The sequence below is a fragment of the Callithrix jacchus genome, chromosome X, assembly GCF_049354715.1.
Source record: "Callithrix jacchus isolate 240 chromosome X, calJac240_pri, whole genome shotgun sequence".
NCBI lineage: Eukaryota > Metazoa > Chordata > Mammalia > Primates > Cebidae > Callithrix > Callithrix jacchus.
The window spans coordinates 95,438,709-95,510,797 of NC_133524.1; the positions used below are offsets into that span (position 1 = coordinate 95,438,709).

Sequence of the window (72,089 nt, forward strand, 5' to 3'; positions counted from 1 at the left end):
GTCTCACACTTCTGGAACCATGAGTCCTTAACAATCTATACAAGCAAAGAAGTAATTGCAGCATTTAAAAATATTCTTCTCAGCAGTGGTTCCCTGATCTGTCACGGCTACAGGCTGCATTAAGTTTAATGCTTATCAGTAATGTAAGAACTATATTGTTTCCTATTTCTAAACCCAGTTTGCAACTCTTTCCATATTTTTTGTGTATTCCCAACACTTTTTCAATACATTGTCATCTTTTAAAATTAGGCAAGTTTTTCGTGGCTTGCAATGCTTTGTTTGTGTATTTTAAACTTTCATAATAACCATGTTTCTATGACATTGAGTTCACTTACTCCGACCCTGAACATTCCTTGGTCTGACTCACCACCTGGACACCACACCAGAACACTTCTCCTGGTTAACAAAGGTCAAGCGTAAAACCTACTGTGACCACCACAGCTGGTTCATACAGCCCATTACAACGACTGCTGACACAAGAGCACAGTGCTGCGGAAGGAAGTAAGTTACATGCAACCACTGCTACCCGGTTGCCCATACCACCCCAGCTGCTAAGGAGGTCATAAATCTGCTCATCCACCCTGTACACTGCTGCTGCAACCAGCATTTGAAAAAGCCACCAAATTAAGGCTAATTATAGCCAAAAAGCTTATACAGAGTCTTTGCCACTGCACACACACAGAAGTGAAAACAACCAGCCCTACTCAACATGCATTACAGTGACATCCTCAAGAAAAATAAAGCCTGCCATAATGAAAGTAAATTAAGAAATAACAAGAAGCAATTGTTACTTAATGTGTGTAGAAATCAGTGTAACAATACAGGAAGCAAGAAAAAGTCAGGTATTATGACACTGCCAAAGGAACACTATAACTCCCTAGCAATGGAGCCGAATCAAAATTGAAATCCTTGAAATGCTAAACAAAACATTCAAAATATTTATTTTGTTTGTTAATTTTTTTATTTTAATAGCTTTTGAGGTACAACTGGTTTTTGGTTACAGGGATGAATGGTGTAGTGGTGAACTCTAGGATTTTAGTGCATCCATCACGCAAGTAGTAAACATTCTACTAAATATGTAGTTTTTTTCATCACTTACCCTTTCTCCCAATCTCCCCCTTCTGAGTTTCCAAAGTCCATTATAGCTCTAATGATGCCTTTGCATACCCATACCTTAAGCTCCAACCTATAAGTGAGAATACATGGTATTTGATTTTCCAGTCCTAAGTTACTTTAGTTAGAAAAATGACTGCCAACTCCATCTGAGTAGATGTGAAAAACATTATTTCATTCTTTTTTTGTGGCTGTGGCTGAGTAGTATTCTGTAGGGTATATATAGTACATTCTCTTTATCCACTCATTCATCAATGGACACTTAGTTTAGTTCCATATCTTTGCAATTGTGAATGGTACTGTAATTAACATGGTAGTGCCCTGTATTTTTGATATAATGACTTATTTTTCTTTGGGTAGACACCCAGTAGTACAATTGCTGGATCAAATAGTAGATGTACTTTAGTCCTTTAAGGACTCTCCTCTACTATTTTTCATAGAGGTTGTACTGCTCTTCACCAAATCCATGCCAACATCTATTGATTTTTAACTTTTTAATGACAATTCTTGCAGGGGTAAGTTACTATCTCTTTGTGGTTTCATTTCCGTTTCCCTGAAAATGAGTGATGTTGAGCATTTTTCATATGTTTATTGGCTGTTCATATATCTTCTTTTGCGAATTGTATATTCATGCCCTTTGCCCAGTTTTTGATGGGATTATTTGTTTTTCTTCTTGATGATTTATTCGAGTTCCCTGCAGATTCTGAATATTAGTCCTTGGTTCCTCGGTCAGATGCATAGTTTGTGAATATTTTCTCTCACTCTGTGCATTGTCTGTTTACTCTGCTGATTATTTCTTTTGCTGTGTAGAAGTTTTTTAGTTTAATTAGGTCCCAATTATTCATTTTTGGTTTTGTTGATTTTGTTTTTTGGGTCTTAGTAATAAATTACTTACCTAGGAAAATGTCCAGAGGAGTTTTTCCTAAGTTATGTTCCAGAATTTTTATGGTTTCAGTTCTTAGATACAAGTCTTTGAACCAGTTTGAGTTGATATTTTTATAAGGTCAGAGACAGGGATCCAGTTTCAGTCTCCTGGATATAACTATCCAGTTTTCCCAGCATCATTTATTAAATAGGTTGTCCTTTCCCCGATTCATGTTTGTGTATGGTTTGTCAAAGATAAGTTGGTTGTAATCACTTGACTTTATTTCTGGGTTCTCTAGTCTCTTCTACTGGTCTGTCTCTGTGTCTACTTTTATACCAATACTATGTCGTTTTGGTAACTGTAGTCTTGTAGTATAATTTGAAGTCAGGTAATGTGATGCTTCTAAATTTGTTCTTTTGTTTAGGATTACTTTGGCTATTTGGGTTCTCCTTTGGTTCCACATGAAATTTACGATTATTTTATCCAATCCTGTGAAAAATTATGTTGGTATTTTTTATAGGAATTGCATTGAATTTATAGGTTGCTTTGAGCCATAGCAGTATGATCATTTTCACAATATTGATTCTTCCAGTCCACGAGCATGATATGTGTTTGCATTTGTTTGTGTCATCTACAATTTCTTTGAGGAGTGTTTTGTAACTATCCTTTAAAAAATTTTTCACACCCTTAACTATGTGTATTTCAAGGCCTTATTTTGCAGCAATTGTAAAAGGGATTGAGTTTTTCATTTGATTCTCAGCTTGGTCATTGTTGGTGTATAGCAGTGCTACTTATTCGTATACATTGATTTTGAAACCTGAGATTTTAGTTAATTCATCTTTCAAATCTAGGAGTCTTTTGGAGGAGTCTTTATGTTTTTCTAGGTATATTATCATATAATAAGGAAACAACAATAATTTGACTTTCTATTTTCCAATTTAAATGCCTGTTTACTCTTTCTCTTGTTTATTGCTCTGGCTAGGACTTCCACTACTATGTTGAATAAAAATCATTAAAGTAGGCATCCATGTCTTAACCTGGTTCTCAGGGGTAATACTTTCCATTTTTTTCCCCATTCAGTATGATGTCATCTGTAGATTTTCTTATATGGCTTTTATTATTTTAAAGTACATCCCTTCTACACCTAGTTCATTTAATGTTTCTTAACATAAAGCAATGCTGGATTTTATGTTATGCTTTTTCTGCATCTATTAAGATGATTATATGGCTTTTGTTTTTATTTCTATTTATGTGGTGTATCACATTTATTGGCTTGCATATGCTAAGCCATCCTGGCATCCCTGGGATAAAACCCATTTGATCATGGTGTATTATCTTCTTGATGTGTTGTTGAGTTCGGTTAGCTAATACAAAATATTGACTTTATAGAGGCTCAATGATGCAGGAGAAATCTGAAAGCCAATACAAAGAAATTATAAAATCAATTTAGGATATGAGTGTGAAATTTACCAAACAGATAGATTTCAAACAAACAGTACATCTGAAAATAATAATTATGAAGAAATTACAGGGGGAGAACTCAAGATGACGCTGTGAGAACAACCCAGGATTGAAGCTCTGGCTGGATGCGTGGAGAGGGTGAGTCGGGGACGCATTTCCAGACGGATCTTAGTTGCCCACAGAACGGGGAAGTTCCCAAATATAAAAGAGATGCGGGATGCCAGGCAGAGGTCTTGGCTGGTGTAGCCAGCAGCCGGTGCGGCAGCGGCCTGCGCCGGAGCGCAGAGGCGCTCCACAGTACTCCATACAAAAGCGCACTGTTACGGGTGCCCTGTTGAACCGGCAAACTGAGACCTGAGAGGGCTGAACTTGAGACTGAACGGGACTTGGTCAGTGAGCCAGCCCAGGAAATCCCAGGGGCACAGGGTTTGGGGTAGCGCAGTGCGACAAACAAAACAGCAATTCCAAACGCTCCCGGTGAGAAGGTTTTCTTAAAGCACAGCTCCGTGGGGGAGGGGCGTCCGCCATTACCGAGGCAATCAGCCCTACTGAGGTACATGCCCATTGCTGACGCAGCCTCCCATTGCTGAGGCAACCCAGTACAACAGAGAGACTCTGCTGCAGGGCGTAGCCTGTGGCAACAGGGCGGAGACCGCAGCAGAAGGGGAGAGCCTGCAGCAAGAGGGCAAACTTCACACCAGCAGGACGGAGCCTCGGCAGGCAAATAGTGACTAGACTGCCTTCTAGCTGGGCAGGACAGCGAGGCAGACACTCACAAGGAAAGCCCCAAACACCCCCACAGACAGAGCATCTGAGAGAAAAAGGGTTTTTTTATGAGTTATGTTGCAGCAGAATTAAACGTATTAGCCTAACAGCCCTGAATGAACAACAGAGCTCACAGCTCAGCACTTGAGCTCCTACAAAGTACAGACTATCTCCTCAAGCAGCTCCCTGACCCCTCTATATGCAAAAGACTGATATTTGGCAGGCATCATTCTGGGACAAAGATAGCAGAAAAAGAAACTGGTAGCATCCCTCGCTGTTCCGCAGCTGCTATAGGTGCACCCCAGACAAGCAGGGCCTGAAGTGGACCTCAGCAGTCATACAGCGAAGGGGCTAGACTGGTAGAAGGAAAACCAAGTAACAGAAGTACTTCATCATCAACAATCTGGGTGTCCACTCAGAGACCCAATCGAAGGGTCAGCAACCACACAGACGACGGGTGGATAAATTCACAAAGATGGGAAGAAACCAGGGCAAAAAAAAGGAAAACACCCGAAGCCAGAACACTTTACCACCTAGAAAGGACCAAGACTCCTCACCAGCAAGGGAACAAAGCTGGATGGAGAATGACTGTGATGAAATGATGGAATTAGACTTCAGAAAGTGGATAATGAGAAACTTTTGTGAGCTAAAAGAACATGTTTTAAATCAATGCAAAGAAACTATGAACCTTGAAAAAAGATTTGAGGAAATGATAACAAGAATGGATAACTTGGAGAGGAATATAAATGAATTAAAGGAGCTGAAAAACACAATACAAGAACTTCGCGAACCATGCACAAGTTTCAATAGCCGAATTGACCAAGCAGAAGAAAGAATATCAGAAGTCGAAGATCAACTCAATGAAATAAAACGAGAAACCAAGAACAGAGAAAAAAGCGCAAAAAGGAATGAACAAAGTCTCCAAGAAATGTGGGACTATGTGAAGAGACCTAACCTACGTTTGATAGGTGTACCAGAATGTGACGAAGAGAATGAATCCAAGCTGGAAAATACTCTTCAGGATATTATCCAGGAAAATTACCCCCCACCTAGCAAAACAGGCCAACACTCAAATGCAGGAAATACAGAGAACACCACAAAGATATTCCGCAAGAAGAGCAACCCCAAGGCACATAATTGTCAGATTCAACAAGGTTGAAATAAAGGAGAAAATACTAAGGGCAGCCAGAGAGAAAGGTCGGGTCACCCACAAAGGGAAGCCCATCAGACTCACAGCAGATCTCTCGGCAGAAACTCTACAAGCCAGAAGAGAGTGGGGGCCAATATTAAACATCCTTAAAGAAAAAAACTTTCAACCCAGAATTTCATATCCAGCCAAACTGAGCTTCAGAAGTGAAGGAAAAATAAAATCCTTTGCGAACAAGCAAGTACTCAGAGATTTTGTCACCACCAGGCCTGCTTTACAAGAGCTCCTGAAAGAGGTACTACACACAGAAAGGAACAATCAGTACCAGCAATTCCAAAATCACACTAAATGCTAAAGAGCATCAACATAATGAAGAATCTACAACAACTAACGGGCAAAACAGCCAGCTAGCATCAAAATGGCAGTATCAAATTCACACATAACAATATTAACCCTAAATGTAAATGGACTAAACGCACCAGTCAAAAGACACAGACTGGCATATTGGATAAAAATCCAAAACCCATCAGCGTGCTGTATCCAGGAAACCCATCTCACATGCAAGGATACACAAAGGCTCAAAATAAAGTGATGGAGGAAGATTTACCAAGAAAATGGAGAGCAAAAAAAAGCAGGTGTTGCAATTCTCATCTCTGATAAAATAGACTTTAAAGCAACAAAGATCAAAAGAGACAAAGAAGGCCATTACATAATGGTGAAAGAATCGATACAACAAGAAGAGCTAACGATCCTAAACATATATGGACTCAATACAGGAGCACCCAGATACATAAGGCAAGTTCTTAACGACTTACAAAGAGACTTAGACTCCCACACAGTAATAGTGAGAGACTTTAACACTCCACTGTCAATATTAGACAGATCAACCAGACAGAAAATCAACAAGGATATCCAGGGCTTGAACTCAGACCTGGAGCAAGCAAACCTGGTGGACATTTACAGAACTCTCCACCCCAAATCCACAGAATATACATTCTTCTCAGCACCACATCACACCTACTCTAAAATTGACCACATAATTGGAGGTAAAGCACTGCTCAGCAAATGCAAAACAACTGAAATCATAACAAACAGCATTTCAGACCATAGTGCAATCAAGTTCGAACTCAGAATTCAGAAACCAACCCAGAACTGCACAGCTTAATGGAAACTGAACAACTGGCACTTGAATGTTGACTGGATAAACAATGAAATGAAGACAGAAATAAAGAAGTTCTTCGAAACAATGAGAACAAAGACACTACATGCCAGAATCTCTGGGACACATATAAAGCAGTCTCTAGAGGAAAGTATATAGCAGTAAGGCCCATATGAGAAAAATGGAGAGATCCAAAATTGACACCCTATCATCAAAATTGAAAGAGCTAGAGGAGCAAGATCAAAAAAACTCAAAACCCAGCAGAAGACAAGAAATAACTAAGATCAGAGCTGAACTGAAGGAGACTGAGACACGAAAAACCCTCCAAAAAATTAATAAATCCAAGAGCTGGTTTTTTGAAAAGATCAACAAAATAGACCACTAGTCAGATTGATTAAAAAGAAAGGAGATAATATCCAAATAAATGCAATAAAAATGATAAAGGGGAAATCACCACAGATTCCACAGAAATTTAAAGCATCATCAGAGAATATTACAAACAACTCTATGCACATAAACTAGTAAACCTGGAAGAAATGGATAAATTCCTGGACTCCTGTGTCCTCCCAAGCCTAAACCAGGAGGAAGCTGAAACTATGAATAGACCAATAACAAGAGCAGAAGTCGAGGCAGCAATTAAGAGCCTACCACACAAAAAAAGCCCAGGTCCAGACGGGTTCACAGCCGAATTCTACCAGACACTCAAAGAGGAGCTGGTACCATTTCTTCTGAAACTATTCCAAATAATACAAAAAGAAGGAATCCTTCCCAAATCATTCTATGAGACCAATATCATCCTGATACCAAAACCCGGCAGAGACCCAACAAGAAAAGAAAACTTCAGGCCAATATCCATGATGAACATAGATGCAAAAATCTTCAATAAAATATTGGCAAGCCGATTGCAACAGCAAATCAAAAAACTTATTCATCATGATCAAGTAGGATTCATCCCGGGGATGCAAGGCTGGTTCAACATACGCAAGGCTATAAACGTAATTCACCACATAAACAGAACCAAAACCAAAAACCACATGATTACCTCAATTGACGCAGAGAAGGCATTTGACAAAATTCAACAGCACTTCATGCTAAAAACCCTCAATAAACTCGGTATCGATGGAACGTATCTCAAAGTAATAAAAGCTATTTATGACAAACCAACAGCCAATATCATACTGAATGGGCAAAAACTGGAAGCATTCCCTTTGAAATCCAGCACTAGACAAGGATGCCCTCTGTCCCCACTCCTATTCAATATAGTACTGGAAGTTCTAGCCAGAGCAATCAGGCAAGAAAAAGAAATAAAGGGTATTCAAATAGGAAAGGTGGAAGCCAAATTGTCTCTATTTGCAGACGACATGATAGTATACCTAGAAGACCCCATCACCTCAGCCCAAGAACTCCTGAAACTGATAAGCAACTTCAGCAAAGTCTCAGGATATAAAATCAATGTGCAAAAATCACAAGCATTCCTCTACACCAATAACAGACTTAAAGAGAGCCAAATCAAGAACGAACTGCCATTCACAATTGCTTCAGAAAGAATAAAATACCTAGGAATACAACTCACAAGGAACGTAAGGGACCTCTTCAAGGAAAACTACAAACCACTGCTCAACGAAATCAGAGAGGACACAAACACATAAAGAAACATTCCATGTTCATGGTTAGGAAGAATTAATATCGTAAAAATGGCAATACTACCCAAAGTAATTTATAGAATCAATGCTATACCCATCAAGCTACCATTGACTTTCTTCACAGAACTGGAAAAAACCACCATGAACTTCATATGGAACCAAAAGAGATCCCGCATAGCCAAGTCAATTCTAAGCAAAAAGAACACAGCGGGGGGCATCACACTACCGGATTTAAAACTACACTACAAGGCTACAGTAATCAAAACAGCATGGTACTGGTACCAAAACAGAGATATAGACCAATGAAGCAGAACAGAGGCATCAGGGGCAACACAACCTATCTACAACCATACAATCTTTGATAAAACTGACAAAAACAAGCAATGGGGAAAGGATTCCCTGTTCAACAAATGGTGCTGGGAAAACTGGCTAGCCATGTGCAGAAAGCAGAAACTGGACCCCTTCCTGACACCTTACACCAAAATTAACTCCAGATGGATTAAAGACTTAAACATAAGACCTGGCACAATAAAAACCCTAGAAGGAAATCTAGGCAAAACCATCCAGGACATAGAAGTAGGCAAGGACTTCATGAACAAAACACCAAAAGCATTGGCAACAAAAGCCAAAATAGAAAAATGGAACCTAATGAAACTCCACAGCTTCTGCACAGCAAAAGAAACAGTCACTAGAGTGAATCGGCAACCAACAGAATGGGAAAAAACTTTTGCAGTTTACCCATCTGGCAAAGGGCTGATATCCAGAATTTACAAAGAACTCAAACAGATTTACAGGAAAAAAACAAACAAGCCCATTCAAAATTGGGCAAAGGACATGAACAGATACTTTACGAAAGAAGACATATATGAGGCCAACAATCATATGAAAAAATGCTCGTCGTCACTGGTCATCAGAGAGATGCAAATCAAAACCACATTAAGATACCATCTCACGCCAGTTAGAATGGTGATCATTAAAAAATCTGGAGACAACAGATGCTGGAGAGGATGTGTAGGAAAAGGAACACTTTTACACTGTTGGTGGGAGTGTAAATTAGTCCAGCCATTGTGGAAGACAGTGTGGCGATTCCTCAAGGCTTTAGAAATAGAAACTTCATTTGACCCAGCAATCCCGTTACTGGGTATATATCCAAAAGACTATAAATCGTTCTACTATAAGGACACATGCACACGAATGTTCATTGCAGCACTGTTTACAATAGCAAAGACCTGGAATCAACCCAAATGCCCATTGATGATAGACTGGACTGGGAAAATGTGGCACATATACACCATGGAATATTATGCAGCAATCACAAATGATGAGTTCGTGTCGTTTGTAGGGACATGGTCGAATCTGGAGAACATCATTCTCAACAAACTGACACAGGAACAGAAAATGAAACACCACATATTCTCACTCATAGGTGGGTGATGAAAAATGAGAACACATGGAGACAGAGAGAGGAGTACTAAACACTGGGGTCTATTGGGGGGAAAAGGTGAGCGCCACTGGGAGGGGGAGGTGGGGAGGGATAGCCTGGGGAGAAATGCCAAACGTGGGTGAAGGGGAGAAAGCAAACAAAACACACTGCCATGTGTGTGTCTATGCAACTGTATTGCATGCTCTGCACATGTACCCCAAAACCTAAAATGCAATAAAAAAAAAAGAAATTACAAAATACACTTGAAACCTTGGACAATAGAGTAGACAAAGCAAAAGAAAGAATAGGCAGGTATTTGAAAACAGGCCTTTCTTAATAATTCAGCAAGACAAAATAAAGTAAAAAGAATGTAAAATAATAGCCAGGGGCTTAGAAATATATGAGACTACCTCAATTAAATTTATGAATTATTGGTGTTCCCAAGTAGGAAGAAAACTTCTTAAGTTTACAGAATCTATTTAAGGTAATAATTGATGAAAGCTTCCCAAGTCTGACATGAGATATATACACTCACATATATGCAACCCAGTGATCCTCAGATACCTAAATGAGAAAATGAACTTGATCATGCCATATAGACATTACATGGTGTAAAATCAACATGATGGAAAATTTCTAAAATCACCAAAAGAAAAGTGTCTAGTCACCCATAAGGGAAACCCATCAGACAGAGATCATCTCAACAGAAACCTTATAAGGTAGAAGAAAATGGCTTGATATTTTCAAAGTGCTAAAAGAACAAAAATCAGCCAATAGTTTTATACCCAGCTATAGTAAGCTTCATGATGAAGGCAAAATAACCTCATTACTAGACAAGCAAACACTGACTGAATTTGTCACCATTTCTTGTTGGGATCATCCAACAAGAAATGGTTAAAGGACTCCTAAACAAACAAAAAGAAACACATGAAAGTACAAAACTTATACATCTTATAAACCAATCACTCTAAAAGGAAGATAAATAAATCAAGTGGCCAATTGACTGAATTCGACCTAAACACAAAGACAGACAGAGATACATAAAGGAGCAAATAATCTATGTAACAAGTGGATAACAAATAACCTTAAGAAAGGAACAAAACTGCGAATATCAATATTAATTTTGAATATAAATAAATTAAATGCTCCAATTAAAACATAGCTATATGCTGTTTATAAGAAATTCACCTTGTCAGGACAGGCAAAGGAAAACTGAAAGTAAAAAGGTTACAAAAATATTCCATGCAAATGGAAAACAAAAGTGAGCAGGAGTAGCTATAGTTATATCAGATAACAAACATTAAATCAAGAACAAAAAAAAAAGACAAAGAAGGTCATTATGTAATGATAAAGGAACCATTTAGCAAGAGGATCCAACTATCCTAAAATATATGTACCTAACACAGAAATACCCAGATTCATAAGCCGACATTACTTTACATAAAGAAAGAAATTGACAGCAATACAATAATACTGTGGGATTTCTGCACTCCATTTACAGTACTAGACAGATCATCAAGACATAAAGTCAAGAAAGAAACATTGGATTTAAATTATCATTTAGACCACATTGGTCTAATAGGCATTTACAGAACATTCTTCCCAAAAACAGCAGAACATACATTCTTCTCTTGAGCATAGAGAATATTCTCAAAGATAGATATATGAGGCCACAAAACAAATCTCAATAAATTAAAAAAAATCAGAATCATATCAAGTATCATCTTAGACCACAGAGCAATAAAAGTAAGCATAAATACCAAGAGGAACTTTGGAAAGTATACAAACAAATGAAAATAAATTAACATGCTCCTGAATACTCTGGACCAAAAGCAAAATTAAAAGAAAAATTTTCAAAAATTTTAAAATAAATGAAATGTAAATAAAATATACCAAAACCTTTGGGATTCAGGAAAAGCAGTGCTAAGGGAGAATAAGACATATAGCAGTATATGTCTACATTTAAAAAGCAAGGCTGGATGTGGTGTTCATGCCTGTAATCCCAGCACTTTGGAAGGCTGAGGTACATGGATCACTTGAGTCCAGGTGTTTGAGACCAGCCTGGGCAATATAGTGAGAATTTGTTTCTATTAAAAAAAAAAACAACAGCAGTGCATGGTGGCATGCACCTGTGGTCCCAGATACTCAGGAGACGGAGGTGAGGAAGGATCGCTTGAGTCTGGGAAGCAGAGCTTTCAATGAGTTGAGATTGTGCCACTAACCTCCACCCTCCAGCCTGGGAGCAGAGTAAGATCCTGTCCAAAAAAAAAAAAAAAAAAAAAAGGAAAAGAAGGGGAGAAAATAAAGTAAAAATTAATAATAAATATTGAAAAGTAGAAAAACTACAAGTTAGCAACTTCATATCACAACTTAAGCAACTAGAAAAACAATTGCAAAACAATTTCAAATTTAGCAGAAGAAAGGAAATAAGAAAAATCAAAGCAGAACTAAATAAAATACAGACCAAAAAACAATACAAAGGATCAATGAAATGAAAAGTTGGTTTGTCTCAAAGATAAACAAATGTGATAAGCTGCTAGCTAAACTAACCAAGAATAGAAGAGAGAGGATCCAAATAAACAACATTGGAAATGAAAAATGAGGCATTACAACTGATACCACAAAAATGCAAAAGATCACCAGAGGCTAACATGAACAAATATATGCTCAGAAACTAGAAAACCTAGAAGAAATGAATAAATTTCTGGAAACATACAGGCTCCCAAGATTAAACTAGGAAAAGACAGAAATCCTGAGCAGATCTAATAATAAGTAGTGAGATTGAATCAGTAATAAATTTTTCAGTGAAGAAAACCCAAAATCAGACACAAGATGAGTTCCACCAAACATACAGGAAGAACTAATACCATTCTCTTGTAACTATTCTGAAAACATTGAGACTATTATTACCTTAATTCCAAAATCAAAGACATAACAAAAAAAAACTAAAGAACAATATCCCTGATTAACATAGATGCAAACATCTTAAACACAATTCTAGCAAACCAAATCCAACAACACATTAAAAATGTAAAACATCATTATAAAATAGGTTTTATATTAAGGATGCAAGGACAGTTCTACCTGCACAAATCAATAAATGTAATATATCACATCAGTAAAATTAAGGACAAAATCCATCTCGATAGATGCAGAAAAACTTTTAAATAAAATCCAACATCACTTCGATGATAAAATTTCTCAAAAAACTAGGCATAGAAGGAACATACCTCAAAATAACAAAGACTGTTTACTACAATTACACAGCCAATATCATACTGAACTGGGACAAATTGAAAGTTTTCCTTCTAAGAATTAGAACAAGAGAAGAATTCCAGCTTTTAAGTATTCCTATTCAACATAGCACTGGAAGTCCTTATTAAAGCAATTAGGAGAAAGAAAAAAAAAGGCATCAAAATTTTAAAAAAGAAAGTCAAATTGTTTCTGTTCACTGATAATACAATCTTATATTTAGAAAACCCTCTAGATTCCACAATTAACTCTTAGGTTTTATAAATGAATTCAGTAAAATCATATCGGAGGAGGCAAAGAATTTATGACCATGACCCAAAAGCCTAAGAAATGAAAACAAACATAAGCAAATAAGACTTAAACATACTAAAAAGCTTTTGAACAACAACAAGAGAAATAATCAACTGAATGAACAGAAAACTTGAGAATGAGAGAAAATACTTGTAAGCTATGCGTCCAACATGAAAGTGATATTCAGAATATGCAAAGAACTAAAAAACTCAACAACTAAAACAAAGAACCCCATTAAAATTGGAAAGATATGAATAAACATTTTTCTGAAGAAGAAGTACCAATGGCCAACAAGAATATGAAAAATTCCACAATATTACTAATCATCAGAGAAATGCAAATTAAAACCGCAATGAGATACCATCTTATCCCAGTCAGAATGGTTATTATTAAAAAGACAAAAAATAACAGGTTGGTGAAGAGGTAGAGATAAGGAAACATTTATATACCCTGTTGGTGGAAATTTAAATTAGTACAACCTCTAGGGAAAACACTATGGAGATTTCTAAAAAGTAACTAAAATAGGAGAACTGCCATCTGATCCAGGAATCCCATTGCTTGGTATCTAGCCAAAGGAATAAAAATCATTATCATAAAAAGATCTCTGTCCTCATATGTATATTGGACCATTATTCACAATAGCAAAGATGTAGGATCAACCTAAGTGTCCATCAATGGATGATTGGATATGGAGTACTTCAGCCATAAAAGGTATGAAATCATGTACTTTGCAGGATAGAATTAAAGAACAATATCTTAAGTGACACAACTTAGAAACACAAAGTCAAATACTATATATTTGAACATATAAGTGGTAACTAAACAATGTGTACATATGAGCATAGAGTATGGAATGTTAGTCATTAGAGAATCAGAAGGGTATGAGGTGTAAGAGGGGGGTGGATGATGAAAATTACTTAGTGGATACAATGTACATTTTCCCAATGATGAATACACTAAAAGCCCAGATTTCACCACTATGCAATAAATATATCCATGTGACAAATTTGCATTTGTACCCCTTAAATATATACAAATAAAAACACATAAATAATAAAATAGCTAATTACAAGCCTTTTCTAGAAAGTATGAAGTTTGAGTTTCCTCAGTGTCAGATTTTCTTAACAGGTTTTATCCCTGTAAATGGACTATACAATACCATTTCATTGTATATCTCATAATTTTTGATGCAATTTTAACAATTTTAATAATATAATGTGGTAACCCTGGGAATCTGTTTCTCTTTTTCAGCTCCAAGTTATTTTATTGCTTTTGGTTGTTATTGTTCTTGTTGTTTATTGACTTTTCTGAGCTATTTTGTAACATCTATTTCGTATCTATTTTGTATGTTTATGATATGTGAACACTTAAGTGTCTATTTTGTTAGCTTAGTGGTCCAGTAATATTTTACAGAGATTTCTGTAAATATCTTAACCTGTAGTCTCCCAGATTTTGTAGAGGAGCTTTGTGTCTGTATGTATTGTGGTATGCCTTCAATGCTGAGGTAGGCACTTTACATTCTGTCTAGCCTTCACTTCCTACTTGTGCAGAGATACAAGGTAAGCCAGATTGAGAGTTTAGGGATTTCTCAGGATTTATATGCACAGTGTTGGGCATGCACACAGCCTTGCGTATGTGCCTTTTTACCTAGATTCCCAGCAATCTGTCAGAAATTTATAATGCTCCCTATTGACATCTTATTCGCTGTTTTTCTTTTAAGTTGTCTTGGGTCAACTTCTTGTTTTCCTCAGCTCTTATTGCCACCTAAGTCCCCTGCAATATCGTTAATTGTTGCTCATTGTTTTAAACAAATTCTCCGAAAGCAAAAATTGTTAGAACTGAAAGAGCTCTGAGACAGCTTAGGTGAAGACAAAGTCTGTGGATGAAGGTTGATAAGGAGATGCCTAATAGTTCAAATAATGACAATTCTTTCAGAATGGTGTTTTGCGGGGAGACCCAAACCCATTTTTCTTTATTCAGTAGTGCAAAACTCCTGATTTTTGCCATAAGACTGTTGGTTTTCAAGGAGCTAATCAGAGGGGGATGCAAATAGGACAATTTAAATCACTACTAAGCTAAGCTCACCGTTCTTATAAAGATTCGACAGTTTATCTTGAATAAGTGCTCTTTAGATTATTGTAAGCTTTGCATTAATTTTCAGGTATTTAAAATTGTTGATTTTGCCAGGGTTTTTTTTTTGCTGGTGTTTTCAGTTTTTATGGAAAAATAGATTTTCAGATGTAGTTAGTATGCCATTTCTGATGATGTCAATCCTAGAAGAATATCTTAGGTTAAAATAATTTCTCCAAAAGTTATAAAATATAAAAACCATATATCAAAAGATAATAATTGGAAGAAAAAACTACATTAAAATTTTAGAAAAAATGACTTGTGCCAAGTGATTATTAGCAAACTTAGGAGACAATCCACAGACTAGAAGAAGATAATTTCAGCACAAAGGACATGCAGTAAGTTAATATCAAAAATATATATAAATTACTCAAAAAAATTTTAAAAAGACAACTGAAAAGGAAAAAGGAATGAGCAAGATACATGAATAGGCAATTCACAGAAGTAGAAACTGATATGAGTCAGTCTACATGACCTCATCTTCACTACTGTACTGGCTGGAGTCTATTATTTTAAAGAACAGATGAAAAATTCTAGTGACTATAAGCAAAACAAATAGTTGAATGAATGGCTTATTGAATCAATCCTTGTAAGACAGGATTAGAAAACAAACAGAAACAAAGGGAGCATACTCTTTGCCAAGACCCCACCACCACAGAAAAGTCTTAATAAGACCCTGCTAATGAAAGAAACACATGTTTTAATTACTGCTGGAATAACTGCTATACACTCTTAAATTTAATGTAGCAGCTACGGAAAGATAGGAGAACATCCAACTGTTGGGCTTAAATAAAATTATTATTCCTTAGATGCCAGAAAACTGAGAAAAAGGAACATCTGTTTCTATTTCCTACTCTCAAATTTTGTAGTAGGAGGGAGATCCTCCCTTTAACCTATCTTGGTTTCCTCCAAATTTGAAGTTAGTTTACATACTAAAAATTCTTATTCTCCAAAATGAAAAATATCTGTTGCATGGATGATCATGAAAAATGACATTAAACAACAATTAGATCTCATCTACTGTAGTAGAAAAAATAAAAAGTCTTACAACACCAGGAGTTAGTTGAAATTTAGGGAAATAAGGACTCTAGTACATCTTTCAGTGGGATGCAAATTTTTTAAAATAAATTTTTAATTTTTGTGGGTACACAGTAGATGTATATATTTGCAGGCTACACAAGGTGTTCTTATATAGGCATGCAATGTGAAATAATCACATCATGGAGAATGGGATATCAATTCCCACAATCATTTATCCTTTGTGTTATGCACCATCCAATGACAAACTTTTAATTATTTTTAAATGTACAGTTAAGTTATTATTGAATGCAGTCACACTGTTGTGCAAACAAATAATAGGTCTCATTCATTCTTTCTATATTAGCTTTCCTCGTCTCTACTCGACTCCCACAACCTACTACTTTTCCCAACTTCTGATAACCATCCTTCTACTCTTTATGTCTATGAGATCAAGTGTTCTGACTTAAAGATTCCACAAATAAGTGAGAACATGTGATACTTGTCTCTCTGTGCCTGGCTCCTTTTTATTTTATTTTATTATTATTATTTTTTGAGATAGCATCTTGCTCTGTCACCCAGGCTAGAGTGCAGTGGTGCAATCTCCACTAAATGCAACTCCGCCTCCCAGGTTCAAGCAATTCTCCTGCCTCAACCTCTTGAGTAGCTGGGACTTCAGGCATATGCCACCCTGCCCAGCTAATGTTTTTTATTATTTTTATTTTTAGTAGAGATGAGGTTTCACCATGTTGGCCAGGCTGGTCTCCAACTCCTGAACTCAAGTGATCTGCCTGTCTCAGACTCCCAAAGTGCTGGGATTACAGGTGTCAACCATCATTCTCAGCTGCTTATTTCACTTAACACAATGATCCTCCAGTTCCATGTATATTGCTGCAAATGACTGGATCTCATTCTTTTTTATGCCTGAATAGTACTCCATTGTATATATGTACCACATTTATTTTATCCATTAGTCTGATGAATGCTTAGATTGTTTCCAAATCTTAGTTATTGTAAATAATGCTGTAGCAAACATAGGAATGCAGACATCTCTTTGATATACAGAATTTCTGATTGCTTTAGGCAGTATGGACATTTTAACCATATTGATTCTTCCAATTAATGAGAGTAGAATAACTTTTCATTTTTTTCAACAGTGTTTTATAGTCTTCTTTAATTTGTTTTCAACAGTGTTTTATAGTTTTCATTACAGAGAACTTTCACTTCTTTGGTTAAGCTATTTCGTAGATATTTAATTTTATTTGTGGCTATTGTAAATTGAATTACTTTCTTGATTTCTTTTTCAGATTGCTCACTGTTGGTGTATTAGTCTGTTCTCACATTGCTATAAAGGACTACCTGAGCCTGGGTAATTTATAAAGAAATGAGATTTAATTGACTCACAGTGTGACATGCTGTACAGTAAGCATGGCTGGTGACATATCAGAAAACTTAGAATCACGGCAGAAGGTAAAGGGGAAGCAGGAAGGTCCTACATGGCTGGAGCAGGAGGAAGAGAGCAAAGGGGGTTGTGATACACAGTTTTAAACAACCAGAACTTGTGAGAACTCTATCATGTAACAACAGTAGGGGGATGATGCTAAACCATTAGAAATCATCCCCAGGATCTTATTACTTCCTTCCAGATCCCACCTCCAATACTGGGGATTACAATTCAACCTGAGTTTTGAGTGGGAACATGGAGCCAGACCATATCTTTCCACCCCTGGCTCTCATATCCTTTTCACTTTTTAAAATACAGTGATGCCTTCCTAACAGTTCCCCAAATTCTTAACTCATTCCAGCATTAAGACAAAAATCCAAGGCTAAAGTCTCATCTGGTATAAGGTAAATTCCTTTCACCTACATGAGCCTGTAAAATAAAAAAACAAAAAGTTAGTTACTTTCTAGATAAAATGAGTTATAGGCATTGGATAATGCTTCTGTTTCAAAAGGGAGAAGCTGGCCAAAACAAATGGGGCTATAGGTCATCTGCAAATGCTAAATCTAGCAGGGCAGTTATTAAATTTAAAAGATTTAAAATAATTTCCCTTGACTCCATGTCTCACATTCAGGCCACAATGATGCAAAAGGTTTGCTTCCAAGGCCTTGGGCAGCTCCGCCCCTGTGACTCTATAAGAGAAAGTCCCACTGACTGTTTTCACAGACTGGCATTGAGGCATTTTTCAGGTGTATGATGCAAGATTTCTGTGGATCTACAATTCTGGGATCTGGAGGACAGTGGCCCTCTTCTCACACATTCACTAGGCAGTACTTCAGTGAGGGTCTCCAATCCCACATTTTCCCTATGCAATGCCCTAGTAGAGATTCTGCATGAGGGTTACACCCCTGAAGCAGACTTCTCCCTGGACACCAAGGCATTTCCATACATTCTCTAAAATCTATGTGGGAACAACCAAGCCTCAACACTTGCCCTATGCACAGCTGCAGGCTTAACACCACATTAAAGCCACCAAAGATTATGGCTTACACCCTTTGTAGCAGTGAGCTGAGATGTATCTGGGGCCCTTTTAGCCTAGGCTGGAGCTAGAATGGCTGGGATGCAGGAAGTAGTGTCCCAAGGTTGTGCAGGTCAGTAGGTCCGTGGGCCTGAGGCCTGGCCCATGAACCCATTCTTCCCTCCTAGGCATTTATGCCTGAGATGGGAGGAGATGCTGCAAAGGTCTCTGAAATGCCTTTCTGGCATTTTTCCTATTGCCTTGGCTATTAATGGTTAACTCCTGTTTACTTACGCAAATTTCTGCAGTCAGATCAAATTTCTCCTGAGAAAATGGGATTTTCTTTTTTACAACACAGCCAGGCTGCAAATTTTTTAATCTTTCACACTCTGCTTACCTTTTCAATATAAGTTCTAGTTTCAGATTATCTCTTTGATCACACATATAAGAATATGCTGTTAGAAGCAGCAAGATCACCTCTTGAATGCTTTGCTGATTAAAAATTTCTTTCACCATGTACCCTAAATCATCACTTTAAGTTCAAAGTTCCAGGACAGGGGCACAATGCCTCCAAGCTGTTTACTATCACATAAAAATAGTGACACTTGCCCCAGTTTCTAATAAGTTTCTCACCTCCAGCTTTGACCACCTCAGCCTGGACTTCGTTGTATGAATCGCTATCTGAATTTTGGTCACAATTTAACAAGTATCTAAGAAGTTCCAAACTTTCCCTCATCTTTCTGTCTTCCTCTGAGCCTTCGACACCATTCCAATCTCGATCTATTACCCAGTTCTAAAGGTGCTTCCACTTTTCCAGGTATCTTTATAGCAATGCCTCAATTTCAGGTCCTAATTTTCTGTATTTGTCTATTCTGACATTGCTATAAAGAACTACCCAAGCCTGGGTGACTTATAAAGAAAAGTTGTTTAGTTGGTTCATGGTTCCACAGCCTGTACAGGAAGCATGGCCGAAGAAGCCTGAGGAAACTGACAATGATGGTGGAGGGTGAATGGGAAGCAGGCACTTCCTACATGACTGGAACAAGAGGAAGAGATTGAAGGGGTAGGTGCCACCAGACCTTGTCTCCAAACTGGAATTACAATTCAACATGAAATTTTGATGGGGACACAGCCAAATCAGATCAGTTGGCATACAGAAATGATACTGATTTTCTATATTGATTTTGTATCCTGCAACTTTACTGAATTTGCTTCTGAGTTCTAATAGTTTCTTGGCGGAGTCTTGAGGTTTTTCCAAATGTAAGATCATATTATCTGCAAACAAGGAAAATTTGACTTCTTCCATTCTAATTTGGATGATCTCTATTTCAGTCTCTTGTTGGGATTATCTAGCCAAGACTTCCAATACTATGTGGAATAACAGTGGTAAAAATGGGCATTTTTGTCATGCTCCAGATATTAGAGGAAAGGCTTTCAGGTTTTCCCCATTCAGTATGAAACTATCTGTGGTTCTGTCATATGTGGCTTTCATTATAATGAGATACGTTTCTTCTATACCAACTTTTTGAGGGTTTTAATCATGAGGGAATATTGAATTTTATCAAATGTTTTTTCAGCATCAATTGAAATGATTATATGGTTTTTATACTTCACTCTATTAATATGACATATCACATTGATTGATATGAACATGTCGAACCATTATTGCATCCCAGGGATCAATCCTACCTGGTTATAACGAACAATCATTTTATTGTATTATCGTATTCAGTTTTCTAGTATTTTGTTCAGGTTTTTCTTGCATAAATATTCATCAGAGATACTTGCTTGTGGTTCCCTTTGTTTGATGTGTCTTTTTTGGATTTTTGTATCAGGGTTAATACTGACTTGCAAGAATGAGTTTAGAAGTATTCCCTCCTCCTCCATCTTTCACAATAGTTTGAGTGGAAATGGTATTAGTTATTCATTAAATGTTTGTTAGAATTCAGCAGTAAATCCATTGGGTCTCGGGCTTTTCTATAATGGGACACATTTTTATTATGGATTCAATCCTGTTGCTTGTTATTGGTCTTTTCAGATTTTGGGCTTTTTCTAGTACAATCTTGGTAGTTTGTATGAGTCTAGGAATTTCTCCATTTCTTCTAGATTTTTCTAATTATTTGTATATAGTTGCTCATAGCCACTAATTATCCTTTGACTAGTACCAGTTGTAATGTCTATTTTTTTATTTCTGATTTTACATTTTCAGATCTTCTCTCTATTTTTATTTCAATTGGTTTTTGGGGAACAGGTGGTGTTTGGTTATATTAATAAGTTATTTAGTGGTGATATTTTGGTGCACCTATCACCCGAACAGTGAACACTGTACCTGAAGTGTAGTCTTTTATCCCTCATACCCCACCACTCTTTCCCCCAAGTTCCTAAAATCTATCATATCATTATTATGCCTTTTCATCCTTATAATTTAGTACCATCTCATAAGTGAGAATATATGATGTTTGGTTTTCCATTCTTGAGCTACATCACTTAGAATAATAATCTCCAATTTCATCCAGGTTGCTGTGAACACCATTATTTCATTCCTTTTTATGAATTCCATTGTGTATACATACCACATTTTCTTTATTCACTCATAGATTGATGGACATTTGGGCTGGTTCCATATTTCTGCAATTGCAAATTGTGCTGCCATAAACATGTGTGTGCAAGTGTTTTTTTAAATATAATGTCTTCTTTTTCTCTGAGTAGATATCCAGTAGTGGGATTGTTCAATTGAATGGTAGATCTATGTTTAGTTTTTTAAATAATTAACACACTATTTTCCATAGTGATTGTACTACTTTACATTTCCATCAACAGTGTAAAAGCGTTCTCTTTTTACCACATTCACTCAAATATATATTATTTTGTGAGTTTTTGATTATGGCCATTCTTGTAGAAGTAAGGTGGTATCACACTGTGGTTTTGATTGGCATTTTCCTGATAATTCGTTATGTTGAACATTTTTATATGTTTTTTAGCCATTTATTATCTTCTTTTGTAAATTGTCTATTAATATCCTTAGCTTCCTTTGTTATAGGATTGTTTGATTTCTCTTGCTCATCATTTGTGTTCCCTGTAGATTCTGGATATTAGTCCTTTGTCAGATGCATAGATTTCATGTATTTTCTCCCATTCTGTGGGATGTCTATTTACTCTGTTGATTATTTCTTCTGCTGTGCAGAAACTTTTAGTTTAATTACGTCCCATCTATCTTTGTTTTTGTTGCATTTACTTTGGGGTTTTTGATCATGAAGTTTTCACATATACCAATGTCTAGAAGGGTTTTGCTAATGTTATTTTCTAGAATTTTGTGGTTTTAGTTTAAGGTATAAGCCTTTGCTCCAACTTGAGTTGATTTTTGTATAAGTGAAGAGATAAGGATCTACTTCCATTCTTCTACATGCGGCTTGCCAGTTATTTCCACACCATTTGTTGAATCGGGTATCCTTTCCCTACTTTATGTTTGTTTGCTTTGTAAAAGATCAGTTAACTGTAAGTATTTGGCTTTTTTTCTTGGTTCTCTATTCTGTTCCATTGGTCCATCTGCCTGTTTTTATAACAATACCATGCCATTTTGGTGACTATGGCCTTATAGTATAGTTTGAAGTTGAGTAATGCAATGCCTCCAGATTTATTCTTTTTGCTTAGTCTTGTCTTGGCTATGTGGGCTCCTTATTTTGTCTAGTTCTGTAAGAATAATGATAGTATTTTGAGGGAAATTGCATTTAATTTGTAGATTGCTTTTGGCAGTATGGTCATCTTCACAATATTGATTCTACTCATCCATGAGCATGGGATGTGTTTCCTTTGGTTTGTGTCATCTATGATTTCTTTCTTTTTTTTCCAGAACAAGGTGTAGTTTTATTTTCTGGAAGAATCTTTTAAAATATAGAACAGATAAAACACATCTCAACACTACATTCTGACAGCATTCCTTGTTTTTATAAGATGCATACTATACCATAAGACTATGCAGCAAAGAGTCTGAGAGAGTACTTGCTATAATTTCAATTATCTTAAATTTGTTGAGACTTGTTTTGTGGCCTATCATATGGTCTATCCTGGAGAATGTTCCATGTGCTGATGAATAGAATGTATATTCTGCAGTTGTTGGGTAGAAGTTCTGTAAATATCTGTTAAGAGGATTTGGTTGACAGAAAAAAACAAAAACGAAAAAGCAGATCTCAGGGAAGTCTGGGCTAACTGAATAGGTGAGCTACATCCCTGAACACTAGAGCAGTACTTGTCTTTTCAGATCCTCATACGTCTTCTTATTTCACATCATTTCCACTTGAGTCTTCATATTCTTTCTCCGTGTCAGGCTGCCATCATTCTGAAGCTTTCTGCAATTTCAGTTTGGCCCACAAGGAGACAGTATCTTCAAACTGTGTCACATTAGCAAAGTGAGCAGTATTTGGGACGGCCAAATACCTCACACCGTAAGCATGATGCCTTTCAGCAAAGTGTTGCTAGAAGGCTTCTATAGGTGTAGTTTCCACAAATATCACAGTTATAGTTGATATTCAGGTCATGAAATTCATACAGCCAAAAGGGAATGGGTTTGCCATCCCAGCCAAGTGGCAGGTTTTGGGGGTTGTAAATGATCTCATTCTCTTCATCTTCACTCTCACTCTCACCGATCTGCTCTTTGTCCTCTTCTTACTTTTCTTCTGTCCTTGCTTGCTTATGTTGTCCATTTTCACGAGTGAGATGTGACTGTTCCCTGAGAATCTCCATGTATTCATATATCTGGGCTCTAGAAAAGCAATGTCTTTATTCCTCTCAGTATCCACTTGGTGTCTTTTGACTTGGCATTTTTGGCAAACAAAGAGGTCTTGCCACATTTCAAGCCTAAAGCTAAGAGAGCATATATCAATCTGTCCAAGCCCAGAGAGGCCAACTCCTCCCAGGAGGAGAATGTGGTAAGGTCAATATGGGCTTCAGCATGAGTGAGAGCACGGCTTGTTTCTTGGAAAGGTCCCATTATCCCATTTCTTCTCAAACTCAGCCTGACTCTTCCCAAAAAGTTTATTCTTATATTGAAGAGGCTTCACTCTATCTGTATGATCCTGAAGGTACTCAAGCAGTGTCTCTAGGTATCTCATACTCTGCATTCTTCCTGTCTTTAGGAATGTCAAATAATTTGTCAAATATGGACAAGCATGTGATATAATCCAGCTTCTCAGATGCCTTCAGGTTAATGTACTTGAGATAACAGTCATGGATATTGAGGTAGTGATTTCCTTGTTTAGGTCTTTAACCTTCTTGCATAAACATATTCCTAAGTATTTTAATTTCTTTGCAGTCATTGTAAAAAGTGTTGAGTTCTTGATTTGATTCTCAGCTTGGTTGCTTTTGGTGTATAGCAGGGCTACTGATCTGTGTACATAAATTTTGTATCCTAAAACTTTGGTGAATTGATTTGCCAGTTCTATGGGCTTTTTAGATAAGGTCTTTAGGGTTTTCTAGGAGTACAACCATATCATCACCAAACAGCAACAGTTTGACTTCCTCTTCACCAATTTGGATGCCTTTGATTACTTTCTCTTTTCTGACTGTTCTGGCTAAAACTTCCAGCACTATGTTGAACAGAAGTGGTTAAAGTGGGCATCATTGTCTTGTTCCAGTTCTCAGGAGAATGCTTTCAACATTTCCCTATTCAGTATAATGTTGGCTATGGGTTTGTCACAGATAGCTTTTATTATCTTGAGGTATGTCCCTTCCATTCTGATTTTGCTGGGGGTTTTAATCACAAAGGGCTTCTGGATTTTGCCAAAGCTTTTTCTGTATGTATTCGGATGATTATATGGTTGTTGTTTTTCATTCTGTTTATGTGTTGTATCACATTTATTGATTTCCACATGTTAAACTACCACTGCATTCCTGGTATAAAACCCACTTGATCATGGTGTATAATCTTTTTAGTATGCTGTTGGTTTCAGTTAGCTAGTATTTTGTTGAGAATATTTGCATCTATGTTCATCAGGGATATTGGTCTGTAGTTTACTGTTTTTGTTATGTCCTTTACTCATTTTGGTATTTGAGTGATACTGGCTTCACTGAATTCTGTGTTATCATTTGCAGTATCTCTGGCTTCATTTCTAATTGAGCTTATTTGGATCTTCTTTCTTCTTTTCTTGGTTGATCTTGCTAATTATCTATCAATTTTACATGTAGCTTCAAAGAAACAACTTTTTGTTTAATTTATCTTTCATATTTTTTGTTTCAGTTTTATGTAGTTCTGTTTTGATCTTGGTTATTTCTTCTCTTCTGCTGTTTGGGTTTGTTTTCTTCTTGTTTCTCTAGTTCCTCGAGGTGTGACATTAAATTGTCTATTTATGCTCTTTCAGACTTTTTGATGTAGGCACTTAATGCTATGAAATTTCCTCTTAATACTACTTTTGCTGTACATCAGAGGTTTTGATAGGTTCTGTTACTATTATCATGCAGTTTAAAGGATTTTTCCATTTTTATCTTTATTTCATTGTTGACCCAATGATCATTGAGAACTATGTTATTTAATGTCCATGTATTTTTTTTCTTTTTTATTTTTTTAAGAAAGAAAGAAAGAGAAGAGGGGGAGAGAGAACAGGAGTCTTGCTCTATTGCCCAGGCTGGAATGCAATCTAGAAATAGGTCTTAAAATCCTCTTTTATGCTGATGATTGTGCTTAACAGCCAAGAGAGGAAGGAATAAGGAAAGAAAATAACAAACAGCCAACCAATATTTCATTTAAATCTGTGAAATGCTGTGCAAGTGCTGAAGAGTGATTTGCTTCCATTTGTGTGGTCACTTTCAAAATAGGTGTAATGTGATACTAAAAAAAAAAAAAAAAGTATGTTCTGTGGACTTGGGGTGTAGAATTCTATAAATATTCACTGAGTTTACTTGCTCTAGTTCTGAGTTCAAATCATAAATGTCTCTGTTAATTTTCTATCTCATTGATCCATTGAATATTAACAATGTGGTGTCAAAGTCTCCTGCTATTAGTGTGGGAGTCCAAGTCTTTTTATAAGTCATTGAAAACTTGTCTTATATATCTGGGTGCCCCTATATTGGGTACATACATATTTATGATCATTGACTCCTATTGTTGCATTGATCTTTTTATCATTATGTAATGTCCTACTTTGTTTCTTTTAGTCTTGGTTACTATTGTAGTCTATTTTGTCAGAGACGAAAGTTACAACTCCTGTTTTGTTTGTTTGTTTTGTTTTTCTTTCCTCTCCATTTGATTGGTGAATCTCCCTCCAACCTTTTGTTTTGAGTCTTTGTGTGTCCTTGATTATGAGATGGATCTGGATACAGAGTGCCAATGTGTTTTGACTTTTTAATTCAGTTTGCATGTCTGTGTCTTTGATTGGGGCACTTAATTCATTTAAATTTAGGATTAATATTGATATTTGTGAGTTTAATATTGTCATTTAATGCTATCTGGCTATTTTGACCATTGGTTGATATAAATACTTCATTATGGAGATACTCTTTATCTTTTGGTAAGTTTTTGGGATGACTGATACTAGTTCTTCCTTTTTGTGTGTAGTGCTTCTTTCAGAAGTTCTTGCAAAGCTGGCCTGGTGGTGATGAAATCTCTGAGTGCTTGCTTGTTCATGAAAAATTTTATTTTTCCTTCATTTATGAAGTTTAGTTTGGCTGGATATGAGATTCTGGGTTGAAAATTCTTTTCTTTGAGGATATTGAATATTGACCCCCACTCTCTTCTAGCTTGTAGGGTTTCTGCTGAGAGATCTGCTGTAAGTCTGATAGGCTTTCCTTTATGGGTAACCTGACCTTTGCCTCTAGCTGCCCTTAGAATTTCCTCCTTTGTTTCAACCCTGGTGAATCTAACAATTATGTGTCTTGGGGTTGCTCTACTTGAGGAATATCTTTGTGGTGTTCTCTGTATTACCTGGAGATGAGTATTGTCCCACCTTACTAGGTTAGGAAAGTTTTCCTGAATAATATCCTGAAGAACACTTTCCAGCTTGGATTCATTCTCTTCATGACATTCAGGTACACCTATCAAACATAAATTAGGTCTTTTCACTCAGTCCCATATTTCTTGGAGACTTTGCTCATTCCTTTTTACTTTTTCTTCTCTAATCTTGTCTTCTTGTTTCATTTCATTAAGTTGGTCTTCGACCCCTGATATCCTTTCTTATGCTTGATCAATTCGAGTGTTAAAACCTGTGCCTACTTCTCGGCGTTCTCATATAGTATTCTTCAGTTCCATTAATTCACTTATATTCCTCTCCAATTGTCTATTCTCATTAGGATTTCGTCAAATCTTTTTTCAAAGTTCTTAGTTTCTTTACATTGGGCTAGAACATGTTCTTTTAACTCACAGAAGTTTCTTACTCTCCACCTTCTGACGCCTGATTCTGTTAATGAGATGCACTCTTTCTCCATCAGGCCTTGTTCCCCTGTTGATGAGGAACTGTGATCCTCTGTAGAAGGAGAAGCATTCTGATTTTGAGTATTCTCAGCCTTTATATGCTGGTTTCTTCCCATTATTGTAAATTTATCCACCTGTCGTCATTGTAATTACCAACTTTCAAATTAGGTCTCTTGGTGGAGGTCCAACTTGTTAATTCCCAGGGCCGAAATGTGAGCAACCCACTGGGCTAAAACAGTGGCATCAAGATTCTTGGTGCTTTTCTGTCTGGGAGTCTCCCGTCTGGCTTCCCTCCTGAATCCCTTCCTCAATCAGCTCCATACGTTGGACAAAAGGGGAACCAGTCCCGTTTACTCTGCACCAAGAACCGCTGTGCCGGGGCACTGGCAAAACTGCAGCGCCAGTTGCAAGAGTTGCCCTGGCGACCCGTGGGGCTCCTCCACTGGGAATCTCCTGGTCATTGAGCTACAATAATTTGTCTGAAAGTGTGGCATCCTCTCGTTCTCTGCGCTTTCACTGGGAGCTACAAGCCTGAGCTGCTAGTGGTTGGCCATCTTGGATCTCTCTCTGTCCGTGTATTTTCATGGTATTGAGAATTCCTTTTGGAGTTGATTAACAAATTTATTTTCCTGTGGTCTGAGAAAGTACTTGCTATAATTTCAATTATCTTAAATTTGTTGAGACTTGTTTTGTGGCCTATCATATGATCTATCATGCAGAATGTTCCATGTGCTGATGAATGGAATGTATATTCTGCAATTGTTGGGTAGAATGTTCTGTAAATATCTGTTAAGTCCATTTGTTCTAGGATATAGTTTAAGTCTATTATTTATTTATTTATTTATTTCTTGATCACCTGTTTAGTACTGTCAGTGAAGTATTGAAATCTTCCACTATTATTGTGTTGTTATCTATTTTATTTTTTAGTTCTAGTAGTAATGGTTTTATAAATTTGGGACTTCTAGTGTTAGGTGAATATGTTTAGCATTGTGGTATTTTCCTGTTGCACTAGACATTTTATCATTATATAATGTCCCTCTTTGTCTTTTTAAACTGCTGTTGCTTTAAAGTTTGTTTTGAATGATACAAGAATAACTACTTCTGGTAACTTTTGGTGCCCATTTGCAGGAAATATTTTTTTCCACACCTTTACCTTAAGTTTGAGTGAGTCCTAATGTGAAAGGAGACTCTCTTGAAGGCAGCAGATACTTGGTCAGTGAATACTTATCAATAGTGCCATTCTGTATATTTTAAGTGGAGCATTTAGGCTACTTACATTTGTGGTTAGCATTGAGATGTCAAGTATTATTCTCTTCATTATGCTATTTGTTGCCTGAATAGCTTTTTTTTCTCATTGTGTAATTGTTTTATAGGTCCTATGAGATTTAGTTTTAAGAAGATTCTATTTTGGTGTTTTTCCAAAATTTGCTTCAAGATTTAGAGCTACTTGTAGCAGTTATTGTGGTGCTGGCTTGGTAGTGGCAAATTCTCTCAGCATTTGTCTGCCTGAAAAATACTGTATTTTTCCTTCAGTTATGAAGCTTAGTTTTGCTGGATATAAAATTCTTGGCTGGTAATTGTTTTATGTAAGAAGGCTAAAGATAAGATCCCAATCCCTCTTAGGTGACAGGATTCTTACTGAGAAACCTGCTGTTAATCTGATAGGGTTTTAAGAAATAGGTTACTTGATTATTTTGCCTCACAGCTATTAATATTCTTTTTTTTCTTTGTCTTGACTTTATATAGCCATGATGACTATGTGCCTAGGCAATGATTTTTGTGCAATAAATTTCCCAGGTGTTCTTTGAGTTTCTAGAATTTTGATTTCTAGATCTGTAGCAAAGCTGGAGAAGTTTTCCTCAACTATTCCCTCAAATATGTTTTTGTTACTTGTAGATTTCTCTTCTTTATCAGGAACACCAATTCTAATGTTAGATCATTTAACATTATGCCAAACTACTTGGAGGCTTTGGTCATTTTTAAAATTCCTTTTTCTTTGGTTGTGTTAATTCAAAAGGCTCTAAGTGTGTCCTTCATTTCAAGAAGCTGTGATTATTTCTTATTTATTCTATCTTTTTCTCTGGAGGCATTTCCATTTATATCCTGTATCATTTATTTTTTAATTTTTTTTTACATTGGAATTCCTTGGTGCTTCCTTGATTGGCCTAATAGTTGACTTTCTGAATTATTTTTCTTGTAATTCAGAGATTTTGTCTTAAGTTGGATCCATTGCTGGTGACCTAGTATGATTTTTTGGGGGTGTTAAAGAACCTTGTTATGTCATATTACTGAAAATTGTTTTTCTTGTTTCTTTTCATTTGGTAGATTATGTCAGAGGGAAGGTCTTGGACTCAAGGGATGCTGTTTATATTCTTTTGCCTCATGGGTTGTTCCCTTAATGTGGTTCTCTCCCCTTTCCCCAATGGATAGAGCTTCCTGAGAGTCAAACTTCTGGATGGTTATTTCTCTTTCAAAGATATAGCCACCCAGTGAAGCAACTGGACTCCAGGCTGGTACTGAGGAGTGTCTGCAGAGTCCTTTGGTGTGATCAGTTTTCAGGTCTCTCAGCCATGGATGCCAGCACCTGCTTTAGTGGAGGTAGCAGGGAATTGAAGTGGAGTCTATGAGGGTCTTTGGTTGTATTTTTGTTAAATGTGCTGGTTTAGTGGTGGTTGGCCTCCAGCCAACAGGTAGTGCTTTCAAGAATGCATCCACTATGGTAGCACAAGGAGGATCAGGCAGTGGGCAAAGCCATAGGGCTCCCAAGAGATTATGTTCTTTGTCTTCAGAGTTCCTTGGCTGCCCAACAGAGTCTGCAGAGGGAATACAACTCCTTCAAAGGCTCTGTGCATACTCTAGGCTTTCCTGGTATGTTCTTCTGGTAGTTCTTGGAGGAAAAGTTCACAATGTGGCTCTTCAAATACTGCTCTGTCCATCCACGTGGGTGTTGCAAGCTAGTCTTGCCTCTTAGCTACCATTTTCTTACAAGTGAATCTTCTTTTATTTTCTTAGTTTAGCTAAAGGTTTGTCAATTTTCTTGAACTTTTCCAAAAACTCAAATTTTTATTTTATTGATCTTTTATAATGTTTCTTTCATTTCACATTTATTTATGCTCTGATATTTATTTATTTTTCTTCTACTACTTTTGGGTTTGGTTTGCTTTTGCATTTCTAGTTCTTTAAGATGCATTGTTAGATTGTTTGAAGTTTTTACTCCTTTCTGATGTAGACACTTACAGCTATACATTTCAATTTTAGTATTGCTTTTGCTGTATCCCATAGGTTTTGTATGTTGTGTTTCCATTATCATTTGTTTCAACAAATTTGTCAATTTTCTTCTTAATTTCTGTTTTGATCCACGGGTCATTCAGAAGCATATTGTTTAATTTTGATGTATTTCTATAGGTTTAAAAATTCCTCATTGGATTAATTTCTAGTTTTATTTTACTGTGTTCAGAGAAGATGCTTGATAGTACTTCAGTTTTTTTGAATGTTGTAAGACTTGTTTCATCTCAGCACTTTGGAAGGCCAAGACAGGTGGATTATCTGAGTTTGGGAGTTCAAGACCAGACTGACCAACATGGAGAAACCCCATCTCTACTAAAAATACAAGTTATCAGAGTGTGATGTTGCATGCCTGTAGTCCCAGCTACTTGGGAGGCTGAGGCAGGAGAATTGCTTGAACCCAGGATGCAGAGGTTGCAGTGAACTAAGAGCATGCCATTGCACTCTAGCCTAGGCAACAAGAGCTCAACTCTGTTTCAGGGAAAAAAAAGACTTGTTTTATCATCTAACATGTGGTTTATCCTTGAGAAGGATTCATGTGCAGAGGAAAAGAATGTGCATTCTACAGCTTTTTGATAAAATGTTCTGTAAGTATCTATTAGATCCATGTGGTCTATAATGGAGATTAAGTCTGATGTTTCTTTTTTTAAATTATTTTCTTTCTGAGATCTGTTCAATACTGAAAGCAGAAGGGAGTGAAAATTGAGACAATCACATTGATTAATAAGTTGATATTATCAAATAAAATTGAAAATATGTTTAGTCTATAAACCAGATATTTTGGTTATAGTTATACATCCTTGATTAACTCTTTGTACCTGTATACCTGGAGATCTATACACGGTTACAAATTGTAAAAGTGGAAAATTGGAGAACAAATAAATAAATTATGGTTTACTTAATTGATGAACTACCTGACTCAGTTGTAATGAATGAACTTAATCTAAATATATCAATAAAGGTAGTAATCAAAACATAATTTTGAATAAAATCCAAGTTGCAGAAACAAATGTGAACTATGATAACATTTGTATAGTTTTAAAAAATATACATAGCAGGTCAAGTGTGTTGTCTCATGCATGTAATTCCAGCATGTTTGAAGGCTGCAGTGGTAGGAGATTGCTTAAGGTCAGTAATTTGTGTCCAGCCTTGGCAACATAAACAAGACACAATCTCTTCAAAAAATTAAAACAAAAATAGGAAGACATTGTTGTGTATGACTTCAGTCCTAGCTACTTGGAAGGCTGAGGCAAGAGGATTGTTTGAGCCCAGGAACTCTCCTGGGTCTCTAGCTTTTCAAATCACCCTATAGATTTTGGGATTTGCCAATTTTTTTAAATGGCATGAATAATTTCTTAAAGAAATAATATTCCACTGTGTCTCTCTCTCCCTCTCTCAAAATGTACAATGATGTCTGAGAGAGTATGTGTAAATTCAGAGAGAAAGTGAAAGCTATAGATAGATATGGCTAGCTATCTATATTTATTCTAAATCTCTCTCTCTATGTATTAGGTTTCTCTAGAACAAAATTAATAGGATAGATATTATTATTTAATACATAATAAACTCCCCATATATATGGCACTTATACCTATAAATTCTACTTTCAGAATGACTTTGGCTGTATCCCATAGATTTTGGAATGTTGTATTTCCATTATCATTTGTTTCAACAAAGTTTTAGGCACTTATAGCTACAGATTTCACTTTTAGTATTGCCATATATATATATTTATATATAAAATTTTAGTATTGCTATATATATAGAGAGAGAACATACATTTGCAACAAGTAGAGAACATAAACTCTTCAGTTACACAGGAAGATTTACAAATTATATATATGTACATATAATATATATTAAAGGGAAGTTTATTAAGTACTAATTAAGCACAAGGTCACACAATAGGCCATCTGCAAGCTGAGGATCAAGGAAAGCCAGTCTGAGTCCCAAAATTGAAGAATCTGGAGTCTGATGTTCTAAGGCAAGAAGCATCCACATGGGAGAAAATTATAGGCTGAGAGACTAGGCCAGTCTAGTCTTCACGTTTTTCTGCCTGCTTTTTATTCTAGCTATGCTAGCAGCTAATTGGGTGGTGCCCACCCAGATTAAGGGTGGGTCTGCCTTTCCCAGTCCACTGACTCAAATGTTAATCTCCTTTGTCAACACCTTCACAGACACACCCAGGATCAATACTTTGCATCCTTTGATCCAATTAAGTTGATACTCAGTATTAATCACCACACTCTCTCTTTACATAGAGACATCAATAGGTATAATCTCTCCTGTTGGTTCTGTTTCTCCTCTAGAGAATCCTGACTAATATAGTAGGACATACGACATGATTATGAGAGAAGATGCTTCAGGGGAAGTAGGGAGGAAGGATTATGAGACTGGTTAAAACAGCAAAACTCCAACTTTTCTTTTATGATCTTTACTTCCAAATAAAATATTGGAACAAAAATTTAAAAAGTTAACTTTTGGCTGGGTGCTGTGGCTCAAGCCTGTAATCCCAGCACTTTGGGAGGCCGAGGTGGGTGGATCACGAGGTCAAGAGATTGAGACCATCCTGGTCAACTTGGTGAAACCCCATCTCTACCAAAAATACAAAACATTAGCTGGGCATGGTGGCGTGTGCCTGTAATCCCAGCTCAGTAGCTGGCTAGGCTGAGACAGGAGAATTGCCTGAACCCAGGAGGCGGAGGTTGCGGTGAGCTGAGATCACGCCATTGCACTCCAGCCTAGGTAACAAGAGCGAAACTCCATCTAAAAAAAAAAAAAAGTTAACTTTTATATTATGCAAGAATATTTTATATTATTCTCTGTATATTTCTGGATTTTAAAGTTTTTCTTAAAAATGTTTCTTGACATAGTGTTTTTATTAATATTAAATTATAAATATTCTTTAACTTTCATTGTAAATTTTTATTTAAACTGTAAGTTACTTAGCGGTGCATTTTGGGATTTCAAAAATTCTTAATATTAGCTTCTAATTCATTTACATCATGTTTATTGATTTTGATGCACATGTTATCTATTCTTAGAATTTTGTTAAAATATTCTGGTATATACTCAAATTTGTAACTTTTCCTTATGTAACTGAAAAGACTGTATGTTCTCTATTTGTTGAGCATTTGATAAAGTTTATTATATTTGCATTTCTAATGTTCTATTTATTTACTAATTCCTGTTTATCTGAGCCATCAGTTTATAATGAAACTGTGATAACATTACCTACTATTTGTGTGTGTGTGTGTGTGTGTGTGTGTCTGTCTGTCTGTCTGTGTGTGTCTATATATCGGGTTATCCATGGATCCAGAATTATTTTATCCTGTTTCTCTGTAAACAGTAGGATATTCCCCTTATGCATAGTCCAAGCTCATCATTTTGACAATATTGCAAGTAGTAGAATAATGGAAAGGAGGAAGAAGTGGGTTGTTTACTAACTTTAAGGATACATCTCAGAAATTTCACATCTTACTTCTTCTCATGTCTTTGGCCCAAACTTTGTTACATGCCACACATAGATGTAAATGAAACTGAAAAAGTTAGACTTTATTCTTAATAAGCATGTGCGGAGCTCACATTAGTGGTAGTAACACTAAGAGAGATGAAAATCTAGAATTTAAGTATCAACTACCATAGTCTGTTGCAGTCATTTCGGTCAAGAGTTAACTGCTATGACGAAACAATGGCAACTGCTTTTAGTATTTTTGTCTTTTAGCTCAAGTAGAATTCCAGAGAGGGAGCTACTAATTGCACAGTATATACTCGTAGATGCTGGTTTTTTTTCACACCAGATTGTGTCTAGTGGGGAAGAGGAAATTTATCAAAATGAATTTGGAGGGCTCTTAGAAATAATAAATGGATACTAAGCAATTAATTCCAAGCTATATCTAATATAAAAACAGATAAATTTCATCCAACCATAAAAAAAATTGTTAAGCTACTACTATTCACCAGGGATGATGCTCTATGCTAAAACAAAGAGTAAAGAGCCACTTCTATGGTCATAAATCTTATAATCTAATTCAGATGCTCATGGTTATATAATATAATGAATTTTATAAATACAAATAACTGATAATATGAATAAATTGGCCATGCATAATATCTGGCACAATGTAACCTCTCTAACCATTTTATAAAGTCTGTAGGGAAAAAAACCACTTGGGATTACTAGAAAATTCAGTTGACTCTATCTCTGATCATTATTTCCTCTGCAAATCATTAGTTATTGTAGAGGGTTTTTTTTAAAAAATATACACACTATATATTTTTCAGTAAGTTATTTTTTGCTTTTTTAAATTTTGAAATAGGTTGAGTTACAGGAAGTTGCAAAACTGGTACATTAAGCTTCATTTCCTCAAATGATAATAACTTACAGAATCACATTACATTGTTTGGGTTTCTTTTTGTAAAACATTTTTATTGCTGAGAGCATATATATACAAACATACACCTTAGCTGTACTATCCCATTTTTCTCTGGCGAATTTTAATTACATTAGCTGGCATGGTCAGGAATGCAAAAGATGCATATTATATTTCCTGGTTCTTAAGAGTTTTAAAAAGAAAATAAGTTAGTATGACTAAGTTGTCCAGCCTGCAGCTTTTCCATTTAATACTCTCTCTCTCTCTCTCTCTCTCTCTCTCTCTGTGTGTGTGTGTGTGTGTGTGTGTGTGTGTGTGTTTGTAGACACAGAGAGAAAAAGAGAAAGTTCACAAGCAACAGTCTTTCATACCCTCCTATAGTTTTTGAAATACAATTTTACCTAGTTTTTGGAATAATATTATTTCTTTTTCTTAAACACAAACAACGATATGTAAGAGAAAATTATTTCAATTGGAACATTATAGGGACAGATGTTATAAAATACCTAAATTTAATTAGTTCCTGCTCAATAGTTTGTGTGCTCCCAAGAATTAACAAAAAAACAATTATTTATGCTTAGACTAAAATGAATAAAGGGGTATTGGCTTACTGACTAAATAACCACAGTGAACAACCTACCATGCTTGAGCAAACCACAGTCTGTGCCAGGAAATATGGCTAAGATAATGAATTAGATACCTGTGTGTTCACCGATTCCCTCACCAGTTCACTAACTCACATACAGAGGGTGTGACTGGCAGAATAATGAAAGCATAAAATCTGACCTTTTTTTTTATTGCATTTTAGGTTTTGGGGTACATGTGAAGAACATGCAAGATAGTTTCATAGGTACACACATGGCAGTGTGTTTTGCTGCCTTCTTCCCCTTCACCCACATTTGGCATTTCTCCTCAGGCTATCCCTCCCCAGCTCCCCCCACCCTCTGTCCCTCCCCTATTGCCCCCAATAGACCCCAGTGTGTAGTACTCCCTTCCCTGTGTCCATGTGTTCTCATTGTTCATCACCCGCCTATGAGTGAGAATATGCGGTATTTCATTTTCTGTTCTTGTGTCAGTTTGCTGAGAATGATGTTCTCCAGATTCATCCATGTCCCTACAAAGGACACAAACTCATCTTTTTTGATTGCTGCATAATATTCCATGGTGTATATGTGCCACATTTTCCCAGTCCAGTCTATCATCGATGGGCATTTGGGTTGATTCCAGGTCTTTGCTATTGCAAACAGTGCTGCAGTGAACATTCGTGTGCATGTGTCCTTATAGTAGAACGATTTATAGTCCTTTGGATATATACCCAGTAATGGGATTGCTGGGTCAAATGGAATTTCTATTTCTAAGGCCTTAAGGAATTGCCACACTGTCTTCCACAATGGTTGAACTAATTTACACTCCCACCAGCAGTGTAAAAGTGTTCCTATTTCTCCACATCCTCTCCAGCATCTGTTGTCTCCAGATTTTTTAATGATTACCATTCTAACTGGCACGAGATGGTATCTCAGTGTGGTTTTGATTTGCATCTCTCTAATGATCAGTGATGATGAGCATTTTTTCATGTTTGTTGGCCTCATGTATGTCTTCTTTTGTAAAGTGTCTGTTCATATCCTTTGCCCATTTTTGAATGGGCTTGTTTTTTTTCCTGTAAATCTGTTTGAGTTCTTTGTAAATTCTGGATATCAGCCCTTTGTCAGATGGGTAAACTGCAAAAATTTTTTCCCATTCTGTTGGTTGCCAATTCACTCTAGTGACTGTTTCTTTTGCCATGAAGAAGCTGTGGAGTTTGATTAGGTCCCATTTGTCTATTTTGGCTTTTGTTGCCAATGCTTTTGGTGTTTTGTTCATGAAGTCCTTGCCTACTCCTATGTCTTGAATGGGATAGTAAATCTAGAGGACCCCATCACATCAGCCCAAAAACTCCTGAAACTGATGGGCAACTTCAGCAGGGTCTCAGGATATAAGGTCAATTTGCAGGGATTGCAGGCATTCCTATACACCAATAACAGACTTAAAGAGAGCCAAATCAAGAATGAACTGCCATTCACAATTGCTACAAAAAGAATGGAATACCTAGGAATACAGCTTACAAGGAGTGTGGGGGACCTCTTCGAGGAAAACTACAAACCACTGCTCAGCGAAATGAGAGAGGACACAAACAGATGGAGAAGCATTCCATGTTCATGGTTGGGAAGAATCGATATTGTGAAAATGGCTATACTGTCCAAAGTGATTTACAGAGTCAGCGCTATCCCCATCAAGCTACCATTGACTTTCTTCACAGAACTGGGAAAAACTACCATGAACTTCATATGGAACCAAAGGAGAGCCCGCATGGCCAAGTCAATTTTAAGCAAAGGGAACACAGCAGGAGGCATCACACTGCCGGACTTTGGGCTATACTGCAGGGCTACAGTAGTCGAAACAGTGTGGTACCGGTACCAAGGCAGAGATATGGACCAGTGGAACAGAACAGAGGCATCGGTGGCAACACAACATATCTACAACCATACAATCTTTGATAAACCTGACAAGAGCAAGCAATGGGGAAAGGATTCCCTGTTTAATAAATGGTGTTGGGAAAACTGGCTAGCCATGTGCAGAAAGCAGAAACTGGACCCCTTCCTGACACCTTGCACTAAGATTAACTCCAGATGGGTAAAGACTTAAATGTGAGAACTGGCACCATGAAAACCCTGGAGGAAAATCTGACCTTTTAAAAAATTTTCCATAGTTATTGGGGAACAGGTGGTGCTTGATTACATGAGTAAGTTCTTTAGTGGTAATTTGTGAGATTTTTTTGCACCTAGCACCCAGGCAGTATACATTGCACCCTTTTAATAGTCTTTTATCCCTCACTCTCTCCCCCCCTTTCTTCCTGAGTCCCCAAAGTCCATTGTGTCATTCTTATCCCTTTGCATCCTCATAGCTTAGCTTCTACTTATGAGTGAGACCATACAATATTTTTATTTCTGAGTTATTTCACTTAGAATAACAGTCTCCAATCTCATCCAGGTCACTGTGAATGCCATTAATTCATTCATTTTTATGGCTATGTAGTATTTGACCTTATATATGTGCCACAGTTTATTTATCCATTCATTGATTGATGGGCATTTGGGTTGGTTCCACATTTTTGCAATTGCAAATTTTGCTGTTGTAAACATGTGTAAAAGTATCGTTTTCATAGAATGATTTCCTTTCTTCTGGATAGATACCCAGTAGTGACATTAATGGATCAAATAGTATTTCTTCTTCTAGTTCCTTAAAGAATCTCCACACTGTTTTCCATAGTGGTTTCACTAGATTATGTTCCCACCAGGAGTGTAGAAGTGTTCCCTGTTCACCATAGCCACATCAATATCTGCTTTTTCCTTTATGGCCATTCTTACAGGAGTAAGGTGATATCTCACTATGGTTTTGATTTCTACTTCCCTGATCATTAGTGATGTTGAGCATTTTATCTTGTGTTTGTTGGTAATTTGTATATCTTCTTTTGAGAATTGTCTATTTGGGTTCTCAGCCTACTTTTGGATGGAATTGTGTGTGTGTGTTTTTTTTCTTGTTGATTTGTTTGTGTTTATTGTAGATTTTGGATATTAGTCCTTTGTCAGATGTACTGATTGAGAAGATTTTTTTTCTCACTCTGTGGGTTGTTTGTTTACACTGCTGACTATTACTTTTGCTATACAAAACTTTTTTGGTTTAATTAATTACCAGCAGTTTATCATTGTTTTTAATTGCATTTGCTTTTGGGTTCTTGGTTATGAAATTCTTGCCTAAGCCAATGTCTAGAAGGGTTTTGCCCATGTTATCTTCTTGAATGTTTATAATTTCAGGTCTTAGATTTAAGTCCTTAATCCATCTTGAATTGAGTTTTTTATAGAGTGAGAGATGAGGATCCAGGTACATGCTCCTACATGTGGCTAGTGAATCATTCCAGCACCATTTGCTAAAAAGAGTGTCTTTTCTCACTTTATGTTTTTGTTTGCTTGGTTGAAGATCACTTGGCAGCAAGTATTTGGGTTTATTTCTGGGTTCTCTATTCTGTTCCATTGGCCTCTGTGCCTATTTTTATACCTGTACCATGTTGTTTTGGTGACTACAACCTTATAGTATAGTTTGAAGTCAGGTAATGTGATGCCTCCAGATTTGTTCTTTTTGTTTAGTCTTGCTTTGGCTATGTGGGCTCTTTCTTGGTTCCATATGTAGTTGAGAATTGTTTTTTCTAATTTTGTGAGAAATGATGGTGGTATTTTGATGGGAATTGCTATGTTTGTAGATCACTTTTGGCAGAATGATCATTTTCACAATATTAATTCTACCCATCCATGAGCATGAAGTGTGTTCCCATTTGTTTGTATCATCTGTAATTTCTTTCAGCAATATTTTGTAGTTTTTCTTGTGGAGGTCTTTCATCTCCTTGATTAGGTATATTCCTAAGTATTTCAATTTTTTTACAGATATTGTAAAGGGTTCAGATAGTGATTTGGACCCTCACCTTGATGCAAGACTCCACATGATAAAAAGAGTCAATTCAGCAAGAGGGTATAACAGTTGGAAACATATATGCAGCCAACACTGACACACACACACACACACACACACACACACACACACACACACACATATATATATATAAAATATTATTAGAGATAGAGAGATAGAATATGATACAATAATAACTGGAGACTTCAAGACCTTATTGTCAGCATTGGGCAGGTCTTCCAGACATAAAATCAACAAAGAAACAATGGACATAATCTACATGAGAAAAAATAGATCTAATAATATTTACAGAATATTTTATTCAATGCCTGAATCATTCACATTTTTTTCTGCAGCACATGAATCATTCTCAAAGATAGGCTATACGTAGGTCACAAAACAAGTCTGAAAACGTTCAAAAATTAAAATAATGTCAAGTATTTTCTCTGGCCACAATGAAACAAAACTAGGCATCAACAAGAGCATTTTAGAAAATGTACAAACATATGGGAATTAAATAATCTGCTCCTGAATGACCAGTGGATCAATGAAAAAATTAACAATGAAATTTAAAAAATTTTGAAACAAATGATAATGGAAACACAACATACCAAAACCTATAAGATTCAGTGAAAACTGTAGTAAGAGAGAACGTGATAGCTATAAGAGCCTACATCAAAAAATTTGAAAAACTTTAAATGAATAACCTAATGATGTATTTTAAAGAACTAGAAAAGTGGCCGGGCATGGTGGCTCACTCTTGTAATCCCAGCCCTTTGGGATGCCAAGGCGTGTGGATCACCTGAGGTCGGGAGTTTGAGAACAGCCTGACCAACATGGAAAAACCCCGTCTCTACTAAAAATACAAGTAATACAAAAAATTAGCCAGACATGGTGGCACATGGCTGTAGTCCCAGTGCTCAGGAGGCTGAGACAGGAAAATTGTTTGAATCTGGGAGGAGGAGGTTGCTGTGAGCTGAGATTGTGCCACTGTACTCCTGGCTGGGCAACAAGAGCAAGACTTCATCTAAAAATAAAAAATGTACTAGAAAAGTAAGAGCAAATAAAACCCAAAATTAGTAGAGGAAAGAAAAAATAAACATCAGAGCAGAAATACATGACATTGAAACAAAGAAAACAATATAAAAGATCAAAGGAATAAAAATCCATTTCTTGAACAGATAAGTAAAATTGGCAAACCCTATTCAGGCTAAGAAAAAAAGAGAGAAGATCTAAATGCAATCAGAGTTGAAAAAGGAGACATTTCAACTGAGACCTCAGAAACTTAAGGGATCATTAGCAGCTACTGTGAGCAACTATATGCCAATAAATTGGAAAATCTGGAGGAAATGGTTAAGTTCCTAGACACACACGACCTATCAAAATTGAAAAAAAAAAATCCAAAACCTGAACAGACCAAAAACAAGTAATGAGATCAAAGTTGTAATAAAAATTCTTCCAACAAAGAATGTCTAGGACCCAGTGGCTTCACTGCTGAATTCTACCAAACTGCTAAAGAAGAACTAATACCAACCTATTCAAACTATTTCAAAGAAATATTGGAAGGAATACTTCCAAGCTTATTCAATGAGGCCCATATTACCCTGATTCCACAACCAAAAAAAAAAAAAAAAAAAGATACATCAAAGAAAACTACAAGCATGTATCTCTGATGAATACTGATGCAAAAATACCTGAACAAAATACTAGCAAACCAAATTATATAATACATTAAAAAGATTATTCATCATGACCACGCGTGATTTATTCCAGGGATGCAATAACAGTTCAACATATGCAAATTGATTAATGTAAAACATTGTATCAACAGAATGAAGAACCAAATGCACGTGATCATTTCAACTGATTCTGAAAAAATATTTTGATAAAATTCAACATGCCTTCATGACAAAAATCCTCAATATACTGGATATAGGAGAAATATATCTCAACATAATAGCAGCCATATATGACAGATCCAAAGCTAGTTTGGTATTAAATGAGGAAAAACTGAAAGTCTTTCTTCTAAGAGCTGGATAACGACAGATATGCCCACATTCATTGCTGTTATTAAACACAGTACTGGAAGTCTTAGCTAAGGCAATCAGACAAGAAAAAGAAGTAAAGGGCATCCAAATTGGAAAGGAAGAAGTCAAATTATCTTTGTTTACATATGATATGAGCTTATATTTGAAAAAAACAATAAGTCCAGCAAAAAGCTGTTAAAACTGATCACCAAATTTAGTTGCAGGATACAAAATCATCATTCAAATATCAGCAGCATTTCTACATGCCAACACTGAGCAATCTGAAAAAATAATAAAAGAATTAATTCCCTTTACCATAATCAATACAATTAAATACATAGGAATTAGCTTATTCCCAAAAGTAAAAGATCTCTACAACACAAAAGAAATTTAAAAAATAAACACTGATTAATGAAATTGAAGAAGACACAAAGAAATAGAGAAATATTCCATGTTAACAAATTGGAAGAAACAAGATTGTTAAAATGTTCATACTATGCAAAGCAATCTATACATTCGATGCAATCCCTATCAAAATACCAATGACAATCATCACAGAAATAGAGAAAACAGTCTTAAATTTTCTATGGAGCCAACAAAGACCCAGAATCACCAAAGCTAATTTGAGCAAAAAGAAAAAAACTGAATGAATTACATTATCTGACATCAAATTATGCTACAGAGTAGTAGCAAAACAGACATATAAATGAATAGAACAGGATAGAGCATCCAGAAACAAATCCATACACTTACAGTGAAAGCATTTTTGACAAAGTTTCAAAAAACTTACATTGGTTGCTGGGGAAACTGAATATCCATATGCGGCAGAATGAAACTAACCTCTAGCTGTTGGTATATACAAAAATCAAATAAAATTGATTAAAGACTTAAATCTAATATCCCTAACTATAAAACTATTTAATGAAAACACTGAAGAAAGTCTCCAGGACATTGATCTGGGCAAAAAAATTTTGAGCAATACCCCACAAGCATAGGCAACCCAAGCAAAAATACATCAATGGAATCACATCAAGTTAAAAAGCTTCGGCACAGCAAAGGAAACAATAAACAAGGTAAAGAGATAACCTACAGAATGGGAGAAAAATGTATGCAAACTACCCATCTTACAGGGGATTAATAACCAGAACACGTAAGACTCTCAAGCAACTAACTCTTTAGGAAAAAATCTAATAATCTGATTTAAAAATGAGCAAAAGATTTGAATAGACATGTTTTAGAAGAAGGCATGCAAATAGCAGCCTAGCATATAAAAGGGTGCTCAACATCATCGATTATCAGAGAAATGCAAATCACAACTGCAATGAAATATCATCTCACCTCAGTTAAAGTGACATATCCAACAGACACATAATAAAACATGCTGGCAAAGATGTGGAAAAAAAAGGAATGCTTGTACACTGCTGGTGGGAATGTAAATTAGTATAACCACTATGGAGAAGAGTTTGGGGATTCATAAACAAAACAAAAACCATGAGCTATGATCTTATGAGCATGTGATCCAGCAATATCACTGTCAAATATACACCCAAAATAAAAGAAATCAGTTTATCAAAGTGATATCTGCACTCCCAAATAGCCAGTATTTGGAAGCAACCTAAGATTTATCAATAGAAACATGAATAAAGAAAATCTGATACATATACACAATGGAATAGTATTCAGTCAAAAAAAGAATGAGATCTAGTCATTTTCAACAACATTGATGGAACTGGAGATCATTATATTTAGTGAAATGAGCCAGGCAGAGAAAGACAAATGTTACCTGTTCTCACTTATTTGTAGGGGCTAAAAATTAAAACAATTGAACTCATGGAGGTAGAGAATAGAAGAATGGTTACCAGAGGCTGGGGAAAGTAGTTAAGCGGGGAGGTGTTGGTGACCAGTGGGTACAAAAAGTGATTAGAAAGAATAAACAACACAAAATACTTGATAGCCCAAGTAGGGTGAATATAGTCAATAATAATTTTATTATACATTTAAAAATAACTACAGTAGTTAACTGTTTTTTGTAATATAAAAGAGAAACACTTTAGGGCATGGATAACCATTTACCATGATATAATTCTTGGGTGTTGCATGGCTGTGTAAGAGTATCTCATGTGTCCCCTAAGTATATACATCTATTATTTGCCCCCAAAATTAAAAATTAAAATAAGTAAATAAATAAATACACACAAAGAGCTTAAGATACTTTTCATTTGAACTATTTGTGTATGGTCATACTTAGGATACACTTTTACACTCTTTTTTTGTATATTGTAATTTCCTTTTATTACTTGTAATTTTTATTAAAGTCTACTAATGTATGTTTTAAATACTTAGAACTACTTTGCTGTGTATATGTAATAAAGATGAAGTAAATATTTCTACATCATCTCCTCCATATAAGCAGAAGTATTGGCAGCAGGATGACATAAAGGAGTAAATAGTCCCAGCTTTCCAGGCAGCATTATGCACCAAAACAAACAATGGTTATTCAGTGAAGGTAAGAGCAACCAGGAAGAGTATATCAGATTGAGAATCAGCTATTAAGTAGATAATTAAGGAAAGAATATGAGGCAGAATTTATTTCTAATGATACTAAATGAAGGTGACTCTTGGTGGGCTTGGGGAAGAGTTGACTTTGGATTACCAATTCTAGTCCTTTATATTCAGAAACTTTCTCAAATAAACTTAACTTCACTAAGACAGTGACATTCACAGTAATGCACCTTTTTGTGCTTTTTGAAGCTTCCCACAGTCAATAATAAAATCCTATGTCTTATGAGAGTCAGTGAAACTGGTCCCAGGACTATAATCCCTATAATGGCGGCTTTGTATCAGGAAAAGAGCTTGGTACCAATGCATAAGGCAGGGTCCAAGGCTGCCTACTTTGCTCAGAATTGCATTTTTATCTTAACTCCTAGTTATGAGCTCAAAGAATTGTAGACTTTGGTGATATTAGCTGTGAACATGAACTAAGTGATATTCAGGGGACTAGGTGTGAATTCTTATTCTTTATGTACAAGTCCCTTTCTTTGTTATGAATTTTGGCACAAAACAGGATCTGCTCATTCTTTTCAGCAGCCTTTGACCATCATTAACATATTCTGCATTGCCATTTAGAGTAATACTAGGACTAATAAGAACCTAAATAATTAGTGCCTGAATTTAATTCAGTTCTTACTCTATGCTCTATGTTTGTGAGAAAAAAACAAACCACAGGAAAATAAGTCAACATCAGGGTTTTATACGTTTTTTTAATTTGTTTCTTCTATAGCTCTCTTGTTTTGGAGAGATCTGATTCAAAATTCTGCACTTCTTGTACTTAAAAAGAAAAATGATTTGGTAAAATAATTATTTTCTCACATAATATAACCACCTACCAATCATTCACCTTTACAGTTCACCTTTTTAGGCCCTTCTCTTTCCCCCTCATAAAACACTAATAACATTGAGAGGATAAGTGCCTTAAACTGGTTATTTTCTAACATCCCAATTATTAGGTATCTACTGAGTTAACATCCAGGTTAGAACAGAAGCTGGCTAGAAAATAGGCAACTGGGTGGGCACATGCCAAAAAGAAGATGCCAATGGGGGTCACGTGTATAGGAAAATAGTCAAAGAGAAACTTGGTTTTCTTCATAGTTTTGTTGGCATCCAGGCCCTGCTTATATCAGCAAGAACTAGTATAAACAATGTTGAGTCTGCTGGGTATTCTGGCTCACACCTGTAATCTCAGCACTTTGAGAGGCCAAGTGGGTGGATCATTTGAGCCGGGAGTTTGTTTGAGACCAGTCTGGGCAATATGGCAAAACTCCATCTCTACAAATAATATTTTAAATATTAGCCAGGCCTGGTGGTACACGTCTATAGTCCCAGCTACTTCAGAGGCCAAGATGGGAGGATCACTTCAGCCTGGGAGGCTGCAGTGAGTTGTAATCATTCTACTGCAATTCAGCCTGGACAAAGTGAAACACAGTCTCGAAAACAAACACACAAATAAGAATTTTTTTAAAAAGGATGATCCTAAGGCTACTGATCAATCCCAAGCCATTAATTTAAAAATTCAGTCTCATTGGCTAGGTAGTACTTTTTAAGGTGAAAGGATGGATACATCACTTGTAGAAAATAATTCCCAAGCCAATCCAAAAGAGACAATATAATTTGTAATGAATTTAACTAATATTGCTATTGCATTGGGGGATGGGCATATGATCTCGAACATGTTTTTTCTGCCACCACATAACGCATAAAATGTGTTTTCAAATATTAATTGCTTGATATGTTTCTGCAGAAAATACTTTAACAAATCCTACTCAACAGCAGGTTATCATGTTCACTTTGAAACTCCATCATAAGCCCTTGAAAAAAATTATACAAAGAAATTATCTATCATTGTAAAGTTTGCACTATTTTTCCCATTCAGTATTTTATTTGAAAAAAAAACAAATATGTCAACGTCTTTCACTTTTCAGATGATGATACTGCAGCACAGACAGGTTTAGTAACTCATTCAAGTTTACTTTGCTGGTAATTAATGGAAACAGAGTTCAAAATCCAAGTCTTCTGACTCTAAATTTATCCTCTTTACCACACATTAATTTTCTATTAATGATAAAGGATGATCAGAAGAAGGAACTTCAGGTTTTTTTCTTTTTGATCAATATTATTTTTTCTAGGTTGGACCAGAGAGATAATGCCATTTTCAAAGTGGAATGACATTCTATAAAATCTACATGCAGGGACTTCATTAACTAACTTGAACATACTCTATTTTGAAAAGGGAAAGGCTAAGCAATGAACTTTTGAACTAAAGAACAAATGAGGAGTATTGTCAGAAAGCAGCATCTATACTAATTAGAGCCCCATCCTTAACTTTATCACAAAGGTTAAGTTTAACTAGGACCCTGTCCTTGATTTCTTTTGTCACCTTTTGAAAACATCGCCTACCATACAAGCCTCTTAAATTTACACTTAATTATGAAAGTCAAGCACACTTTCATTTACTGACAGCTACTGATGCTTCTAATGAAGTCAGGTAACTTTGGTTCAAATAAACAAATAATTATAGTTGACAGCAAAAGTGTAAACAATGTTCTAATTAAATTAATGAATATGCTAACTGTTGTGATTGTCCCCTAGGACACAAAAATTTGTATTTGCTTATCAAGATTTCCACACAAAGGGAAAAAATGAATGTTCATGATGAGAAAGTCAAAGTCCACAGACTGGTGAGTAAGTAAAAGAGTAGAAATCACTGGCATTTCACCAGTTTATAGACTCTTTATATAGGTAGATGGATAGTTATATCCTCTTGACCTTTTGAGCAAACTGCTCAAAACAGTGATGACTAAAGGCATCTTTTCGGGCTTGCATTATACTCACCCTTTGGTGCTGGGAAAAGAGCACAAGAAACAGCCCTAGTCATATATTCAAGTAAAATTATTGGACTTTAAGCAAAAAAGAAGAATAAATAAATAAAAGTCTTCTGGGCAGGTAGATTTAAAAAAAAAACATGGAACTTATAATGAAATGAAAATTAGATTATCATTAGAGATTTTTATAATGCTTTATGCTATAAACAAATAGGATGACATATTTAAGGTGCTCAAGAAAAGAAAATGAAGGCCAAGATTTTGCCTCCAGAAGAACTAATTTTAAGAGTAAAGAGCAAAAAATGTCATCAACATGCAAGAACTTGAAGAATATCTTTTTCAGATCACTTTCTGAGAAATCTGAAGAATAAGTTTCAAACAACCAAAACTACTAGGAGAGACAGCAACATATTTACCAGTGGTGATCACTTAATACATAAGGACCTGTGGAAGTATGAGTAAATAAAAAAAGCATGTAAACAGATGGTTATATAAGATATATTTAAGTAGATACAACATAATTGTAAAATAAAGAGGATATGGGGAGATGCCATATACAAAAATATATACATTTTCAATCATTGTATTGGGATGACAGTTTTAGTCTTGTTATTCTGGGACTGTTTTTATGTCATTGGATCAAGCAAATGAGCACTTATGCACTGGTTTAATTCTATCATCTGCTGTGGTTTCAGAAGCACAGTTATTCATGTAGGAAAAAGGAGATATAAAATAGTAAATAATAAATTTACTCGTATTTTTGCCTCGTATTATTGCATTAGAATCGGAAGTACTGAAATAAACTCACAAATAATTATGTACAGAGAGAAAAAACTATATGTATAACTTGCATGTAAAATTTTCATACATGCACATTTCACAAATTGTGAACATCTAATTTATATATAAGGTACATTTTCTACATATTTTAATATGCAATTATACTATTACATATAACATATATGTTGATCCATATAACATATATAAATTATATGTATATACACATATATTATTTCCTATCTTTATCACTAGAAAAGGTCTAGAAAAAATGGTCAACACTGTAGTGATGATCTTGAATACAATTTTCCACTAAAATAAAACAGGGCTTTTTGGAGAAATAGCTGATTCCGTTTCTCTACACATAAAAAGTCTTTTAACGAAGGATACATGGTAAGCTTATAATATGTAATTATATCAGACAGCAAGAAAGCTATAGGAATCTACTTTGGTTCTGTCAAATTGAACTCAGGAGCAAAATTAAAGAGGCTCCTACTGGGCAAAGATGGGACAATCTGAGCTTTAATAGAACTAGTAATCAAAATGGTATGAAACCCATCATATATATTTACATTCATAATTTCATAATGATATTAACACATAAAAATAAGTAACCTAAATAACACTTCATTTTCTGGTAAATAAAGGGAAAGATACAAGGATTTATCTTTCCTTCTCTATGAAAATTTTACCACTGGGTAACCAATTAGTATATTTGGAGCAGTTTTTCTTTAAAAAACACTAACTGCAAGTAATTTAAAAAGAAATGATAGCATTAGAATATCACCATATTGCAAAGGCAATGAATTAACAAATGTAGATATTGAGCATTAAGAGCTCTTAACAACAAAAAGAGAGAGAGTAGGACCTTTTTTGTCTCCTGAGGAAAAACGACAATATGACTGGATCCTGTCAAAGAGATAAAATTTGAGTCTTATCATGCTTTTGAATCCAGTTGACAATTTTCAAGAAATGCCAAAGAGAAAGGAATACATTCAACAGCACCATGAGGATGCAATGAACAAAATCTGGACTGTGGTAAATTACGTATCAAATTACTCAAATTGTGCAACAGATAAATTATAAAGGACATATTTTAAATGAAGGAGAGACTTGTAGAATAAAATAGGTTTAAAGGACATATCAAGTTTAAAAAATTATACTGACTGAACAATGATATCTAGTAATGCATCTTTGGATGATAAAAATAGAAAGAAGTGTGAGCAATTGTTTTACTTTTGTGGTTACTTTGGGGAGAATGGGACAATGTGGTTAGATAGGATGAAGCACACGGAGGCTGCAGAGTTGATGTCAAAATTTTAATTTTTGATTTGATTGATGGCTTACAAGGGTGTTTGCTCTATAATATTTTATTAAGGTATATTTGTTTGTATGTAAGTTTGTTTTCTATCTCTGTTTTATTTTATATTTAAAAGGTTATTTAAAAAATGATGGCATTCTGTGTGAATGCAAGCCCAAAATATGATCATATTGAGATCTTTAGAGATTAATTCGACATAGCAACAAATCTCAAATGAAAGTTAAGTAGCATCCTCTAGGGCCAAAAGAAGAGATTTGGATATAACAGGACACATGATTGGGTTCCCTAGAAGAAGACTCTGAGAAAGAACTGCAGGAGGTTTATTGAAGAATGCTCTTTGAATCTCCACCTGACAAAAGAAAAGAAAGAAATCAAAACTGAGAAGAAGTTGGGCTGTAATGTAATCTCAGGGAAGTCCTCAGGTGACTTCATGGGAATTTTAGAATTTGCGATAACCATTCAATGTTGTGCTACAATAGACAAAGGTATTAGGCACAGGATTTTGTGTTTTTTTTCCTAATAGAGGACAAATTGCTCTAGGGAAGACTACATAGATCAGACACAGCCAAAAGAACCCTGAAGTGGCCTGAAAGATGAGAGATATCTGCTCACAACAGTTCCAGAAGCTGAAGCATCTGAGCGGTAGAGCACTGCATCAACCACAGTGATTATCTCCTGCCTCTATCAGTATTTTTTTTTCTGGCTTCTATATTTATCTGTCTCTAAACTATGCTATTCATTTTGCAAACACAATGTTGTAAATCTTCTCAGCATCCTTCTGATTTGGTGAAATCTTGTTTTCATTTTACAGACAAGAAAAAATGTTCAGAAAGGTGAAGAGTTATAGTAACACTGCATTGTAGGCTAACTTTGGGCCAAGCATATTACCTTCATTATTGCATTTCATTATCTCAATAGACTTATGAATTAAGCACAGTCGATTCCTTCATTTTACAGATGAGGTAAATGAAGGCCCTAAAAGCTAAAGATTATCCTGGTCAGTGGTGGAGCCAGGATTCTAATGAAGTTTGTATGAACCCAACATTGTACACTCAACCAATATGTTATAGACCTGCGCAAATATGGTCTAGGCTTACAGAATAAATAAAAGGTCAATCCAGGAATTTAATTCTGATTTCCTATCTCCAGGTTTTCATTCCCTCTCCTATAATTTGTTCAGTATCCCATACCCTGAGAGAGGGCTTTATTTTAGAAATTAATTAATGGTTGATGGTGATTTAATATATTACTACTCTTAATTAGGCAGCAGGGCTCTTTGATAATTTAAATAATTTAATCCAAAGAAATCACAAAGATAAACATTGCTTTCCAACTGGTGGGCTACTAGAGAAAAGTGTTTTGGGAGTATGGAGGCCTTTTGAACTCCTGAGATGGCATCAAGCATTCTGTACCAATTCTTATGCAAAGGTCAACTTTACAGGCCATGGAATAATTAAGGGAATAGACGGCATATGCAATAAGACAAAGTAAAAAAGATCAAAAGTCTTCAATCTGGATGAAATGAAGATCAAAACCGAATTTTTCTAAATTAAATAAGAGGCTATATTGTATGGTAAAATGAGAGCAGACCTATCCCTTATGTCTCAGGGTATAAGAAATAAAGGGGGAAGTTTTGAAGTTTCAAGAGGTTAATTGGGGCAAATAGAGTGAAAACATTACTCTAACCTGTAGGTGGCTAACCACCAAAGTTTATTACATCTATAAAAGCAGTATAGGCTGTCATAAATTTATTCAAGGTAATTTAAATAAATTTAAGGTTAAGAAATGTCAAATAACAGAAGTGAGAGACAAGGCCTATCTGAGTGTGAACTTGTGGACAATAACCCTATTCTTCCTTATGCTGTCTTTTGGTATATTTGTCTCAAATGCAGTTCCAGATTCTGTGGACCATGGTCAGGATTCTTGCTGTACATGGACTCCCTTTTTCTTCCTTCAAAATACCAAACTACTGTGCTCAGGGCAGTTACCTGTGCTTGGCATGCTCTTTTCTTCACTTTTGTGTAGCTGGTTCCTTCTCATTCTTCACATCTCACTGTATTAACAACCTCTTGCTCCCACCCAAGCCCTATCACTATTTAACTACTCGCCTTCTGTTCCCTTCAGAACACAATCTGATTATCTTCCATACTTTTTTGCATGTTCATGATCTGTTTCCTCAAATAAGACGTACATTTTATGAGGACAGGACACTTAGGAGTTATATTCACAATCATAGTCTGTCATCTAATCTAGTGCTTAACATAGACATACATATTTATTGAGCAAATGAATGAGTGAATAAATAAATAGAAGGTTCAAGAACCTCATTTTGAGTGAAGTGAAAATCTTTCTTCCTAAAATAAAGGCAGTAATTCGGAATTTCTTTTTTTCTTTTTCTTTTTTTTTATTTGAGACAGTCTCTCTCTGCAGCCTAGGCTGGAGTGTAGTGGCGCAATCTCAGTTCAACACAAACTCCGCCTCCCGGGTTCAATCCATTCTCCTGCCTCAGCTTCCCGAGTAGCTGGTCCTACAGGTGCGCGTTGCCATGCCTGCCTAAGTTTTGTATTTTTAGTAGAGATGGGGTTTCACTATGTTGGCCAGGCAGGTCTCAAACTCCTGAGCTTGTGACCCACCCGCCTCAACCTCCCAAGCTGTTGGGATTATAGGCGTGAGCCACCACGTCTGGCCCATAATTTATTTCTTGTTTTTGTGTCTGTTATATTTTTGAGACTCACTTTTTTGTAGTTTTTGTGATAACTATACAAGAAATATTTTAATATATTAGTGCACATTCACACACAAATAAAATGACAGAAATCATACTTTTGGTTTCTTATGAAAAGCACTGGTGAGGTTCAACAAATATGCATGCATTAGGTATGCCTATTTGGCCCTGAGTGCTTTATTCATCAGTTTTTCTAGAACACTTATTAAAATCAACCACAAATTGACAATATCTAAGACTCATCTGGCTGCTCAAGAACCTGCACAGCTAGTGTGTTACTGCAGACCATGAAGTAATTCTTGGAGTCTCTTTAAAAGTATAATACTTGGAATGCCTAGGAAATCTTCTTCCCATGAGGAATTCTTCCTGAATTGGAATAAACACCCATCTACCATGGTTGCCAAAATGCATGCATCATCTGGTGGCAAAAGAGAGCATTGTCAAGAGATAGTCCTTCAGTTTACAGCAAGTAACTAACTAAAAAACTAAGTAAAAAAGTGAACTGGATAGAGTAAAATAAAAATGTTTCAACTTCTTTGAAATAAAGTACAGAGACTTAAATATATGTGACTTGTGAATTCTAGAGATTTCAGTTGTTCAAAGTGAATTCCTATTTGTTCCTCTTAGGATGCAGCAGCTGTGATTATTTATAAAGAACAACATTGCAGTTTCTCCAGGTTGCTGCTCATGATAGACAACTCACAGAGCTTTTCAACTCACCAGCAGTCATCTCAAGGCTAATATTGATGCAGACATGAATATTGAGAAAGAAATAGACCTCAGAGAGATCTGCCTTTATAATCTTTTCCAGTAACAAGCGGCTATACATGCTCCTGTGGGTTCCTTTGTTCTGTAGACTGTGCAGTCCCACGATGCAATTGGAGAGATCCTCAGCTCTTTAATGAAGTACACCCAGTGTGCAGCAGTGAGCACAGGGCCAGTCAGGATATTTTAGAAGCTGCTGTCTGGCTGTTAGCAACTGATTATGTGAAAATGGGTCATTAAGAATTAGCAGGGAAAAAATGCAAATCATTAGCAAGCTCCTTTGGTAAAGAAATGGTAGTACCAATCTGCTGAAGTCCAACCACTCAAGGAAGATATTAGACAAAGTCTGATGGCAGGAATGGGACACAGGAGTGGCAGGGAAATCGGATCTAGAATAGAGGTTTGACTTCTGTAAAACTTACGTGTTTTTTATCTCTGCTTGTGCATTTCGCATCGCTGAGGAATTAAGTAATTTTTATTTCAAATATTTTGGAACAAATGCTCAATATTTCAAATGCTTGGAACCAAATGCTAAAATCCATGATAACCTAGGATAAATTTTTTTCTAAATTTAAGAGACAATACATTGTTGGCAGATCATCTTTTAGTCAAAGTGATGAAAAACACAGGCAACTGTACTCTAAATATGGAAGTTACAAGACACTTGGCAACACTGGACCAAATACACGAGAGTGAGTGAGAAATTTCTGCCCTGTTGTTACTCAGTTTTGCTGCCCCTTTTAGAGAATCACTTGAAGCTTTCATAAAAAGGCAGAGGGAAAACAAGGTCTTGGGAGAGTAATAAAATAAACCCAGGAAGCATCAGCATTTCAATGAGTATCCATAGTTTAAAATATTTTTTTAATCACACCCCAGTTCTTTCCTCTTCCAATCAGAAGTTAAGTGTGGGCAAATATTTTAATTACTTTGTTCCTCAAATAGGTTATATTCTATAGATCATGAAGGAAAAGTAATCAAGATGATATGTAGCAAATACACGTGTCACTGATAAGAGTGGTTGGAATGTTTTGTTCTGTCTGGTAAGAACTCTCACCCTAAGGACGTGGCTCTGATGTGATGCAGAGCGTGAGTTTGAACCTATTACCCAGATGTCAAATGCCACTAGAGGCAATACCCTGACACTGGAGACATAACTTTTAAAAATCACTCTCAAATGACTCATTGGTGAATGTAAATCAAATGATACAACAAAAAGGGAAGAGCACCAATTGCTTCAGTCCCCTAGGAGCATCAACCTCAATCCTTTTGACAACATTTTACACATCAAATATAAAACTAAATTTAGGAATTTGGTAAAATAATTTTGTAGTTATCGCCATATCAGACAGAACTCTAGGCCTAAAGACAGGTTTTGCCTCTAAATATTCAAGATTTCTCATTCTATGTGGCATCATTCTAGGGTGAGAATAAAGAGTTCATTACATGTGAAGTGATGTATATTACACCAGTATAACAAATATGTGATAAACAATCTCGTCCACTTATCTAGATGGTATTTTCAGGAGCCGTGTCTGTACTGCCATCACTGGTGTTTTAGTGATAAACTTAATTCTCTTCTTTTCCTTTGCTTTTCCTCTATGTTCCCAACACACACGTGCACACTCACGTGCATGCGCGGACACACACACACGAGGAAATATGTTTTCCCTAAGGATCCAGGTAGCTTTACTAACTTTCTCTATTTTTTCTTAGATGTGCTATGACAATTATTCTTTCCAAAGAACCTATCCTCAGCTAACAGTTTAGATTTTATCTCTCTGCTGTGCAGAACATAAGCTAAAAGAATGAGAGTTGGTGCTAGGAGAGTTGCTGCACCTTCCGCAGAAGGGGAAGGCCTACTAAGTGATCATCAGGAGACAGATGCTCTTTTTGTTTTATTACCATATAGAAGAAGCTGAATTTTTCACTTTGGTCCACAAATGCATAGCCTATTATCTAGACCATAAGGGGAAAAATGGGAGATTCTGCCTTACTCTAATGACGAGGAGCTTGAAGTTGGTGGTAATAATGTTGTTGATGAGATTATTATCTTGATAATGAAGACATCAGAGACAAAAAGTGTCCAAGCCACTAAATGTTCAGTATTCTTTTTAAACCACAGAGACAACTGGCAAAACTGCAATTGCTGTAATTAATGACCAAATAGCTTCTTCTGCTTCTTATACAGATCTGCTTCTATTGTTTTTTAAATTGGCTTCATCCTTGGACTTGAGATTTAAGATCATAGCTCTTACTTTCCCTTTCCTGAATCTTTGCTATCTGTCCCAGATGCTGCCTCTGGTAGTGTGCCCTAAATTCGCACCCATGCTTTTCCTTCCTGTAGTTGCATGCATACCATTTCGGTGGCATTTCAGTTTACAGGACAGTTTCCTAGGAATTGTTATGTCTGCATCTTTGGAGCCCAGAGCTCTACAATCAACCGCCATTGTGGAAAAGATATATTGTAACATTTGGAGCCAGTCTGCTAACTGTGTTGTGACTTTTCTGTTACCCCATCTATAAACCATGGGGTTTATACATGTCACCTCGGGAAGGTATTATGAGAGTTAATGAACCAGAAGTTGTAAGGGGGATTTAGCCTCCCGGATAAAAGGTGCTGCTTAAGTATAGAGCATTCCTGTTTTATGTGACCTGATTCTTCAGGGCCAAAGCAACATATCAGGAAGTCACAGTGCTGCTATTAAAGGGCAGAGGGCACTATCAGTACATTCTCAATGTCAGGTGTAAACTCAGTCTCCAAAAGGAGCAGTTTGGGATTTTATAACTTACTGTTGGCTGGTGGCTTCTTTTTTTGCTGCAGCTGCCACATTCCCTGCATGATAAAATTAGTCTCATTTTGCCCATTTTGTCCTTGGTTCCCTTGACACAACATGTATTCCTTCAAAATTCTCTCTGGATGAAATGAACTATGGTACAAGTATAAGACGTACAAATACATCAGCTAAAATTGATGATAAGAGAAGAAACCTGCAGGGCAAGTAGTGCCTCTGGCAGGTTTTTGCTGTTCCTTTTGAGATACAAAAGCAAGAAGACATCTGCAGCTAAGATGCATTTAAGGGTTTCTGTTATCACAACAGTGAGAGGAGGTACAGCAAGCCAAATGGGGCAAATGTGATATGCCACCTCCAAGTAGCATTTGTGAAGTTTGTAGCATACAAGAGACAAACACTCAGATTATGAGACCTTTCTAAAGACCTCACTGGGCTTATGCTATTTAACATTGTGACAGTTTTGCAGGGCCTATTCAGTTTGACTTGGGGTTCGCTATCTGCTTAGCTGATCGTCTTATTGACCACATTACCGCTCATCCGCTGTGAGTTCAACCTTTTCTGTTCTCCACTGGCCACTAGCCATAATGCCTCTCCAAAGGCTCCTACTGAGGCATGTAGAGCTTCACTGATGGAACATTTATTTACTAACATTATTAACACTGATGGGACATTTATTTATTCTTCTATTATATTTTAAATATGTTTTTGCCCACCACCATTAAAGAAAAGTGTGCGTTTATAATGATTTTGCAATGGGGGAGCGTACTCAGCTCCCAGTTCCGAAGAGGTTCTTAGCCTCACTAATCCAGAAGAATGAGTTTGCTGTTTGAATAAATATCATGGACCCAAAGAGTTCTGGGGAAACGTGATTTATTAGACAGAGAGAGAGAAAAAGAAGACAGCTCCCACACTGTCGTGGGAGGGGACCCAGAGAAGGAATCTGTATAGGTAGGAGCAACAGGAGTTTTCACCCTTCAGTTACTCCCTCTCCATCATGTTCTTGTCCAATGAGAGGAGTTCTTTCAAACTTTCTCTGGAGTTATTGATCTTTGATTCTGATACCGGATTGGCTGCTTGGTCCACAAGTCTGAGCAACAGAGCCCCCTCTTCCCAGAGCTTTTGGTGGGTTTCTGTTTTTGGACACAGGAGCCTCAGCTGGCTTTTCCTACCTAGCCTGTTTGCAGGAAACCCAGACAAAGAACTTCACATTTGAAACCCTTCCACGAGGAGGTGTCGAGCCGGGAAACTCCTACCTTTAAAACCATGCCCCTTGCGGACCTGGGAAGAGAAGTACCTCAATATTAGCTGTGAGGGGCTTAGAATGCACTTAGTTTTGTTTGCAATTTCTACAGACACTTCTCATTTTCCATAATAAAGCCTGTTTTCCTAACCAGGGAAAAGACCATAAATATTCACGAATTTAGAGAAAAAATGTATTTTTTTCTGAATAATGAAAGAAAAACCAGTAGTAAGAAAATAAAGAAGTCACGGAACTGTTTGTTATGTTTGTTTTTTCCCCTCTGTGCAAGCTCCTTGCATTCTTTCCTTTGCTTAGTCCTACCATCCTTGTAAGAGTAAGTAAAGCAGAAATAAAAGACTCCCTCTTGGTTTTCCCTAACTCTGAGATACCTTAAGGCTTACAAGATGATACTTTCTCCATTATAGCCAGTCGCTGTAAATCAGCTGTGTGAATAAGAACACCTGAATCCTTCTAGGCCCGCATGTTTGCTAAGTTTTACAAGCTGAAAAGCATGGGCTCTTGGGGTATTAGGGAGTGTTTTAACATTAAAACAGTTCTGCCTGATACTGTGAATACAGCTAAAAAAACCACAAAAATCCGTTTTCTCCCTGCTTTGCCATGGAGCTGCAATTTTCCCCAGGAGCCTTTGACACTTTCTACTTTATGCACCACTTCCTCTGATAGTGTATAATCTCTTTCATATTCTTTTTTGAAATGTTTCTAACGTTCAACATGCATTTACGTTTTAGTGGGAAGACAACATAGTTTTGCATGTTTTTCAGGATTAAGAGTATTTACTCTCAATGATACATAGTTAAACCACTGTTGTTATTGCCTGCATTCTGTTTCTGCTGCAGAGGCTGAGGAGATATCCATAGTGTTACATCCCAATGCTTTAGAATTCTATCCTGCTTTGAGGAAAGATTTCAGTCTGCTGTGATGTATACGGAATAGCAGAGTGGAACTCGTCTCTTTTTCAGAGCATGGGGCTTAGGGAACTTGATAAATGACTGAATTTTCAATGAGTCAAATATCAGGAAAGAAGTTGTTCCTTTCATTTTCCTTTGCACTAATTTGCAAAGGTGCTGATTTTTCTCTTCAGAGTTATAAAGCCGAGGGACATATTTATGAAAAGGCACAAAAGAATCAGAAGAGAGAAAACTAGCTAACTAAAAACAAAGAGATGCATATATATCCTAATGGGTAAATTCTAGAGGGTGTTTAGGTTTGGTTTGGTTTTGCTACTGTGGCTATTAAAGTTTGGATCTATAAAGATACCCTTTGCTTTTAACATGTAGATCAAAGGCTTGATGGAGTTGTACCTTTGCTCCTTGGAGCCGTACATAAAACATCAGCAAAGCATTGTTACATTGTGAGTATAATTTCTTTGCTGCATTTAACTCAATTTGAGCATCATGCCAGTGGCTTGTAGGTTTTTTATTTAAAATTTAAACAGAAAGAAGTGATCTTTCTGGAAAATAATGTACATGAAAGAAACGAGAGGTTACATACCATGAGTCTGAATACTACTCAAGCCACACTGTAGTTCATAAAATGAAATCAGGGACCAATTTTCACCAGAGATTCTTGTTGTTGAACAAAGGGAAAGAGAAGCTCTGGGGTGATTCATATTTCAGAATGTAAAGCTCTGCAGGATCTCAGATAGAGCTATAAAATGTCCTTCTTAATCTGGAAGGAAGCATGTATTGAAAAAGTAGTCATGATACAGTACAAGAGGTTTTTTTTTTTTTCTTAATGTTTGGAAGCACAAATAAGAACTATTCACTATTTTTTAAACAAATTTATTTATGTGATATTACCAAGAATTTATGCACATGTTCTAGTGTCCACTGACTGTTCAAGTAAAAAGTTAAGAAGCAAACCATTAACTCCATAACAACAGTGGTAAAATTTGGAAACTGCAGGGTATGTTTCTCTCTTTCCGTCCTTCCTTCCTCCCTCCCTCTCTCCTACCCTTCCTTCCTTCTTTCCCTCCCTTCCTCTGTCCCTCCCTCCGTCCTTCCTTCTTTCTTTCTTTTTTTTGGCAGAGTCTTGCTCTGTTGCCAAGCTGGAGTGCAATGGCGCAATCTCGGCTCACTGCAACCTCCACCTCCTGGTTCAAAGTGATTTCCCTGCCTCAGCCTCCTGGGTAGCTGAGATTACAGGCACGCACCACCATGCCTGGCTAATTTTTTATCTTTTAGTAGAGACATGGTTTCACCATGTTGACCAGGATGGTCTCAATCTCCTGACCTAGTGATCCTACCTGCCTTGGCCTCACAAAGTATTGGGATTACAGGAGTGAGCCACTGCACCCAGCCGGATGTGTTTCTTATTCGGTCTACATTCAGTTTTGCTTTCTGCCCTCTCCCCTGTAGTCCCCTACACCCTCTCTCACTTTCTTCTTCCTTTTCCCTTTCTTTCTGTTAGATGTACAGACCTGTTCAACTCACCGTCTTCTCAACTCCCTTGATACTAGTTCATTAACGTGAGTCCACAGATACGAGTAAGCAAAACAACATTAAGGGAATAAACAGAATACATACAATAGATTGCTCATTGCCATTGTTCTGGCAGAATTTTCAAATTTTTCTATTTTTTGTTCATATTACCAAGTTTCTGTCATTATAACTCCTGAAGTACACCAACTATGTGTCTGTTTGTGAGGGTGGATGATCAGAACAGATTCAGGGGACAAAGCCTATTGTGAGTCCGTCAGCATTCAGTTAAATGTTGCCAATAAGATAATTCATGGAAATCTGTTAGCACACTGCCTGGCATGTGACAAGCAGGCAATAAATGGTAGTAGTTGCTTTTGTTACTGCTGCTGTTTTTTAGGTTGTCATTTTATTCACCAACATATAACATTTTTATTACAGGTTTTTGGTGGAAAAAATAAGTAAAGGCTATTTATAGATTTACTGGTCTGTTATGTAAAGTTGCTCTCCCTTCTTATCCATTGGACATGCCCCTTTACAGTTCTTCATTAGTGAAATTAAAAAAGACTTGTATGCACAGCCTGCTTTTCTCTTCCCCATTCACACATTTGCTCTCTCGCCATTGTATTTGTGTCGTGTCAAGAGGTGAGATGGAAAGTCTAGACAATATACAAGGAAATTTTCCTGAGTCCTCAGACTTAAAACATTGCTTTGCTTCTTATCAAACCCCCATTTAAATAAGTGAAACTCTTTCCCAAACTTCTTGAAGTTTAATTTATTTTAAATTAAATGTGAAATTTAGCAATTAATAATCTTGGTGCTAAAAAACATTGAAACCTGGTAGGTTTTTGTTTTGTTTTGTTTTTCATGAAGAATCTTCTTAATAACTAGAAAGGAAAATATGATCCACAGGGTTCACTCAACTGAACCAGAAAGTTAGGAACCCTCCAAGAAAATTAAGGTTACTCTGAGGTTCAAATAAATTCACACTAAGAAGTCCATATATCATTTTATGCTGCTTTGTTTGAAATTACTTTTGAAAATATGGTAGAAATCCATAAAGGCTTCTATAAAATAGTACCTTCTGCATGTGAATCCAGCATTTTCAGGTTCTAAAAACAGAACGCTGCATTTAGCTCAAATATTTCTGCAATAAAGAAAAGGTCTTAAGATTATAAAAATGCTTACCTATGCTACTTAATCAGAGGAGACTTCAAGAGGAACATTTTGGATACATTTCCACTGGTGTCTAACTATGAGTATTGGTGTTCTTTTCCTGAGTACTCCTCTCAGAAAACACACACTTAATCTTTTGCAATATTATTTTTTGTGGGGGTTTGTTTTACACACCACAAAATAAAAGCATTGGACAAATATTAAAAATGATAAATGGATTTATCTTCACTTAGAAGGCTTCACAGTCGTTACCCCTGTACTCAACAAATTTGCTTATTAAATTTGGTGTGTTATACATTAACTTCTGCAAAACTCAAGGCTTTTTAGCTTTTACTTTTTTTTTTTTTTTTTTTTTCTTTGAGATGGAGTTTCTCTCTTGTTACCCAGGCTGAAGTGCAATGGTGCAATCTCGGCTCACGGCAACCTGCGCCTCCTGGGTTCAGGCAATTCTCCTGCCTCAGCCTCCTGAGTAGCTGGGATTACAGGCACGCGCCACCATGCCCAGCTAATTTTTTGTATTTTTAGTAGAGACGGGGTTTCACAATGTTGACCAGGATGGTCTCGATCTCTCGACCTCGTGATCCACCCGTCTCGACCTCCCAAAGTGCTGGGATTACAGGCTTGAGCCACCGCGCCCTGCCGGCTTTTTAGCTTTTCTTTGGCCCTTCATCTTTTTGAGAATAAAATTGTGCAAGCGAACCAGAAAGTGTCGCTTCTAATAGATAGAATAAAGATATTTTTTTTTTAGTAGAATTTTACTGGGATCGGCATTCTCTTGAGTTTTGCTATTGAATTTCTTTGAATTGCCTTCTTTCTTTCTCTTATGAGGAGCTGATGTAAGATGAGCCCATGAGAGAGAATGTCCTCCTAACTTCCCATCACAACCTTAGACTAAGGAAGAGCCAATGAATGCCTAAGGAAAACGTAGAATAAGAGGTTATTGTCCTTGTTTTTTTAAAAATTGACTTCAACCAGTATTTATTGTATACCAACTATGTGCCCAAAACTTCTCAAGGCACTAAGATACAGCAGTGAACAACATCAACAGGGCTTTTGAGTTTCTGAAGCTTAAAGAATACTTAGGGAGATGGGCAAGTCAAATGCTTCTACTCTAGTCCTTAAGCCAGAGGAGAAAAAAATAAAAAAACGAATGTCAATGCTCACGTTTAGTCTTAAGCTAGTTGGAGTTCAAAACAAATTTCAACTGGTATTATTTATTTGCCTATATTTATTTATTAGTACTTTATTATTGTAAGAAAAAAGCTACCTGTCTCCAGTAACTCTAGGTGAGTGGTCAAAAATGTGGGCAGTTTGGATCTTGGCTCTTTTTTTCTGAAGAATCTTATGACTATGAGTGATGGTTCTGCATCTGCTGAGATTAGAAAGAGAAAATGGGCACCTCCTTTCCTTCTACTGAGGATGTACAGAAGAGCCATGGTTGAACAGAGACACCTCATTTTTATGCTTCTAGGGGCTTCTGCTTGTTCTACGTCTGGTCCACATGATACTCCCAATCAAGGTAATATAAATAACAAATGTTTACATTTTTTTAACACTTTAGGACAACTTCTTTTTAATACAAGGAGAGAGAACAGGATTTTACAGATGTATTTTGTTCAGTTTCTTTCTGTTGCTTCAATTTTTCTCACAAAAAGCATATTTTGGGAACTAAACAAGGGTCAGATGTATCTTTAACTTTTTAAGGCATCATTCTCATGTTCTATTGCCCTGACTCTTTTTTATCTCTTTAAGTTCTATCTTTTTGCTTGTATTGTTTTGCTATTTTATGTTTCTTTGCACTTAGATATCAGAGGCACAGTAATGATCATTTTTTTTCTAGAACTTGTACATATGAAATAGCTGTAATATTAATACAGGCCCTTGATTCTTTTTAGTCACAAATATGAGGACTTCAATGATCCTCTCTTTACTCCCTTATTAACTATTTTTATATTTTGAGAAGGAAATCTTAGTTTTCAAAACACATAACATTTACTCCTTTAAGTTTTCTCATCTTGAACGAATTACTTTTCTTATCAGGCTAAAAATATGAAACTGTTTTATGGGGAAATAAAAATTTCAATAAAAAGGTCATTTTTTTTTCTGCAGCTCAATTATTAGATAATTTACTGCCTGACTTAATTTGCCTCTTTTTCCTATTTGGCTTGGTTTGAAAAACAGTAAGAATATGGTTCTTTTTCAACTGCTAATATAAAGAGTGCAATTTTGATTTAAGATTCATAAGGTCCACTTGTGTGATCACAGTTACAACAAACAAATGACATAAACAGCCAGGAAGATGAGATAATCTTCTACATATTAAAATTTGAGACATATTACTAAGTGCACATAACCAATAGTATCTCCACAAGTGCCTAAAATTTCCACTACATTTTATTCATTCATTCAATGATATTTTTGTTAAATTTGGCACTTACTTTGTGTCTTTAGTGATTCTAAATTTTGGAGGAAATACAAAGAAAGTTCAGAGTCTAGTAAGGCAGAGAGAGAGAGGTAAACAAGTAATAATAATTCAACAATTTAATTACTATGATCTAGGAATAAGGAAGTGTTTTTCAGGTCATGGATGGGTGGTGGAAAAAAGGAGGTTGTTGGGCTTTTCACAGAAAATATTTGGATAACTTTATTCATATATTTTGCTGACTTAAGACATACGTATAGTTCCTCACTCAACTTTACCCAGATCCACTCCAACCCTCATTTAATTAGTGCTAAATATATTAAAAACGATTACCCAAATTTTTTTGAATTAAAAGTTCTCAGTTACCTTGTGCCTAGAGAAATATGCAGTTATGATTATTCCAAAGGTGGAAATCAACAATCTTACATTTAAAGAAGTCTAAAGACTTTATTAAACTCTAAAGAGTTTAATAAATATAGCAATGGAGTACAGTGCTATTAAATACGTCAGTTCTATGGCTTCCTCAACTCAAGACCCCATTAATGTTCTACTCTCTTCTATTGTGAAGTTTGTGTTAAGATCTGGCAGGGTTATGTGATGGAGGGTGGGTGTGAGATGATATTTGCTTTTGAAACTCAATAGCCTTACTCATCTAAAGAACACAGTTTTCATTTAATACCAGTAAAATATACTTTGTGCAGTTTTTCAGTTGTACATATCACATTTGAGATAAAATTGAGCTCCATACAGACAGATACCATGTATTATACCGTATTTATTTTTACCCCTCACAGATTGTGTCACAGTCGCTTATACATAGTAGACTTACAAAAATACCTGTTGTTTTTGGATAGCAACCCAAGAAGTATGGTATAGAAATAGACTGACTTAAACATGTGATCTGAGAGCACAATGGGAAAAAAATAGCTGCCAAGTTTGTCCTTTGAAAATATGGAGGCAGCATTTTGGCTATTCCAAGATTCATATTTAGGTTCATCACATATTAACAAGAAATCTTTACACTCCATCCACTAGGGGGCAATCAATACATTAGGCACAGACACTTCCCCACCACCATGACCTGGAAGCTAGTAAGTAACATTAAATCAGGTAGACACAAAGAAAAGGGAAATATGCACGAAACACATCTCATCAAACGCAGCACTGTATTCTCTTTTGGACTCTCTTCACCGATAGTGGGCCTAGAAAAAGAAATTAAAAGTAAGCTAGACTCTTCCTTTTGGTGTTAAAACTAAATTTCTTCCAGAAACTTAAGAAAACTCACAAGTAAATAAGCCTACCAGTTGAGGGAAATGAGATTTCCCTCTAAAGCAGCATTTGAGTTTATCATATAGTTCATGTGTCTGCCACTTCTGAGAGGAGGCAATAGCAATACATACACAGATAAAATGCTGGGCACGCTATCTTGGCAATTAGACTTTTTCTCTTCTGATTATTTTTTCTACTATAATGTCTCACTAGCTTTTGCTAACATTGACATCATGAATGCAAAAAAAGTTTAGAGAAATTAAATGTAATGCTTTTATGATTGATAAAATACTGAAAGAACTAGGAATCGGGAAATTACATATGACTTTCTTGTTATTACTGGTAGCAATCACATCAAACATGGTTGACCCTGTGGACAGCTTTTCTGGAGACTTCAGTAAATTTGTGACTCTTCTAGTGATTTATTGTAGGGGTAAAGTCCCAAATCAGTTGTAGGTCACTCATTCCTCTTCTGTAAGTGGGCACAATAATATTTTCCATCTCATTCATAGGGTTTATGAAATTCTCAAAAGTCATAAGTAAGTTGAGGTTGGCAGAAATGCCAAGCAGATATCTTCCATCAATGTTGGCTATGAAACCATGTGTGCACATAAGATTTTTTTTTGCACTCATTGACTTATTATAAAATAGTAGATGTATTCTTCCACAAATAGTATGCACCGGCATACAGCAAATATGTCTTAGGAATTTAAAAAATCTTTTAAATGTTTTAGTTTCAAGTATATTAAGTATACTTAAAAATAAAAAATAATCATAATTCTTAAAATATTTTGCAAGACTGTGATGGTGAAATGTATGGAAATTGCTTTATGAAACTAGTTCTTAATGACTTTTTGACTTAGTGACAGTGTTCTTTCATCCTGAGCCCGTTTACACTTTCCTAGGTATCCTAGGAATCCTTTCTTCGGGAATGCCTTCTAGATTTAATGCAGAAACCTGTTTTCCTAGTTTCCATTAATACAATATAAGCTCCAGCTTTTCTCTAAACTTATCTAATATTTAGAATTATAGGTGTGTGCTAACACATCTGCTATTCACCCGTTGCCGCCTTCCTCAATGTTTCTAATTTTAAATCTAAGGTAATTCTTCTAATTTTGTTTCTAAGGTAAATGAATATATTATTTCTTGACACTTCCACTATTACTTCTACATACTGACTGCTTTCTAAATAGATTTAAGCTCCCAGCTTAACATCAAGTTTACAAAGAGGGAGGAATAGACATTTGTGTAATACCAAAATATCACTGGCTTTATGATCAGACCCATGAATTTCACTCAGCACTACGCTTTACTAACCGAGTGACCTAGGGAAAGTGCCTAGCCTTTCAGAGCATTTTATCTCTCATTTTAAAATGAGGAGCATAACACCATTGCATATATATGATTGCATATATCATGAGGTTTAAAAACATATAACAGATAAAAAATGGTGAATTATTTCCCTTTTCTAAACCCACATGTGCAACTATCTCAACAAAGTTTTCTTTGCCTGTAAGTCCCTGCTTTCACTGTCGCATAAAACCTTAGGCAAAATTTAAAATTGCCTCATATCTTTATTCTTTTTCTTCAAAACAAACACACAAACAAACAACAACAAAATCATGTTATTGGCTGTCTACAAAAAAAAATGACTATAAGATAGAAAATCCACTCTTCTTCATTTCTCGTACATATTTTGGTTAATTATAACAGACTTTATTAAGTATCTATAATGTGAAAGAAAAAAAAAACCCCATGGTACCTGGCTCAGGACAAAAAAAAAATATTTTCCCTTGACATTGCAAGAGGTTGTGATCTACTAAGGAAAGTTGACATCTGCATTGTCACTGGTTCAAGGAATACCAGAGTTAAGCATTGTTATATGGGTGAAAATAAAGTGTTTTAAGAATATGTATCTTCATCCATTTTTAATTTTCAGTGGTGGAAATCTGAGGAGAGTCAGAAGTCAGGCTTTCTTCTCAATCAGAGATACATATATTACTCTTAGGAGTTAAACATAAGGTTGCTTTAGCCCCTTTCTATAATTAGTGCTTTACCTTTTAATAAAATTATCTATAAAGCACAATATTCTTTGTGATACACTGTTTCACTGAGTTTAGTACCATGTAGTGTCTCGACCATATCCCCCAGAGTGCCTTCTTCTCAGCAGACACCTCTGTTGGTATATACTCCTGGTTTTACTGAGCACTCATGCAGTGAGTTGGCAGTATAGCATATTCCTATCTGTTCCCACAGTCACCATTACCTGAAAGGGACAATTCTTAATGTGTAAAGCTAGTGATAGCCTTAGGGATAGAGGAGACAGTAATCGAATGTGAGCAGTAATCCAGGAAACAGCAGTAGGTGGCATTGAGGGTGTTTAGGCTGTCGGCTACTTATGCTACACTGGCAGCTTCCAGAACTGGCCTGGATTTTAAGAGTTCCAGAGAGTGCAGCTTCTTTTTTAGCATTCACAACTTTTTTCATGCTACACTGAAAAAAACATAGCCAAGTTTAAGTGCTTTGAGTATTTTCCCATACCTTCATGTATTACTAATCCACTGCTTCAAGTTTAACCAGAAGGGAAAGTGCTTAGAAATTTTGTTTTATTTTGGTTTGGATTTCTGCCTGCTCTGGCTGAAAATTTACTTTTATAATAAAAATATTTTACATATAACACTTCACATAAATTTAAAGCTGTCGAACCATTATGCAAGAAACTTAAGCATTATGTTTTTTAAAAAACTTAACATATTGCTGAGAAAAACATGTATCTAAATGATATGCATAGATGTTCACCTGTAAGTATATATGCATTTCCACGTGTATTTGAAAAAAAAATATTTTCAGGCCAAAGAGATTTCTCTTCCAATACTTGAGAGTATGCTGATAGTATGTACAAGTCTTAGAGGAGGTTGTATGCATGTTACCAAACTTTTCCTGATGACTAAGTATATGGGACTTAGTTTCCTATCTGACCATAGTAATTTTGGGGTTAGCTATCTCATTGGGGTTTGTGAAGATCAACCAAGAAATGTCTGTAAAAATGTTTGGAAAATATATATCTGAATAAAATAATCAGACAGAAAGGGAACATCTACCGTGTACCAGGAAATTATATTTTGCCACCCTGTATAACAATCCTGTAAAGTAAGTGTTGTTATCTTTTTTCATAGTGAAGCATTCACAGTGTAACTTATGTTAGTTTATACAAGTAGTATATGAATGAGGTAGGTTTTGACCCCAGGTCAAGCTGATTCCAAAGTTAACTAATACTGTCTCCTAACAACCAAAAAATAGTAATAATAGCTGTTTTCAAAGAGAAAAATAAAAGCTACTTTCTTACTGACCGTTACTAAACTTCGATCTCTCTTGTTTTTGGTGGTGGTATAGCAGAGAGTAGGTGATATTTCATTTGGCTGTGATTTAAATGGGAATTTAGCTTCAGATGGTATTATGGTTAGGTAATGCATACAAAATTAAGATAAAAATGTGCAGATTAAGATATAAGAGACATAGCAATGGCACAATGCCTAGCATGCCTTCATTTACAGAGGGTTGGTGAAGGATACCTTATCAGCATATCAACATATCCTCCACCAAACCATTTTGCTCTTTAAAAAGCATGCTTATACACACACACACACACACACACACACACACACACACACACACACGGATTTCAGATGTGTGCATATGATTGCCCTGAGAAAAGTGACCAATGCAATAAAGAATAAAAACAGGCTTTTAAATATATCTCATCATTTTTTATTAAGTGCAATAATTGTAAACAAGGCTTTTGTGAAAAAATAGCTTGTCACATCTACAGTATCATAGCGATACTAAAACACAGTGGCTTTGTGTTCTCCACATTAGCAAGCTGCATTCAAAAATATGTTCTAAATATATGCATGTTGCCAATGAGTGGGATAGCAAGAAAGCAGAAGATGAAGAGTTTTAAAAAGCAACAGAAAAACTATCCTCAAACATTTATCATTTCTTTGTGCTTATTACTCTGATTTAATCATTGCACATTGTATACATGTGTATAAATATCACATTGTACCCCATAAATATCTATCATTATTATGTGTCATTTAAAAATAATAATAAAAGCCAAAAATTCCTGTCCTTATTATCCTGAGATCCAAAAGCAAGTAGAAATCCGAAATTCCCATTTCATGTATAGTGACTCTGTATATGAGGCTAAGAGTATTAATTTGCAGAGAGTCTCTAGATTCTTGTCAGAGATTTTGCGTCTTTGGGGTGATTTTTTGTTTTCTTAAGTGGGAAATAAGCACGTACAAAGAACATCATTCTTAAGCCTTTTAGTTCATCAGAATTCATTAGAGCAGATCTGAAGGTTTCATTATTAAGAGTACATTAATAAAACCACCACACACTTATTTTTAATACTATGTATATAATTTATTCTGACAGTCAGTTGCAAAGGCAACATATCAATCCTGAAATTAAAAATATACTAGGACAAACTATTATGTTCCAGCCACCACAGACCAAGCTGAACATTATACTCTCTGCTTGGAACTCAGAATAGAACTATCCCACAGATAAAAAGTAATAGTGACCACTAAAGTGGGAAGAAGCTAGAGCCTAATTGGCATCTGAATAAAAATAATGCATTTCTACATATCCAATGTTGTTTCGCTCTAGCCCTGTGGTTTACTGTTCCCTTCACAAGTACCCTTCCCAAAGCAAGCTTTCAGCTATGTAACTTGCATTAGGAGTGTCCATTTGTGAAAATCCTCACACAATGCTTACAGCTTAGAAAACGCAAAATTGGTAATGGCAGTCTTTTTGCCTTTTGTTTCCTTCTGTGTGTGTGTGTGTGTGACAAACCAGATTAAAAATATTTAGAATCAAAGACTGTTGCTAACTTCTTGCTCCATGAAGTAACATTCCACACTAGGTTGCATCAGTTCTCAACACCTAATCTAGCTTTCCCCAGTGGCTCCTGATGCCTGAGGGAGAGACACTGTATCTGTTCCATTTATGAATAGAAAGATAAATGGTTTTGCCCTTAATAAATGTAGAGGACTAGATGAAGAGCTCAGGACAACCTGCTTTTTACTCCCTTAAGCAGCAAGACCCTTTAAATCCTCCTCATTCCTCCACTAATTTTGCACAAACTATGCTGTTAGCCACATAAGATGATGAATGTTTGAAGGAAGGCTGAGCTAATGACAATGTTGTCATTAAAACTGTGCACTATAGCTAAGAGGCAGTACCCAAACTTCTGAGGACACTTATATTTTATACTTTTTTCCTTACTGCTATTGATGCAGCATTATATATTTAGTCCTTTTAAGTGTTGGGGTTTACTTAGTCAGTGGAGAGACAATTTCTCACTCAGTGTTCATATGTTTTTGACTGTACTAGCTAGAGATTTAGCTGTGTTCACTGGACTACAGGGCTCTGTGTTTCCCTGTACAGCAGCTGTGTGCCAAGCCTGTCTCTACAGTGTCACCCTATGAACTGTAACTGTTAACAAACTATCTACTTCCTTTCCTTCTGAAAGTTGTTACACTTTATGAGGTAGAAAGGACTAGATGGAAGGGTCAGGTATGAAGCTAAAATGCTTTACGTCTTGTTAGGGAAAATCAACGTGACTGTCAGAGAGGCAGTTTTTAAGCCTCTGCTGTAATCAGCTAGGACAGAAGAAAACATAATATGAATAGTCTAAAATGAGCTGATCAACAGTAATTATAATCATCAATTATGTTGGTTTATATATTTCTTTTTTTGAATTTATAAAGGTACCCATCATTTCACACCCTTTGGGCACAATTAAAGAAGTTAATCAAAAGTGTTGTGTCATAGAAGAGTTTATTTTCTTCACTTCAATAAATCCTTTCTGTTTCAAGTCATGCTAGTAGCATAGCTCAACATTAAGTTTAAATGTTTACTCTTATGGTTTCTGTTTTGTTTTTAACGTTGGTTAGCTAGTGAGAAAATAAATGTAGATCTGAATACTTGTTTACTCTCTTTTGTTTATTCTAATTACCTCCCACATATCTATTAGAGTATGATAAAGAATGGAAGCCAATATTTAAAATTATTCTGATTTTACACATTATGCCACAATAGCATTATGATAGTTCGTGGGCAATTATATGTAGTCATATAGTGGAAAAAATTGAAACCCATCTTAAATAGTACAACCAGTAACACCGCTTATATTGTGGTCTGAGTTGGTGAGAGGAAAAGGAGAAAGAGAGAAAGACAAAGTGAGGGAGAGAGGAAGAAGTAAAAACCAAAAAAACTTTTTCCATCATATAGAATTAATTTCAGAAGACTCAGATTATCACATTATAGTGAATGTATATACTTAGATTAATAATTCTAAGATTGTTATATGTCTTTTGATGCCTTAAACTCTTAATTCTATGGATTTCCTAACTTTTGGTTTTCCTTCTTCCTCTTCCTCTCTCTCTCCCACTCGTTTTCTCTTTTAGAAACCACTGTATGGTTTTTCTACATCAAGCAGCTTTTGTTTTTGTATTCCAAGAAGGATACATGGAGTAAAAGAGGAAGAAGCAAAACAAGACCTGTTAGTCCGTTAGTGAATTATTATTTTAATTGATCATGCAGCAATCTATATCATTTCCGTGATGAGCTATTGCAGCTGATAAAGCTGCTAAAATAATTACACCAATGTGCTATTTGCAATTGTGTTCTACTATAGATATGTTGATATTTAGGCCACAAAGATGCAGCATGAGTCAACAAAAACAAAAACTGACATAAATAGTTAAATATCAGTCATTCAGGAAAGCCAAGCAAGTTAATTTGGACTTCAGACCAGAGGCCTTCATTACGTACCTTACATAGATATTGATCAAATCAATATTTTTCATACAATAACACTACATTTTGTTCTATGACCCTGTCTCTGTATTTTCTTAGCCTAATTCTCTGATTTTCTGTTTAGACCACCAATTCATTTCAATGGTTAAATTAGCTGGATCTGTTATAAAACATATTTTGCCCTATTAGCCATAGTCACAGTGAAAATCAAATTATCTTTGTCCAGCTTTCTATATTTTCATTTTGCAAATTTTGTTTAAGTCATGAGCAACTGGAAATGTGTTAAATTGTGTTGTGAATATCTAATACTGTTGTTAGCAGCACATGTATATGTTTTTGATAATAGTCCCTCAAACCACCAGAAGAATCAAAGTGGACATTGCCTCAGCTTTATATGAGACAGCAGATGACATGAGTTTAGACATTAAAAGTTTTGTAAATAATAATTTGTCATAAATATTCAAGTGCTGGCCTCCTATGAAGATATCTGTAATTTTTAAAGAATTTATTCAGTTTCTAAAACGAAATATGGGTAATTTAATTCAGTAACATCTTCATCATCTTCATGATAAAGCAAGATCATCAACAAAGTGAAAACAACATAATCTTTTATTTTAAAATTATATAGCCATTCTGGGATCTGCTTATGTCACATGTTTTGGCTGATGCCAATCTGATGCCAAACTAATAGATCAGTTATTTCAACACCTACTCATCTCAGAGGAATCATGTTTTCTAAAAGTTGATAGAATGAATTGACTATTTCCTGTCAATATTTAATCAATTTAGTAGCACCATTTCTATACATATAGAAATGTATTCTACAAGTTATTCTTAAGCTATGATCATGTATTAGGGTTCTCTAGATGAACAGAGCTGATAGGATTGATGTACATATAAAGAGGAGTTTATTAAGGAGTATTGACATACACAATCACAAAGTGAAGTCCCACAATAGGCCACATGCAACCTGAGGAGCAAGTAAGCTAGTATGAGTCCCAAAACCTCAAAAGTAGGGAAGACAATGCAAGCTTCAGTCTGTGGTTGAAGGTCCAAGAGTCTGAAAGCTGAAGAGCTTGAAGTCTGGTATTTGAAGGCGGGAAGCATCCAGCATGGGAGAAAGCTGTAGGCTGGAAGGATAAGCCTGTCTAATCCTTCCACGTTCCTCTGCCTGCTTTTATCCTAGCTGTGCTGGAAGCTGATTAGCTAGTGTCCACCCAGATTGAGGGTGGGTGTGCCTCTCCCAATCCACTGGCTCAAATGTTAGTTTCCTTTGATGACATCCCCGCAGACACACCCAGGAACAATACTTTGCTTCCTTTAATCCAATCAAGTTGATACTCAATATTAACCATCACAGGCTATAAGGAAAGAAATGAAACAAAATTAACCTTTTCAGTAGTATTGGCCACTGTAGCAATAAATGAAATCAAATCTAGACTCCTGAATATGACTGGATTATGGTTTAACCAGGAAATGACCATATAGTTAAAGATGAGGCTCAATAGTATGCTAGTGCAAGAAAATTATAAACACAAAGAAATGAAAACTTATATAGAAGAAGATAATGACCAACATTCTAAATTATAACATAAGTAACGTATATGCTGACATAAGATTTTTATTGTGTTCAATTTAGTGCTTCCTTAT

At 36.0% G+C, this 72,089-nt stretch overlaps 1 pseudogene; it reads right to left on the reverse strand.

Moving 5' to 3' along the window:
• Nucleotides 1–22,959: 22,959 nt before the first annotated feature.
• LOC100399062 (splicing factor 3A subunit 3 pseudogene) lies at nt 22,960–54,721 on the reverse strand (annotated as a pseudogene).
• Nucleotides 54,722–72,089: the final 17,368 nt, after the last annotated feature.